Genomic DNA, 72,089 nt, shown 5'->3' with positions numbered 1-72,089 from the left:
TTTGGATACAATTTTAATCGCTCTATATTTTCTATAAACGGTTGAAGTGTACTTGGGAGTAACTTCCAATAAAAGATAAAAGAAAAATTGATGGTAGAAATTAATTTTCTACGGTAGGAACTAGAAACGTTGACATCTAATTGGACGGTTACGAAACTTGCCAACCCAAAAGACAGGTGAGATTATCAAACCCCGGATTCCAAATAAAATTGGATAACATTTTATAAGAGAGAGAAAAAGAAGTAAACCATATCCTAATTTGTAGCTAGCTAAACAGTACATTACACACTCTGGTCGTTCAACTTCAACAACAACAACAACAAATGGAGAACGAATCGCGAAGTGGTGCCAAAGATCAAGTCCCGTCGGTTCAGCTTTCAGCTCCTCCTTCTTGGAAGAAACTGGTCCCCCCTCTCTCTCTATGCAGTTCATGTTTGCTAGTGTGGCTTGATTTCTAACTTTAAATGTTGAAATTCTGTTATTATTACATGATTCTGTTAAATGTTAGGAGGATTTAGTTGTAGATTTTGTTTTTAGGGTTTTTTTAAAAGGGCTTAATTTGTATGATTTGGTACTAGGGTTTGTTTTTAGGGTTTTTTGAAAGGGCTTACTTTGTTCAATTTGGGGCTAGGGTTTGGTTTTAGGGTTTCGTGAAAGGGGTTACTTTGTATGATTTGGTGCTAAGGTTTGATTTTGGGGTTTGTTGAAAGGGCTTACTTTGTGCAATTTGGTGCTAGGGTTTGCTTTTAGGGTTTCGTGAAAGGGGTTATGATCCTTGTTTCTGTTGTTGAAAAAAAACAAATTTATGGTCCAAAGTGTTAATGCAACTGCAGTTTGCTAGGTTTTCAGCTTAATTTGTTAACTTAAGTTGTTTTTTTTTATAGGTTTTGATGTTGTGATTTGTATTTGTTTTCTGTGGAGGATCTAAGTACAGATACCTATTTGTCAATGTTGGGTGTTTGTGTGAGATTTCAAATTTTCTATTTGTGATATGTTGTTACTAGTTTTTTTTTTTTTTTTTTTGGGTTTTTTGATGTTGTCGTTTGTAAGTGTCATAGATTTTAATAGCAAGTGTTTTTACTTCCACTTTTTTCTGTGTCCTGTGTGGTGAAAAAAATTTGGTTCAAGATTTTGTTCTATTTATGCATCTTTCCATATTATGCTTATTATGTATGTTAAAGTTGGTAAAAAAGTTTTTGTATCTGGTTTGATATTTTGGAAACTTTTGCTTTTATTTTGTTGATTTTTCCTTCTATGGATTTTGATTTTACCCCTACTGGATTCTGATTTGTAACTTTCATAGCTAATGAAGCTGACATGAAGTATGCTATAGATCAATTTGGTTTATTGTAAGGTCAATTTGTGAATAGGGCTTCATAAAGTCATGATTTTTGGTGTGGTAAATTACATTGTCTGAATTATTCTAAGCTAGAGGATTTTGTGATCTATAGTGCTTACAACTTAGTGATTTACTGATGATAAGTTCCTTACGGTTTCGTTTTACTCATGTAAATATGTAGACGTGTTTGGTTTCCGACCCCATACCGGGCACCGCACCAACACATGTGGTTATCTTCAGTTATTTTTTTTTCTCGAATATTGCTAATGTCGTCTCATTGGCAGTGTCATGTTAGGTGTCAGTGTCTATGTTAGTGCTTCATATTGGTTCTTAAATACTACTGCTAACAAGTTTTACTTTAGTCTTTTTATTTGTATGCTGCCTGGAAGTCTTATAACACGATTTTATCTTCCCTCTGCAGTACTTCCCTAAGAAAGCAGGAACACCAAGAAAAGGCGAGATTGTATTCGTTGCTCCAACTGGAGAAGAGATAACCTCCAGAAGACAATTGGAGCGGTACCTAAAATCTCATCCTGAGAATCCCAACATATCAGAGTTTGATTGGGGAACCAGTGACACACCAAGGCGATCATCAAGGATTAGTGAGAAGGTCAAAACAACTCCAGAAGCCGAGCCTCCGAAGAAACGTGGTCGAAAATCAATTGGTTCAAAGAAGGACGACAAGGTAACCGAAACTGAAGCTCATTCCGAGGAAGCCACCGAGCCTCCAAAGAAACGTGGTAGGAAATCAATTGGTTCAAAGAAGGATGACAAGGTAACCGAAACTGAAGCTCATTCAGAGGAAGCGGAGCCTCCGAAGAAACGCGGTCGAAAACCATCTGCTTCCAAGAAACATGAAAAAGAGACCGAAACTGAATTTCCTCCAGAGGAAGCCGAGCCTCCGAAGAAACGCGGTCGAAAACCATCTGCTTCAAAGAAACATGACAAAGAGACCGAAACTGAATCTCCTACAGAGGAAGCCAAGGAAAAGGAAAAGTTTTCTGCAGAAGAACCGAAAGCCGATCTAGTTGATGCTGATAAGAACATTGATGATAAAATAAAGAGAGATGATGCAGAGGTAATTAAGCAAAGTAATGCAGAAGGTGAACTTGTTCAAGAAGCTTCGAATGCTGTTGTGGAGGAATCGGCAAGGGAAAAGTCTTCTGTGGAAGAACCGAAGGCTGATCCAATGGACACTGATGACAATGTCAATGATAAAACAAGGAGTGACGACACAGAGGAAATTAAGCAAAGTAATGCAGAAGGTGAACATGTTATTGAAGCTTCGAATGCTGTGGTTGAAGAAGCAATAGCTGAATCGGCAAAGGAGAAGTCTTTTGCGGAAGAACCGAATGCCGATCCAATGGACACTGATAACAACGTCAATGATAAAACAAGGAGTGATGATGCAGAGGAAGTTAAGCAAAGTAATGCAGAGGGTGAACTAGTTCAAGAAGCTTCGAATGCTGTGGCTGAGGAGGCAATAGTTGAATCGGAAAAGGAAAAGCCTTCTGCAGAAAAACCGGATGCTGATCCAATGGATGCAGATAGCAACATCGATGATATAACAAAGAGTAGTAATGCAGAGGAAATTAAGCAAAGTAGTACAGAAGGTGAACTTGGTCAAGAAGCTTTAAATGCCGTGGTCGAGGAGGCAATAGTTGAAACAGAGAAGGAACTGTTTTCTGCAGAAGAACCAAAAGCCGATCCAATTGATGCTGATAACATAGTCATTGATAATACAAAGAGTGATGATGTAGAGGAAATTAAGGAAAGTAATGTGGAAGCTGAAAATTTGACTGCTGCGAACCCTCAAGTGGAAGAAATCCCAATTGCAGAACCAGAGGAACAACTTGTTGAAGAAGCTTTTAATGCCGTGGTTGCTGAAAAACTGCAAGGGGAGGCACCAGAGGAACAACTTGTTGAAGAAGCTTTGAATGTTGTGGTTGCTGAAAACCCGCAAGAGGAAGCACCAGTTGAAGTGACAAAAGAAAATGGTACAATCGACAGTAGTAAGCAGGAAAAATTAGGTGCTGAGGTAAACGAAGGAGCTGAAAAAGTGACTCTCAACGTCGAAGAAATTAATGGCAAGAATGAAATCCCAGCAAGTGATGAGAAACAAACAATTCAAGGTGAGGAGCAAGTGAAGAAGATGGTTGACAATGAGAGTGTTATTTGGAACTTTGCTCAATGAAGTAGTATATTATTACCATTACTATCACCAACCCTTAGAGTAAGCTACTGATATGCACTTTATTAATACCTAGTATCCTTAATTTTTTTGTAATGCTATTTAAGATGTTTAGCACTGACATTTTGGATTGAAAAGAGTGCGCGACACATTGACATGACACCGACACATATCACATTCAATGATTTTCTTTATAATATTATTACCGGTGTCAGCGTCGTGTCTAGTGTATGTGTCCGAGGTATACACATCTTAAAGGATTTAGTTATTTTGTTACATTATGGATGACTGTAATCTTGTATTCTATTTCAACATTTGCTTAAATTTAGGTGATTAACTTATATGCCTCTTAGATTTTTTAGTTTTCCATAGTTCATATATGAATCTAGATTGTAGACTTTTGTAACATTTATGTGAACAGAATTTCGAATTGGTTTAATTCTGCATGGATTTAGTGACCCATCTTTGAATTTGAATTCTCATTTTAAGATACTCACTGTTGGATTGCAGATAAGGTGATCTCTACAAAATCTATGTACTTGGATATTTTACTTTCTATTCCACAATAAATGAAATCATAAAACCAGCAATAATTTTATGATTACAAATAAGAGAACTAATTCTTATTTAGTTTATTTTCCACATGTGTTTCTTACCTTATTTAGTTGTCTCAAACCAAACATTCAATTGTTCTGCATGTCCTGTTATACAAGGTAAAAAAACAACCTTAATCCATGATGCTACGAAAGGTATTAGTGACCCTTTTACATGTCCTTCAACAAGAGTAAAAAGTATAAAAAGGTATACTTTAAGAATGAGTTAAAGGTCTATGAAAGGAAGAATCTATTCTCACCTGAAGAAAAAACCCTTTAGTTAAATTGCAACCATCTTTTGTTTAAGGCTAAGAATCATATTCAAAACATGTTATAATAATCTATCATATTTTGAAGAAAAGTTAAGAATCTTTAGTTAGATTATGACAAGAGGAAAAGTTTTCTTACGTTTTCTTGAACTTTATTGAATTACATAATACAAGAGAGCACCTTCATACTTTCTACCAAGTGGAATATCTTTTTCATTCTTAATATGCTTAGAGTTCAACAACAAATGGTCTTCTCTTCCTCATTTTCATTCTTTCTTTGGCTTCTCATTTTATCAGCAACATTTTCTCTAGGTGAGTATTTGATTTATCTTTATAAAAATTACCTTTGATGTTTCCCTGTACAAGGCTAATTATTTTCAATTATTGAACATTTCTAATAATAATAATAATAGTATAATACAATAGACAATATGAGTCCTAATAATAATAGTATAATACAATAGACAATATGAGTCTTTGACGGTCTTTAGTCATAATTTCACGTATCCACACAATTAGTTTGTTATCTACGTTAGATCGATATCAGCATATATCACATATTCAAACAATACATATGTCAGTGTCCATTAGATCGAAATTAATTGACATTAGATCGATATCGGTATATATCACTTATTCACACAATACTTATGTCAGTGTCCATTAGTCGAGATTAATTTATATGCTATCTATAGGTGAACATGATAATTTGTCTGCAATCATAATTTCACGTATTCACACAATTAGTATGTCATTGACCGTTAGATCGAGATCATACAATATATATGTATTTCATATTTACACAAATTGTTTGTCAATGACCATTGAATCAAGACTAATTTGTTTGCGATTTATGGGTGAACACGATAATTTTCGTAGTATATATTACATATTCACACAATTCGTATGTTAGTGACCGTTAGATTGAGGTTAATTTGTCTCCGATCTATGGGTTAATACGATAATTTTCATACTATAATAATTATTTAATGACATTTTATTTAATGTATTGTTTTGCATGGCTTGTAATATCTAAGCTAACTTTCAAATTATCATGTGATGCAGTTTTAGGGAACAAAGCATTTATAGGAACATATGGAGTAAACTATGGAAGAGTAGCTGATAATCTACCTCCCCCAGAAAGTGTGGTTACACTTCTCAAAGCAGCAAAAATAAGAAATGTAAGAGTCTATGATGTTAATCCTCAAGTCCTAAGTGCTTTCAAAGGATCTGGAATATGTCTAAGTGTTTGTCTTCCTAACGAACTCTTAACCGACATCGGCGTCGCTGAAGACCGCGCCATGAGTTGGATCAAAGACAATGTCCAACCCCATCTTCCAGGCACAAAAATTTGTGGCATTGCTATAGGAAATGAAATCCTAGGAGGAGGAAGTGTTGAGCTTTGGGAAGCTTTACTTCCAGCAGCAAAAAACATTTATAGTGCACTTGATAGACTTGGTTTAGCACATCAAATCGAAGTTTCGAGTCCGCATTCAGAAGCCGTGTTTGCAAATTCATATCCTCCATCTTCATGCACATTTCGAGATGATATAATCCCTTACATGAAACCACTTTTACAATTCTTTTCACAAATTGGAACACCTTTTTATATAAATGCATACCCTTTTTTGGCATATAAAAATGACCCTTCACATATTGATATAAACTATGCCTTGATGAAGAAGAATCATGGAATTTATGATAATAAGAGTAAGCTACATTATGATAACATGCTTGATGCACAAATTGATGCTTCTTATTTTGCATTGGAGAAATTTGGGTTTGATAAAATGGAAGTTATTGTGAGTGAAACTGGTTGGGCTTCAAAGGGTGATGATAATGAAGCTGGAGCAAATGTGAAAAATGCAAGGACTTATAATAAAAACTTGAGAAAGAAGTTAATGAAGAGAAAAGGAACACCTCATAGGCCTAAAATGTTGGCTAGGGCTTATGTATTTGCTTTGTTTAATGAGAATTTGAAACCTGGACCAACTTCAGAAAGAAATTTTGGATTGTTTAAACATGATGGAAGTATTGCTTATGATATTGGATTCACTGGACTTGTTCCTTCATCAGCAACATCATCTTTCCTCTCCTTTAAGGTATGTGATCCCCAATATTTTTTTATCGTCGGTTTTAAGGGTGGCAAAATGGACATGTTCAATGGACATATGTCCATTTTGTCCATACTTTTTTACGGGACATAGTAAGAAATTTGGCATACATCTTATTCTATGCGTGTCCTGGCGCGTCAAGTTTTTTTCTAAATATTTTAGACGTGTGCATTATCATGAATTTTACAATTTTAGGGTTTTGGGGTGCATGGTCAATCAGACCCGCCCGCCTCGTTCTCAATTTTTTTAGACAGACAAATGTTTTAGGTTTGAGACTTCTATTATGCTCGCTCCGTCTTGTTTTTAACCGGAATGGACATCAGGACCTAAATGAGATAGACATGTTCATTTTCCTAGTCTGTTTTAGTCTCTTGTAAAATTGATTTATATCGGATTGATTTTTAATGATTATAAATTGCAGGGTATTGGCGCTTCGTATGTGATGGTTTCTTCAAGTTGTATGGCAATTCTTCTTCTTCTAGCATTGTAATAAGTCAAAAGGTTAAAGATACAAGAGAATTGAGTTAGTGATTCTTTGAACCATGTAACAATTTTTTAAACACGTTGAATGTATGGAAATTCCAAGACAAATTGTTAGATATTTCATTGTATAGATATTGTATCATTGTATATTTTTATTTATTACTCCATCGGTTTTAAAATATAAATAATATTTTAATGAAAAATATAAAATTATAATTCACTTTATAATTTTTTATTCAATAAAAAGAGTTGGGAATTGAAACGAATAACTAGTTCAGATATAAAAGAAGAGAATTAAAATTAATACAATATTTTACTGTATACTAAAACAATACACTTTTTTAAGTTGAGTTTTTTCCACAAACTATGAATACTACTTTATTCAATTAGTGAAATTAGAATAAATGACCTCGATGTTAAATATGCAACTTTTTTTTGGGTAAACATGCTTTTAATCTGTATTTAATATAGTAGAAGTCGAAGACAATCGGTAGTAGTTAAGTTGTGTGTATTTGATAGAGAGTTGAGAACATCGATCTTGCTGTAGTCAGATGTGAGTAATTGACCGAGTCGATTAAAGTTAGGCGCAGTCATTTGTATTTAATATAGTAGAAGTCGAATACAATATGTTGTAATTAAGCTGTGTGTATTTGATAGAGAGTTGAGAATATCTCGATGTAGTCAGATGTGAGTATTTGGCCGAGTCGATTAAAGTTAGTCGAAGTCATTAGGTTTGAGATTACTTGATGTGCAAGTAATCTTATATAAACAGGGGGCCACCCATGCATTTGTAATTACATCCAATAAAAAGAGAAATAGAGAGAGAGATACTCTCCTTCTCACTTCAATAACTCATACTCTCTCAATTTCATCTACTTCTCTTTTACTTCAAACTTCTTTCTTTTCAAATCTTTGTGCGAGAGAACCGTTTTGCAACCAAGGTGTGATTGAATCACTCGAGTGAAGAGTTGGGAACGAGAATCTAGAATCAATCAAGAAAGTAATTGAATCACTCGAGTGAAGAGTGGGGAACGAGAATCTAGAATCAATCAAGAAAGTGATTGAATCTTGTAATATCAAAACTAATTTCTAACACCCGGTATCTAGAGCACTCGATGTGATTCTTGGGAAGCACAGAGCAATGATTTCTCATTCAAAGAAGCATTTTCCAACAAATCTTTCAACTCTGAATGACAAAAATATGAAAATTGGTGTAAGTGGATGAAAGTTGTCTTCGGTTATCAAGATATTTGAGATCTTGTGAAGAATGGTGTGACACCAACTGGCGAAGATACAACAGATGAAAAAAAATGTCGTTCATAAAGATTTGAAGAATAAAGATTAAAAAGTGCTCTTTATAATCAATCAATGCGTTGATTTAGACAACTTTAAGAAAATTAGTGACATAGACTTATCGAAGAAAGCATGGAACATCATAGAGAAGTTATATGTAGTCCGACTGATGATACCATAAGTCCCTCTAGCGAGGCGTTGGACCTCTTGAGCAGGACTTCTATCAATCTCTTAGTTAAGACTTATGATTAACTCTTTTTTGTTAGACTTAGGTTGTGCCTCTTAGGCGTGATTTCTATATCTGATTCTGCCCGAGGATACCTTAAGTCCCTTAGGCGAGAGTTTAATTAGCCTAGGAGATCTGAGTCTCTCTAGCAAAGTTATATGTAGTATGCCTGATGAGACCATAAGTCCCTAATGCGAAGTTATATGTAGCCTAACTGATGAAACCATAAGTCTCTCAGGCGAGGCGTTGGATAGCTTATTTGTATTACCTTGATAGGCGGCTAGGGCGAAGTCATCAACGACAGAAGTTCAGCTAAGGTGTGGTGAAGGTCAGCATGCCTATGGCATTGATCACATTTATTGACAACGATGATGATATCCTTCATCAAAGTAGGCTAATAATATCTCTCCCTGAACAACTTGTGGGCGTGGGATTTTCCATCGACGTGACTACTGCGGGCTCCCTTGTGTACTTCTACTAGGTAGGTGGAACATTTGAAGGGCCAACTCCCTCTTTGTAGCCTAGTTTCTTTCAAAAGTCTACCAAGTCTTCCTTCAACTCCTTCTCCCCTAGAGTTAGAGAGTCAAATAAGAAGGTGTAAGTCTTCAGTTTTTGATTGAAATGGTTTGGGTCGAGCATCTCCAAATCATGTAATGGCATTTCACCAACTCCATACCAGGGGTCTCAGACAAGGAAAGGTCTTTTTCTAGAACTTTGCTGAAGATAAAGTGTGCTTCAGGGGTCTGAGGGGTAAAGAAAAATAGTGATCCATGAAAACTAAAAGGTTCACTACCATATACAACATGTTGGGTTAAATAGAAGCGCTTTTAACTGCTCAACCTATATAAACTTAGCATGCGACTTGTTTAGGAACACATTCTATTTCCCACTCATGAATTACATGTTAAATAATTCACTGACTTAGTTGTTGGAGTGCTAACCTTGTAGGTCCACTCCACTTCACTGTAATAGAAACACACACCACCTTACCTAAAAACGTTATTTTTCTCATTCATCTTCTATTCCCGATTCCAACACAAATCACAAATGATTACGAATTTTCAAACATAAAAAATAACAGTTTCAATAATTGAATTGTATGTGAATATTTATAACTCAATTTATTTACTCTTAAAGGATTTGTCGGAGAAAATAAATAAAAAATTCCTAAAAATTCACCTAAAAGTAAAACAAAATTTAGAGAATAAAAAAATCAATACGATTTCAATTCTAATCATAAATCTCAAATAATTTTAAATAAAAACAAACATATAGTTAGAAAAATAATAAAATAATAAATATGAAAGAGTTTAATTGCCATGCATTGACAGACACTCAATTATATTACTTTAAAAAATTAAAAAATATTAAAAAAAAAACTTTCTACAAATTAACATTTTAATTCAATGACAGTGTAAAATTTCTTCATACAATCACAATATTCCAATTAAATTCAAATAAAAATATAAAATAGGGATACAATTCCTTATTTATGGGCCTAGGCCTAGCAGTGTAAATAAATTGAGTAAATAAGCGTAACATCAGTCAGACTCGTTACTCTGTAACAATGGCGGCGGCAACAGAAGAAGTTTGTTCGCATATACCGCAGGAATTATTGGAGTGCATCTTCAAATCCCTCAACAGCCACCGCCACACTTTCAAGTCACTCTCCGTCATCTCCAAACAATTTCTCTCCATCACCAACCGTCTCCGATTCTCCGTCAGAATCACCGACGAAACCATTCTTCACCTTCCTCGCCTCTTCCACCGCTTCCCTAACCTCACCCCCCTCATCCTCTTTGTCCAATGCAGAACCAAAAAACAAGCCGACGCTCTTCTAACCCTAATCTCCACTTTCCCTTTACACATCAAATCGGCTCCGTCTATGCCCCAAACTCACAAACTGGTACATTCCCATTCATGCAAATGGATTGATAGCTTTTTCCAAAACTATGAAAAATTTGGAATCTCTCACTTTTTACGGAATGAGTCATTTCCACAAGAAGGATCTATTCTTGACTGCTGATTGTTTTCCTTTACTCCCAGAACTTAATCTCATTTATCCCCGGTGTTCTAATAACCATAATTTTTTGGTAGATGATAATGACTCGCTACCTAATTAAACAACAAACTCAGGAGCTCCTCAGCTAAATCATCGGACAAGCTACTACTCGTCGGAACCTGCACGATGTCACGATGAACATCATTCAAACAGAAGGGTGAGAATTCAAATTATTATAGATAAACATAATAATGGGAAATGCAAAACACAACAAGAATACATTTCACAATTCACCACTCTTCTCAAAACATACATTCATACACCATATATCAATTATCACACAAAACAATCACATTGATACAAAAACAATCACATAGCACACAATGTGACTCGAATGTAATAAATGTGACTCAATGCATGTGGTACCATGTGAACCCAAAGTTTCACCGCTTTCTGATTCAATATCTAGAATCCAAGCCACGCTTCCGATCCGGACAAGACCAAAGCCACCATTGTGAACCCAAGGTTCACCGCTTCCGATTCTACCTCTAGAATTCAAGCCAACATGTGAACCCAAAGTTTCACCACCTCTATTTCCGATCGAGGATCAAGGTTAACCATGTGAACCCAAAGTTTCACCGCTTCTATTTCAAAGCCACCATGTATGCATGTGTAACAAGACTTACAATATATATATATATATGCAATTAAGATTATCACACAATCTTAACATACCTCATACCACAATAATTCGCACAATTTGAATTATCCACCAAACGTTGCACAACATGCATATATCATCAATAAAGCATTCAAATAACATTTATCAATCACAATAACATATAGCATACAAGTCAATCAATGTCATTCTCAACAATTCTCCAAAAACAACATATACATTTGCTAAATCTAAGCATCATGTATACATACAATTACCAAAACATATGCAATTAAGAATTATCCATATAATCTTAACATCCAAGCATATCACCAAAATTCAACTAATTGAATTATTCCACCATCATACAAAACACATTTATCATACGACAATTACAACAATGCATAACAATTAGCATTCATCGTTTCCAAATATCACAATTAGCACATGGTACAAAATACCAATACATGTTATCCACAATTAACATTAATCCATGACATACACTATCACATAATTATTAAGTCATCAAGTAATCATTCTCCACAATTGCATTTAAACAACATACACTCACTCACACACCTCATGAATATCATACCACATAACATATCAACAAATGTTATTCATAATTCATCGATTCATAACTCACATATACGTAATTACATGTTATTCACACAACAACATCATAATTAATTCAATAAGTGCCAACCAATTCTATCCTATCACATAGATAATAACATTGGCTTCCAAATTCCTTCAAACGGCGCATAAAAGAAGTTACAGATCAAAAGATATAACATGACACAGTTAATTCAACTTCTTAATGAAAACATATTATTGTTAATTCATCACAAGGCATCATCATTGACTCATACAGTTCGAATACATACAATTAATTGCATGTAGCATACAACATCATTATCAATTCATACCGATCAAACACATACAAAAAATATAAGTTATATTAAATTATTATCTAATAGTTTTCAATCCAATTTAATAAGATAGGAATTTATTTTAGCTTTCCAACGGTCCAAACGGCGCATCAAACGGACACCCGAGTCAAAATTGAATTTATAAGTTTTTCAAAATGCTGTCAAAACCAGAAAATTTGCTGTTACAGAAATACTGTCAAAAACCAGAAAACTGCTGTTGCGAAAATACTGTCTGCTGTTGCGAAAATACTGTTTGCTGTTGCGAAAATACTACTGTCCAACCCAAGTTTTTCACCATAAAACCATGTTAATCCATCATTTTTCATGAAATAAATAGTTATACAACCTATATACATTATATAACAAATATTAGGATCATAAAAACAAGATTCTAAGCTCCATTAATTTTCACCAAAATTCCAAATCAACCATTTTCAAGTGAAACTTAAACATACATATATGCACTAAATCATGTTCTATACACATACCCATTCATGGAATTCAATATAGAAACATCATAGCATATATAAATCATCAATTTCATAGATTGAAACATAGATTCATGTTAGGGTTTTCAAGAATATAACAAATCCCCAAATTCTAACTTCATGGTATCTAACCCATTCCAAATCATGCATTTTCTAACTCAATCATCATTACCCACTTATATCTACTTATAATAACTTGGATTCACACCCTTACCTTTTGATTTTAATCCACCCTCTTCAAGAATCTACAATCCTCTCTTCTTTCTCTTCTATGCTCTCTTCTCCTCTCCCTTCTATTCTTCTTACCAAAGTTATGAAAAATGAAAGAATGGCCTAACTCTTTCCTACTATTTTTTTAATGGGCTTAACCCACAAATCAATTTCATATTTTATTTCTACTACTTAGGCCCAATTAATTATATCTCTCTAATAACTTAATTAACCCATTAAATTCAATAAACACAATTATACACAAAATTAATTAATTCAATTAATTATTATATCTCATAACAATTAAATAATTATTTAACACACCAAGTAAAATAAAATAATATAATAAATTAAATACGGATAAAATCCTCTAATAACTCAATGTCTCATATTTCCGGTCTAATCTTAATTACTAAGAAAATTTCCAAAACGCTAAATATTAACTCATTAATATTTCTAATACTAAAAATATTAAAATTTTCGATTAAATATTGATCCTCTATCCCGAACTAATACCAACTAAATCGTCCCAAAACGCGAAAATTTCGATAAACATCAGAAATGACTAAACTAAGCAAATAATTATTAAAAACACCAAATGATAAAATTACTAATATAATTAATAAAAATCGGGATGTTACAATAGCCACTAGTAGCTTTGGAATCATCAGATAAGGTATTCCAATATGCATCACTGTATCCTTCAAGTATTGCAGGAAATCTCTGATAATGAAGACAGAGGTTCATTGTCTTTATAAGGTACCACATGACTTGCTCAATAGCTCGCCAATGCTCATTACTCGGTCTACTCGTAAACCTACACAACAATCCTACAACATATGTAATGTCTGGTCTAGTACAATCAGTGGCATACCTAAGACTTCCAATGATGCTTGCATATTTTGTCTGTCTAACACTTTCTCCAGTATTATGAAACAGTTTCATGCTTGGATCATATGGTATGCTCGATGGTTTATAATCAAAGTAATTGTACTTCTTTAAGATCTTTTCCACGTAATGTGATTGATCCAAAGAAATTCCTCGTTCGAATTTTGTGATCTTGATACCAAGAATCACACTCGCTTCTCCGAGGTCTTTCATATCAAAGTTGTTGCACAACAATGATTTCATAGCATTAACGGCGTGAATGTTTGATCCAAATATGAGTAGATCATTTACGTATATACATATTATAGTACAAATGTGATTCTCAAATTTGTAATAAACGCATTTGTCACTTTCATTCACTTTGTACCCATTCGATATCATTAAGTAATCAAACTTTTCATGCCATTTCTTAAGAGCTTGTTTTAATCCATATAAGGACTTATCTAACTTACAGACCTTAGTTTCTTGTCCATGGATCACAAAACCTTCCGGTTGTTCCATATAGATTTTTTCTTCTAAGTCACCGTTTAAAAAAGCTGTTTTAACATCCATTTGGTGTACTATCAAGTTATAAATAACAACAATTGAAATGAGTACCCTAATGGATGTAATTCTAGTGACTGGAGAGTAGGTGTCGAAGAAATCTACATTTTCTCTTTGTCTAAAACCCTTGGCTACAAGGCGAGCCTTGTATTTATCAATAGTTCCATCAGATTTTAGTTTCTTTTTCAAAATCCATTTACAACCGATTGGTTTGCATCCATGAGGCAAGTCTACTAAGTGCCAGGTCTTGTTAGACTCCAGAGAATCTATCTCATCATTAATAGTTTCTTGCCATAAGTCTGCATCCAGAGATGACAAGGCTTCTTGAAGATTTATTGGATCTTCTTCTACATTATAAGCCGCATAGTCAGGCCCATAGTCTTTAGAGACTCTTACTCTTTTACTTCTTCGAAGTTCTGTTTCTACATTGTCGTTGCTTTCTGTGCTTCTTATCACAGGAATGTGACTCGATTGAGTGTCCCCACCATTTCTCGACTAGAAGGGAAATTTGTCTTCATAGAAATCAACATCATTTGATTCTATGATCACTTTTCTATAAATTAGATCAAGTTTATGACAATGATATTATCCAAATGTACCTATGTCAAGTTTATGACAATGATATTATGAGTAAAATATCTGATCATTCTTACAAGGTTGTGTCCTTCAAGTATGAACATTTTTATTATGTTATTCACGAGTACAAATGAAATCATCCAAAGAAATTACAAAATGCACAAGTTGGGTAGCAGAGAACTCCTTTGGGCGAAGCAGGGGCTTGCCCAGTCAAAAACAGGGAAAAAACTTGACAACCTTGTTGGCTCCTCGTCAGGCGAAGATATAAGCTTGATAGGCGAGCACAAGCACTTGAAGATTACTTCCAAGCCAAATCACTTTACGTAGAAACAAGGCAACTCGCCAAGCGAAATGACAAACTCGTCAAGCGAGCAAAGGCGGTTCAAAAGACCCTTTATTTCGAATTGGTATTGATAGATATTTTTTCTTAATTAGATCAACGGTTTTCATCTATTAAATGTTAAACTCTCGAGGTAAACCGACAGAAAAATTGTCTCGAAAATAATACATTAATTGGATGTGTTGTTTAGACATAAACAATACACCCAACACGATGGATAATAATAATTTTTTTCACAATATAGCTTTTTTTAGACATAAACATATAGTTTTTTTATCTAGGGTTGATTCTTCTTTATATTACATAGCAAATACTGCATTGGGTATTTATTATATGAAACAAAACATCAAAATTTATTATATTATCATACAAACAACATAGTTGGCATTCTTAAAATGGTGTATGAAGTGAACCTGTGCAAAATTAAATGCCTATTAGTTCTGCATGGAAACAAAGAGAAGAAAACGCCATATTTAGAGTGATACTCCTACAATCACGAGATATTGATTGATACACATTTATTAACTTTCTCTCCCACAGCTGCAAGATAGAGATACAATTCTTTATTTATGGGCCTAGCAGTGTAAATAAATTGAGTAAATAAGCGTAACATCTATAACGAGTCAGACTCGTTACTTTGTAACAATGGCGGCGGCAGAAGAAGTTTGTTCACATTTACCAGAGGAATTATTGGAGTGCATCTTCAAATCCCTCAACAGCCACCGCCGCACTTTCAAGTCACTCTCAGTCGTCTCCAAACAATTTCTCTCCATCACTAACCGTCTCCGATTCTCCGTCAGAATCACCGACGAAACCATCCCTCACCTTCCTCGCCTCTTCCACCGCTTCCCTAACCTCACCTCCCTCATCCTCACTATCCAATGCATAACCGTAAACGAAGTCGACGCTCTTCTAACCCTAATCTCCACTTTCCCTTTAGACATCAAATCGCTCCGTCTGTGCCCCAAACTCACAAACTGGTACATTCCCATTCCTGCAAATGGATTGATAGCTTTCTCCAAAACTATGAAAAATTTGGAATCTCTCACTTTTTACGGAATGAGTCATTTCTACAAGAAGGATCTATTCTTGATCGCTGATTGTTTTCCTTTACTCCAAGAACTTAATCTCATTCATCCCCGGTGTTCTAATAAACACGATTTTTTGGTAGATGATAATGATCCGTTATTGGTACTTCCCAATCTCCGCAGGATTAACCTATCTGGTAATGTCATCAGGGAACCATTTGTTGACTTTCTCTTCCACAACTGCAAGCTTCTTCAAGAGATCAAGATCATGGACCGGCGGTTGGAATTTGGGATATATGGGAAATACGATAGATACTAGTGTACTAGTGATACAATATATTTTTAGTTGAGTTACAATTTCTTTCTGAATTTGATTGTTCTTGCAATGTTTTTGTTTTGTATGCATATTGATTTTTAATTAAGTTTGTTTTGTATATGTATATATTCTCAGCATATTTTTTTAGTTTTACTATATCCCCATTACTTTGTTTTAAGAAGCTCAAATTCCTTTATGTGCTGATTGTGATGAGATAGGAATGGAGGCCTTTGGCTAATATGCATAAGGATTTCCTTATGCACCATGCATAACCCTACATAAGTTATTGGAAATTGAGTGTTGAGTGTTGAGTGTTGAGTATTGAGTAATAACAATTGCGGATGTCGTAGTCTACGCAACTGCATCCGAGTAATAACAATTGCGGATGCCGTAGTCTACACAACTGCATCGGGCCGCAATTGCAGTGTGATTTAATATTAATATCACGCGTGTAGCCGTATTAGAAACCAAACCGCATAATTTCATCCATATTAATTCAAGTATAATTACTATAAATTATTTTTTATAATTTATTTACCATTAATATATTTTATTTTTTTTGGTAAAAATTAATACATTTTTATTGAAAATTATTTTCGTAACTTCTTTCATTAATTTCTCCTTTAAATAATCATTGAATTGAATGTTTATAAAACTGCTCATTTTCTAAAATTTAATTCTTACATAATTAAAAATTAATTTTAATAATTTTGTTACATTTTTATTAAATTTAATGTTTATAAAACTTTTCAATTCTAATTACTCACGTAATAATTGTATTAATATCAAATTTTAATAATAACTGTTATAAATTTATCAATTAATTTCTATTGGTCTTCTTTTTCGATGTGAGTATAAATATGTGACTTTAGTTTGAGTTGATTATTGACTTTCTTTTCCACAACTGCAAGCTTCTTCAAGAGATCAAGATCAAGGAATGACGGATTTCTCGGGGGATTTGGGAAATACGATAGTAGTGAGATAATATATTTGTAGTTGAATTTGTTTCAAAATGTTAGTAGGGTTTACTTATTCATCTCTGCTTACATAATGTCACCACTGCATTCTCATTTATGTGGAATTGTTTTTATTTGCAATTTTTTATGGGAAACAAATATGTTTATTGGAAACTAGGCAATTTAATGGCTCTGTCAAAGTTGTTGAAACGTTACCGCCTCAAATTATCAAAACAGGAATGTAGCAGAACGTTGCAGCAAAGACCCGTTGTAGTGTCACAGTAGTGTTATAAATAAATCCTTATATGTTACTTGAAAACTAGCTCAATCAAGCTCAAATTATCATATGCATTAGAAGTTCAAAGTATAATGGAATCGATATTTGGTATCATTTGCAATACATTATATAATACTTAAATGACTTAGAAAATATCATGCATATTCATCTCAAACCTAACTTTGGTTCAACATCGGAAAAATCAGTATTTGACAATTCTGTAATAGGTGTAACCGGTTACACATATTTGGCTACAGTTGTAACTAGTTAACCAAAATCTCTAACCGGTTACAGACACGAAAATTTTAAAATGTTTTTAACAACTACAACTGTAAACGGTTACATCATTATAGTAACCGGTTATCACTGAAACATAATGTTTTTATATGAACCACCGTAATTTTAAATGGTTGCAAACCTTCGAGGAATTATTTCCAAACATATGCAACAATTCATAGAGGTGTTTTATGATGTATATAAAGGTTAAAAACACAGAATTCGAAATTACTTCTTGCATACATCATTTTTACATAATTCAAAGAAATCTTTCAAGTGCTCATGTTTGCATCAAGAATGAAACTTTGTGCATATACATTTCATTGAAAATATTCATTCATATATATTAGAATTGTGATCAAGAGCTCTTTGATATGTGTTAGGCCAAGCTCTTTGATGACGTTTGACAATCTTTTACTTGCTTCTTGATATTGAGATAAAACTTTTCATTGTCATGATTGTAGTTCTGTGGCAGTGTGGACAGTTAAATAAATGTAACACTTGTCCTGTCAAAGTTTGAAGTGGCCTCATATTAGATTGAAACAAGCTAATTTATCTTTCCATCTCATGAATTGTTTATAGTTGTAGACACCTACTAAAATATGGCAATGTCTCCTTCAACTTCCGCACAGACCTTCTCCACTGCACTGCCTTTGTGTACTTGCTTCTTCATATTAGCCTGTCATGGTTGGAGACACTGTGTGCCAACTACACGTATATCTCTTCTGGCCGACCGGAGACCGTCTGATAGAAATCGAGGAGAAATAATTGGAGTTTGCAAGAGAAAAGAAGATAGAGACAGTTTGCACAAAGGAGGGGAAACTATTCCGGCTCGGCTATAGGCCCAATTATTTGTCCAAGAGCATATTCACAAAAGGGTTAAGGGTTCAATGTACCTACTACAACTATTAGACTCATACTTGATCCACTCCACAGACAACTACCCACCATTAGATATGATCTAACAAATCCCCCGGATTCCATGTCAGGAAATATGAGGTGGTTCTAACCGTCTTCCATATATAATGTGTATCCACGACTACTCTACTGGTACGTTGGCTTATGCGTTGGGGTGCTAATCTTGCAAGTTCCCCCTTCCGTTCTACTACGTCGAAGAGCATTCCCCACCATGTACGTTTCAAATCCACCATTCCTAGTTCCTTACTGAGCTTGTCTGTCAGGCGTGTTGGATCAGTCTCTGCCTGACAGTGGGTTAGGCTATGGTTCCTCCGAGCAGGCGTCTCGTTGGGCCTTTCACCAGGTAGCATTGGACTGGGCCTTCGACTGTGTTCTGGGCCGAGTGCCAGTCCAGAACAGAAATCAACCTGACCTAATCTAGTTCTACGTCTTTGATGATGACCACTATCAACTTGACCTTTTTCATTGTGATGCTGAAGATGTGACTCTTGGGTATTAGATCATGCAAAATCAAGACTATCAATAGTTGTGCTTCGGTGGCCAGGTCTTGATGGATGAACTGCGTGGGATTGTTATTTATGACCATCACATATGCCTTAACTTCCTTGCAAAAATCCCTTGCAATCTCGTAAAGTCTTAATCTGTTGTGCATAAACATTAACAAATATATCCAAATCATTTTCAACTGGCTGGAATCAACAGTACTAGTAATAATTTGACACCATCATTATGAATATTCTTAAGCGTTTCACCAATTTCCTTCTAATTCATGGCAAGCAACACAATTATAAACATCTGAATATCAATATAATCTTAACATCACTTAGAACAGGTCAATGAACATTTAAGCAACTCATACATTATCATTCATTTCATGATACTCAACACAATTTTTATACACCATGGCATTTCACCAGCTCCGTACCAGGGGTCTCGGACAAGGAGAAGTCTTTTTCTTGGACTTTGCTGAATATAGAATGTGCTTCAGGGGTCTGAGGGGTCACCAAGAATTAGTGCTCCATAAAAGCTAGAAGGTTCACTACCATATGCACAACATGTTGGATTAAATAGAAACGATTTTAACCGCTCAACCTATATAAACTTAGCATGCGACTTGTTTAGGTACACATTCCATTTCCCACTCTGGAATTGCTTGTTAAATAATTCATTGACTTAGTTGTTGGAGTGCCAACCTTGTAGGTCCACTCCGCTTCGCCGTACCAAAAACACGGACTACCTTACCTGAAAACGTTATTTTTCTCATTCATCTTCTATTCTCGATTCCAAAACAAATCACAAATGATTACGAATTTTCAAACTTAAAAATTAACAGTTTCAATAATCAAAATGTATGTAAACATTTATAACTCAATTTACTTACTCTTAAAGAATTTATCAGAGAAAATAAATAAAAAATCTCAAAAGATTTACGTAAAAATAAAAAGAATAAAAAAATCGATACGATTTCAATTCTAGGCATCAATCACAAATACATTTAAATTAGAAAAACTAATTTTAAAAAGAAGAAAATCAAAAAAACTATAAAATAGGGTTACAATTCTTTTTTTGTTGGGCCTAGTAGTGTTTTACTTAAATAAGCGTAACATATATATAATGAGAGAGCGAATGAATCCCTATAAACACTTTTCTCTGTAACAATGGCGGCGGCAGCACCAGCATCCAAATCCAATGTACGGAAAACAATGGCAGCAGAAGAAGAAGTATGTTCACATTTACCAGAAGAACTATGGGAGTGCATCTTCAAATCCCTCAACGGCCACTGCCGCACTTTCAAGTCTCTCTCCGTCGTTTCCAAACAGTTTCTCTCCATCACCAACCGTCTCAAATTCTCCTTCGAAATCACCGGTAAAACCATCCCTCACCTTCCTCGCCTCTTCCAGCGCTTCCCTAACCTCACCTCCCTCGACGTTATGGCCGATGATATTGGTCCATTATTGACATTTCAGACTAACCTATCTCGTAATATAATCAGTGTCCAATTTATTGAGTTTCTCTTCCACAACTGCAAGCTTCTTAAAGTGATCAAGGACCGGAGGAGGGGAGTTGCGATATATAGTTGTAGTTGAATTACAATTTCTTTCTCAATTTGGTTGTTCTTGCAATGATTTTGTTTTGTATGCATATTGATTTTTAATGAATTTTTTTGTATATGTATATATTCTCAGCATATTTTTTTAGTTTTACTATAGTTACATTGTTTTAAGAAGTTCAAATTCCTTTATGTCCTTTATTAAGAAAGGGCCGAATCATGTGATTGTGAAAGTGGTTGAAGGGATGAATCATGTATTCATAATTGAAATTGTCTGATATGGTTCCTAATAAGTCGGAGGCATACTTTTACTGTAATTGTGATCCGATGTGATTGCGGAGACAACTGCATCCGCGATAATGATCACATTTATTGACAACGACAATGCTATCCTTCATTAAAGTAGGCTAATAATATCTCTCCCTTGACAACTTGTGGGCGAGGGATTTTCTGTCGATGTGACTACTGCGGTTTCCCTTGTGTACTTCTACTAGGTAGGCGGAACATTTGAAGGGCCAACTCTCTCTTTATAGCCTAGTTTCTCCCAAAATTCTACCAAGTATTCCTTCAACTCTTCTTCCTCTAGAGTCAAAGAGTCAGATAAGAAGGCTTAAGTCTTCAGTTCCAGATTGAAATGGTTTGGGTTGAGCATCTCCAAATCATGTCATGGCATTTCACCAGTTCCGTACCAAGGGTCTCAAACAAGGAAAGGTCTTCTTCTGGGACTTTGCTGAAGATATAATGTGCTTCAGGGGTCTGAGGTCACCAAGAAATAGTGATTCATGAAAACTAGAAGGTTCACTTCCATATGCACAACATTTTGAGTTAAATAGAAGCGATTTTAACCGCTCAACCTATATAAACTTAACATGTGACTTGTTTAGGTACACATTTTAATTTCCACTCTCAAATTATTTGTTAAATAATTTATTGACTTAGTTGTTGGAGTGCTAATCTTATAGGTCCACTCTCGAATTATTTGTTAAATAATTTATTTATTGACTTAGTTGTTGGAGACGCCCTCTTGTTGATTTTTCTTTTTTGGGCAACCTGACTTTGTAAGTGACTTGCTCCTCTATGATTCTGACTGATAATATCCCTCAAGGAGTTAGGATACCCCTTAGATTTCCAACAACAATACTCTGAAAACTGACCCGCTGGAAGGTGCAAGTGGACCCAAGAAGATGCAAACTTTGGAGGGCACATGATGATTCCGAAGGGCGAAAAACCCCGAAGGGCACACATGATGACCCCCCATATGGCACAAACCCTGAAGGGCACATAATGATGTTTATATTATCATACAAACATCATAGTTGGCATTCTTAAAATGGTGTATGGAGTGAACCTGTGTATATACCCAAACCTGCAACTATCTATTAACATTTCATGTTTTTATTCTAACTTGCTCTATTTATTTGCAATGGTAATAGTTTGTGCTTGATCAGCTTAAAGTTCACGTCAACACCGAATTACTTTTCTTAATCATATTGTATATATTTATTAATCATATTTGTTAATATTTGACACCGGTGCAAAATTAAATGCCTATTAGTTATACCTAGAAACGAGAAAAAACAAAATTAAATGCCATATTAGTTATACATGGAAACAAAGAAAACAAAACGCCATATTTACAGTGATACTCCTACAATCACGAGATATTGATTGATGGGCCTAGATAGTGAATGAATCAGACTCGTTATTCTGTAACAATGGCCGAAGCAGAAGAAATATGTTCACATTTACCAGATGACTTATGGGAGCATGGTTTTAAATTGCGTTCCGCAACAGCAATTGCAGCCTCCGCATCGGCATCAGACCGCAATTGCGGTGTGATTTGAAATCACACGTCCAACAACACTCGAATTCGCATCAAACACCTTCACTCATGTTTCTTCACATATTTTCATCCTAACTCTACATTTGAGAACCCATAAACTCAATTTACATGTTATTTGTAATGTAAAATATTAACACTAAATGTTTTTTAATGGTGTATTTCAAATATTTTCTAATTTAAATTTGCGGTAATGCGCATCGCAGCAACCGCAATGGCCGCAATCGCAACAACCGCAAATGCATTCGCAACCGCAATTTAAAACCATGTATGGGAGTGCATCTTCAAATCCCTCAACTGCGACCGCCGCACTTTGAAGTCTCTCTCCGTATTCTCCAAACAGTTTCTCTCCATCACCAACCGCCTCCGATTCTCCGTCACAATCACCGATGAAACCATCCCTTACCTTCCTCGCCTCTTCCACCGCTTCCCTAACCTCACCTCCCTCAACCTCATCCTCCTATCCAAAACCCTAGAACAAGTCAACGAACTTCTAACCCTAATCTCCACTTTCCCTTTGGACATCAAATCCCTCAATCTCTCCGACGGTGTCTACACCATTCCTGCAAGTGGGTTGATAGCTCTGTCCAAAACTATGAAAAATTTGAGATCTCTCACTTTTGACAATTTGCTTAATTACGACAAGAAGGATTTGTTCTTGATCGCCAATTGTTTTCCTTTACTAGAAGAACTCAATCTCAGTTATCCTTTGACTTGTAGTAACCAAGATTTTATGCTAGAGGATAATGATCCATTATTGGCACTTCCCAAACTCCGCAAGATTAACTTATCTGGTAATAACATCAATAATCAATTTATTGACTTTCTCCGCCAGAATTGCAGGCTTCTTCAAGAGATCACACTCAAGGACCGGAAATATTGGCCTAGTCGTAGAATATATTTATAGTTGGATTACAGTTTTGTTATCATTTTGGTTGTTCTTGCAATGTTTTTCTTTTGTATGGATATGTTTTTACTACATAAATTCTGATATAAACATCATAGAGGATGTTTATATGTGTTAGGCCAAGACTCTTTGATCATCTTTTGAATTGCTTTTTTTTTTTTTTTCAATAAGGAATTTATAAGATATCGCACTAGGGGTGCAATCCTTACAAAACAAAATCTCTAAACCGAGTGGTTACAAGGAAGCGGTAATTTGTACCAATCGTAGAAGCTATTTTGATACAAAGAGTGACTTCAAGTCATCCATCTCCAAGAAAGAAAAATTACATTTGAAATCACCACATCATAGCAATAAGACTTGTTCTCAAAAATGATCGCGTTTCGCATGAGCCAAATACTTCAAATGGTTGCCACCCATATTGTGTTAGTTTTGATTTTGCTATTTGCATCCTTTACCTTGTCTTGAATATAACCAAAGTCCAAAAACTCTTCTAAGGACATTTTCGAATCAACCCCTATCCAACACAAGATACTACTCCAAATTCTTCTAGTGACGACACATTCAAAAAACAAATGGCGCATATTCTCCTCATGGGCTAGGCAAAACACACAATCAACCGAATTTAAATTCTGAACATTCCTAATAAGCAGTAGATCTTTCACCGGCAGTTTGTTCGAAAATAATCTCCAAGCGAACACCCTTATCCGAATGGTAAACATAATTTCCAAACGACATTCATATGTCTTACTGTAACGGCCGGCCAAGCCAACTCCTTTCGATCCGCCTCCAAATTGGATAAGCTGCCGACAGTAAAAAGACCGTCACGGTTCAGCATCCAATTGAACCCGTCTTCCTCCCTGCTGTCCAGAACCGGAATCTGTAAAAAAGCTTGGAAGCTGATCCATCTGTTTGCAGCCATCCTCTTTTTTCTCTGCTATATTAAATAGATACAGTTTCTATAATGACTTCATTTGTTCTAACAATTATGCTTCGCTAAATACATACAGTTTCTCATATTAGAACAAATTCATAAGTCAATTCATGTATGTGTTTAAACTCATCTTTATAATATGTTTTGAATTTACTTAAATTTGTTTCTTTTGTTTAAACTCAACTGTTATTTTACATGATAGCAGGAAAAAATCATTTTACAAAATCTGAATCTAAGGTGTGTACTATTTAAAGGCTTCTAAATCTTATTAGGTGTGAATTCTCACAAGGGTTCAATTGGAAAATTATTGGATGAATCCCATTACTTGTTGTTGAGTGGTGAAGGAATCAGAGCGATGTTGGAGGAGAAGGTTAGCCTTCTAGAATTCGTGATGATTTTGAGAGAACATTCTCATACTCGCACTTTGAAAGAGAAATGTGCAATGCAAAAGAATAAGAGATGAATAAATAGTGCATCCTCTGGTGATTGACTCATGTATTCCTGACAAGCCATCAATGGAGATTGTGATGATTGAAAACCAAATCAAAATAGTGGAAGAGCTCTCGAGTCTCATAAGTGGCAAAAAGAGAAAAGTCATAATTGCATCCCTTATATATCCCTCGACCAACAGCCACATGATCCACTATAGCAACTACCGAAGCACAGTAACACCACCAACACTCATGATCTCACATCAACCTGTTCAAACACTCGAGTACCCTAAGAGAAAGTGGCATCATCACTGTCAAACCTAGTGCAATGCGTCGAGCTCAACTTGTAAAACATTAGAAGTTACAATTCGCACGTTCCCACTCTTGAATATCTTATCAAATAATTCATTGACTTAATTGTTAGAGTGGTAATTTCGTAGGCCCATTCCGCTTTATGGTACCATAAGCACGGACTACCACACCTGAAAACCTTATTTCTCTCATTCATCTTCTACTCATGATGAAAAAAATGATCACCAATTTTAAAATATTAAAAATAACAGTTTCAATAATTAAAATGTATGCAAATATTATTACTAAATTTATTTGCTTTTTAAGGACTTGTTGGCTAAGATAAATAAAAAATCCATAAACTATGCATAAGGATTCATGTAAAAATAAAACAAAATTAAAAGAATAAAAAAAATCAATACAATTTCAATTCTATGTACCAATCATATATATTTTTAAATAAATAAAAAACAAATAATTTAAATATGAATAAAATAAAATAAAATAAAAACTTAATAAAATAGGGTTACAATTCTTTTTTGTTGGGCCTAGCATAGCAGTGTTTTACTTAAAAAAAGGTCATGTAATATGCAGCGCATGAAGAGGGAGCTAATAAGGGTAACATATATAAAGAAAGAGAGTATGAATGAATCGAGATAAACAGACTCGTTACTTGAAACAATGGCGGCGGTGGCGGCACCAGCATCCAAATCCAATGTACCAAAAAGAATGGCGGCAGAGGAAGTATGTTCATATTTACCAGAGGAATTATTGGAGTCCATCTTCAAATCCCTCAAGGGACACCGCCACACTTTAAAGTCACTCTCTGTCGTCTCAAAGCAGTTTCTCTCCATCACCAACCGTCTCCGATTCTCTGTGACAATCACCGAGGAAACAATCCCTTACCTTCCTCGCCTCTTCCACCGCTTCCCTAACCTCACTTCCTTCAACCTCTCTTTCCAATGCAAAACCTTAAAAGAAGTCAAGCTATTCTAACCCTAATCTCCACGTTCCTTTATTTGTTCACTTTTTACAGAATGAGTCATCTCCTCTAGAAGGATCTATTCTTGATCGCTGATTGTTTTCCTTTACTCCAAGAACTCAATCTCAGTTATCCTTTGCTACTAGTAACATAGATTTTTTGGTAGATGATAATGATCCATCATTGTCATCTGGTAATTACATAAGTGTTGGCTTTCTCTTCCACTACTGCAAGCTTCTTCAAGATATCAACATGCGGATTTCTTGGGGATTTGGGAAATACTATAGTAGTGACATAATATATTTGTAGTTGAATTTCTCAATTTGGTTGTTCTTGCAATATTTTTGTTTTGTATGCATATTGTTTTTTAATGAAGTTTGTTTTGCAAGTATAATACATGTTTTTAAATTGCAGTCGCTACCTTCAAGAACCTTACTTTCGATGTCACCATACCTATAAGATAACAATCCCTTAGTGCACTTACTCAATAATGTAAGATTAAACCATTCAGTATGCTTGATACCTAGCCCTAGGGATGTCAATTGCATCTGTTAATGGGGATCCCTGTGGGGAATATCTGTGCGGATATCCGAAGTTGGGGATTTTTTTCCCCGTGGGGATGGGGATGGAGGGAAAAGTTCCCCCGATAACACTTTGGGGCGGGGATTGGGAAAGTATCCTCCGTCCCCGTGGATTCCCCGACTCCGAAGATATATGTTAATTTATATATTTTATATATTATATAATTATATAATTTTACAATGTATTAGAAAATGAAGAGTCATTAGAAGTTATAGATTTGTCACACATAATCAACCACTTGCGCTGGATGACATCGGTATTGTGGTAGTAAATTAGTGGAAGCACGATTAGCAACATCAAGTTCTTTTGCTTTTTTTTATTTATTATTGATGCAAGATGTATTTTGATTTTTTTTATAAAATAAAGACGCAAATATGTGTTTTAAAAAATACGGTAAAAAAAAACAAAATACTAGTGTCATAGTTTTGATCAAAAAGTGTAGAAATTTTCTTAAAATTCGATCTCCGTGGATATCCGTGGGGATCTGTGGGGATGGGGATGGAGGGAAATATTCCCCCGTGGCGGGGATTGGGGATGGGGATGGGGACTAAATTTAGGGGCGGGGCGGGGAGTGGAGAAGCATCCTCCGAACAATATCTGCCCCGTTGACATCCCTACCTAGCCCTCCATATTTCTTAGCCTTTCAAACCTTAGTGCAGCTAACCCAATTGATCCTCTTCCTCTCTTCATCTCCACCCCATAATAAGGCTCTTTACATCTTGCTACTCTCTTAAATTACTATCTTTGGTGGCTTATAAAATGGTTTTAAATTGCGCTGCACAACTGCAATTTCGGCCGTAATATTGCGGATGTGGTAGCCTCCACAACCGCATCGGACCGCAATTACAGTGTGATTTAATATCACGCGTCTAGCCGCATTATAAACTAAACCGCACAATTTCATCCATATTTATTCAAATATTTTCATAAAATCTCAAAGTTTCAGGACTCCAAGATTTAATTTACAATGAAAAGCCTTAACACTAACTATTTTTTAACATTGTCTTTCAAACACTTTGCAATAAAAATTCCGCAATAAAAATTCATGTTACAACGGCTGAAACACACATCGTAATAACCGTAATGTCCACAATCGCAACACCTACAATCACAACTGCATCAGAGACCGCAACCGCAATTTAAAAGCATAAAGTTTTTAAAATTAAAAATATAATATATAAAATCAAAACTATAGTTGGAGCAATCTACCTATGCCTTTCAAAATAAAAAGGCTAGCAAAACAACTTTATAACCGCCACTAAATCATGATAGTTTTAGAATGGCAGGTTGCGGTTATGTAAAAAATCCAAAACTATGAAAAATTTGACATCTCTCAAATATTTATGGAATGAGTTTTTTTTTTTTGTGTAAGCAAGATATATTAATAAACGGAGAACTAAGGGTTCTCAAACCTGATTACACGAAGAGAGCGGGGATTACCCGACAAAAAGAGAATTACAAACCAATTACAACTACGACAAAAAATGCAAGGGATCCTTGCAAAACTCGTAGAAAGAATAATTGGGGTGAGTAATTTTCCCGCAAAAAGACCACCTCCAGACCAAATGCTTAACATTCCATACGGTATTATTCACATTCCAAGCTTCCTTCCGAAAACAAGCTCCATTCCTCACCAACCAAATAATCCAAGTGGTTGCAAGCCAAACCACGCCCAACTTCCTAACTTTAACTTTTTTGCTACCGAAAAACAAGTGCCAATCCATAAAATTCGACAAACACTCGACTTCTACTCCATCCCCTTTACCAACCCAATAAGCTATCTCACTCCAAATATTTTTCACCACCAAACAACTAAAAAATAAATGAGAACTAGATTCCAAACTATTATCACAAAAAGAGCACTTTAAATCATCTAAAGGAATAGAGATACCTCGAGTCTTCAACAAATCTTTCGTCGGAAGCCTACCAAGGAAAAGTCTCCACCCGAAAGCCTTGATTTTAAACGGAACTTCCAATTTCCACAACAACCCAAAAGCTTCTTCATTTCTTATGGGGGGACCGTAAGGAAGGCGAATATTGTTATAGAAATTGTAGCAAGAAGCGACCGTAAAAACCTTCTCCTCGGAATAGTTCCACTCAACGGAATCCCTTCCCTCCTTCCAACCAAGAAATCCCTCCAACCGCCCAACCAAATCCGCATAATCCGCCTCCAAACATAACTCTCCCACTTCCCGCTCCGACAAGCCGAAATCTCCCCAAGCCCACAATCCCTCCTTCCAACCACCCATGGCCGCCACCGAAACGAACTTTAACCGAGAAATCTCATATAATTCCGGGAACGATTCTTTCAAGGAGTTCTCGTTCAACCAACTAGCTTCCCAAAAAGGGGTAGAAAAACCATTATGGACGGAAAACCTACAAGAATCAACAAAGGGATCACGGGAAGAAGAAAAAATAATTTTTAATAAATCTTTCCACCAACAAGAAGCTTTTGAAGATTTTTCAATACATCCTCCTCCTCCACAGACTTTGGTGGAAACATCTCCTTACCGCGAGAGCAAGATTTTATACCACAAGGAATCTTGACCTTGAATAATCCGCCATCTCCACTTGTTGAGAAGAGCCATATTAAACAAATTAATATTTTTAACTCCAAGACCCCCTTTATGCATAGGAAGAGTGATATCATCCCACTTAACCCAATGAATTCTTCTTTTTTCCTCCACACCTCCCCATAAAAATTTGCTTTGAATGCTAGTGATCTTCATGGCCACCTTTCTCGGAATTTTGTAAAAAGACAAGGTGAAAATGGCAAGAGAACTTAACACGGATTTTAGAAGCGTTATCCTACCACCCAAATTAAGAAACCGATTCGACCAACCTTCCAACCGTTTCTTTATCTTTGCCAAAAGAGGATTCCAAGTCGCTTCTTTCCTCGAATTAAAACCAATGGGGACCCCAAGGAAATAAAAGTTGCTATCTTCCAATTTGCATGAGAAAAAGTGAGAAACCGCCTCCAAAAAATGCGGATTGGAATTTATACCGATCAACTTGCTTTTATGATAATTAATTCCAAGACCCGAAACAAGTTCGAAAGCCCGTAGAACCGCTCTTATCGCTCACACATGCTTCCAATTGCTCTCTCCAACAATTAAAGTGTCGTCCGCGAATTGAAGCATATCCACCGAACAAGAACCATTAATATGAATGCTTTGAAAATCCCCCATCTCAATGGATTTTCTAACAAGCCCCGCCAATCCTTCCGCCACAATAACGTAAAGAAAAGGAGATAAAGGGTCTCCTTGTCTTAAACCTCTCTTCACCACAAACTCCTTAGTTGGACTACCATTCACAAGCACCGACATGTTACTATTAAAAACGAGCAATTCCATCCATTTCAACCATTTATCACCAAAGCCCATCTTAATTAACATGTATCTCAAAAAGTTCCAACTAACCTTATCATAAGCTTTTTCGAAGTCCACTTTGAATAAAATGCACTCCTTTTCTTCCTTTCTCGCATAATCCACCACCTCGTTTGCCACCACCACCCCATCCAACAAAAGCCTACCGGGAACAAAAGCGCTTTGACAAGGAGATATAATAGAATTCAACACCCCTTTTAATCTTCCCGCCAATAACTTCGCCGCCGCTTTATAGATGCAACCAACAAGGCAAATAGGGCGGTAATCATCTAAACCAATGGGATTGTTAGACTTCAGAATTAAAGATAAAAAAGAGGAGGTGATAGCCTTAGAGATAGGCTTGCCATGAAAGAAATAGTTAAAGAAATTGACAAAATCTTATTTAATAAAGCTCCAACATTTCTTAATGAAAAGAAAAGAGTATCCATCCGGCCCCGGGCTCTTAGCATCACCACACTCCCACACCGCCTTCTTTATTTCACTTTCATCGAAAGGTTTCTCTATTTCCCCCGCCTCCTCATCACTTATAGATTTAAAAGAAATACCATCTAAAACCGGTCTAACCTCATCGGATTCAAAGAACTTGTTCCCAAAGTGTTTGAAAACCTCCTCCCTAACCTCCTCCACCGAGTCCACCAAACAACCGGAAGCAAGAATCGGACCGATATGATTATGTCTTCTTTTACTCTTCATCACCTTATGGAAGAGACCACTATTATCATCTCCTTCTTTAAGCCATTTCAAGTTGGATTTTTGAAGAAGCATGTTCTCTTTAATCCTCAAATTCCGCCAAAAACAACTACTCGCCTCTTTTCTAGCCTCCACATTCTCTTCCAAAGAAAAAGAAGAAGAATCAAAATGAGAAGCCGCTAACCTTTCATCTCCTTTGTTGATTTCGGACACGCCTTTGTCTATTTCCAAATCAATTTTCCCGAAAACCTCTTTATTCCACCTTTTGAGCTTGTCTTTTAAAAGCCTAAGCTTTTCTTTCAAAATAAAATCGGCCCTTCCTTCCACCTTCAAAGACTTCCACTCCCCTTCCACAAAAGGAATAAACTCATCAAAAGAAAACCATTCATTGTTGAATTTGAACGGTTTCGGTCCCCAATTGTATTTATCCGTCATAATCCAAATAGGACAATGATCCGAGATATCTCTATCACCAATCCTTTGACCAATAACATCCCACCGATTAACCACAATGTTTGATACTAAGAAACGATCAATCCTACTCATGGACTTGCCGTCTCCACTATACCACGAAAATTTCTTCCCTTTGCACGGAGTATCAACCAAACCACTCTTAAGAATGAAATCCGCAAAAAGCTCCGTCTCCTTTATGTAACTCACTCCCGCTCTCCCTTTTCTTTCTCTATTATTCTTGATAGCATTAAAATCCCCACCAATAATCCATTCCCCATCGGAATATGTTTCCATCAAATCTAATAATCTATCCCATAAGGCTTTCTTCTTAGACAAATCACAAGAAGAGTAGACATTCACCACATAATAAAGATCCTCCTTCCAACATACTTTCAACCCCAAAAATCCATCCCCCTTGAAACTAAAGAGAACATCCATTTTGCTATTCTTCCAAAGCGTAATCAAACCACCCGATCGACCCTCCGAATTAGAGAAAGAAAAACCAATATCCGGGTGTCTCCATAAACTATTGGCTAAAGCCTCTTTCATATTAGAAATCTTAGTTTCTTGCAAAAGAAAAATATCCGCATTACCTTTGATGATCAACGAGCTAATTCTCCTCCTTTTGAGCGCATTTGCTCCCCCTCTAATGTTCAAAGAACCGATAATCATTGAACCACTTCATTAAGCTCCTTCCTTGTTACCTTAGATATCTCTCTTCCCCTTCCCAATTCCCCAATCCGCCTAACAAGATTACTCCTCCCTTTCGCATCAACCACCCCCAAAGCCACAATTGCCTCCAAAAGTTTATTCCCAACATCCTTTTTGAGAAAATCCCATTGTCTATCATTGTTCCTACAAATGTCCGACTCTTCCTGTTGATTACCGTAACACAAAGAAGATACACCACAACTCTCTCCTTCGTAAACCACACAAAGAGGGGCAGCAGCTGTATTTTTTTCTTTTCCCCGACTCCGGCTCCTACTGGAACACGCCACTTTCCGCCCCCCTGCCTTACCGCCAACCTTACCGCCTCTGGAGTACTTTCCCACTTCATCCAAAAATCTGTATTTAACTTTCTTCCTTACGGAATTAACAGCCCCATGATCCAATGAGCAACAGACCCGAGAATGAGTCGACTCAGAATTCTTAAACTCGCTATCCAACAAAACTGGCTGCATAATTGGTCCTGAAAAAATCTGTCCTCCACCAACCCGAGAAACAACCTTGCCTGCTGCCTCACTGTGTGTTGCATTCATCCCGACAGATAACGAATTTCCAGAGCCCGAGAAATTCAAACCCTCACTCTGAACAGCAAGCCTCAACTTGGGTTCCGCTTCACTCATCCTAGTGGCACCAGATTGCCTGCACAGAGGAATGGAAATCCCCACAGACTGGGCATCCCAAGCTGAAATGTCGTCGCTGTTCCTAACATTATTGAGTGCTGCGTCAAACCTCCCTATCACAGCCTCCTTGCCCTGTTCGATATTCTTGCCCCTGGTGGAAATTCTAACCGCTGACAGAACCGGATTTGAATTCTCAATCGTGTCCGAGCCAGCCAGCTTAACGTCGACATCTCTAACCGTTCTGTCCTCGGACAATTTATCTGATAATTGATCGAAACTGTCCTGCGGACTACCATCCTTTCCATCTTGATTATGCCACCAACCTGCTGCTGATTCAGTAGAACTACTCGCTAACGACGTATCTACCGTATTCTTAGAAAAAACTCTAAACTGACCCTGAGCATCTTCTTTAATAAACAATTTAAAGTCCAAACCATCAACTTTAATGGTAACCGAATCGGGAATGATACAAGCTATCGGCATATTCAACAGAATTCTCGCTACCGCAAACTCTTCGCCTTTAGCAGTAGTATCGTCTAGGCAGATGAATCTTCCCCAACGTTCGACCAAGGCTACGAAAAAATCAGAACACCAAGCGTGGAGAGGAACTCCGAACACCCTGATCCAAACATCCCTGTTCATATCCACCGAACTAACCTCCCACTTTTTAATCTCCGAAAACCAACTCTTCCACCACACTTCTCCTTCGCCAATCAAGTCCTCAATAAAACCTTCCTCATTTTCCTCCAATAGACATAAATCACTGCCCATGGGTGACACCTTAATCGCGAAAACGCCTTCCATTTCAAAGTTAGTTTGAATACTGCGAGCCGAACCCGGGATACACACTCTACCCACATAAGCTTTGGCCATTCTACTTTTAGATTCAGCGGAGGATTGGAACACTAAAGAAATGTTATCCTCCCTTTTCGAGTTCCTGACCACCTGACCAGAACCCACCACATCCGCAAAAGATTGGTTTCTCCGGAAAGCATTCGTAGCAACACCCCCACCGGACGGAGCAACCCTGTCCTGGGAGACACCGTGAAAACCCCTCACAGTCCTCTCAAAAAACCTGGCCTCCCGATGAAAACCTCTTTTGAACCTCGGCAAATTGACATGAATTTTCCTACTACCAATGATGATATTATCCAATCGCACCGCTAATAATTTACGGAATGAGTGATTTCAACATGAAGGATCTATTCTTGATAGCCGATTGTTTTCCTTTACTAGAAGAACTAAATCTCCGTTATCCCTTAAATACCAGTCACATAGATTTTATGGTAGATGATAATGATCTTCATGTAAGTGTTTAATGTTTTGCATTTACTTCAAATTTGTTTCTTTTGATAATATATTCAACTTCTATTCAACATGATAGCAGGAAATATTCATGAAAGTTTTATGTCATTTAAAAAATCTATGTGTAGGTTAGAATGATGCACGATGTGAAAGTATGATTAAGTTCTAATTTGTTTATGACAATGATATTATGAGTAAAACACGTGACCATCCACACAAGGTTGTCTTCTTCAAGTATATATGGGAATCTAATTGTGATCCATAACATCAAAGACTATCATACATAATGTACAAACGTCCCTTGGTTTGTTTTAACTCTTTGTAGAGTTTGTGTTGTAAGGGTTGTACTCCTAGTGCGAGTTCTTATATGAACTGCCTATTAAAAAAAAATCAAAGACTAGTTACCGTCCAAAGAATTGATTAGCTAATGGCTGAAAACTGCAAATTACCCGTGTCTATTACTCCAACAATCATCTCACTTTGTTTTCCAGGAGAAACTAGAAAAGCTGTTGTTTTCTCCAATACAAGGAACTCCGGTGTTCGGGTTGTGTGAAGATCGTACCTAACTTCAGGGATAATCTAAAGAATTTCCAGTTACTTTGTAAGTAATTCTGCTTCTTCAGATGTCAGGCTTGTGGAGAATCCATGAGCTACATGTTTGTAGGTATGCAGCATCTCTACAGTGCCTGATACTAATTTTAGTGATGAATCATACCATTTGATGCGATCGTCAAAACTCGCTGGCGCATTGGACTTCTTCTACAACATTGAGCATATCTTGTGTTATCTTTTCTGCTATGGTATATCTTCCAGAGAAAACTAGCAGCAAAGCCATCTGAAGACACTTGAAAATCAGCATATTCATCTTTTCATTGCAGGAAGAGAATTCTAGGCTTTACATAATGTACACAGATTCGGTGGATTTTCCACATCTCTACTATTACAATTTGGCTTCAGAGGAATTCCTTCTGAATGAACAAAGTTAAACTAGCACTGCATAGATGCTGCATACCTACAAACATGTAGCTCCAGATGATATGACGAGACACGAGAGGCAAGTTATCTGGCACTCCAGATGATATAACGAGAGGCAAGATTTCCATACTATTACAATCTGTTCTAGTCATGGATCCTTCAATGTTCATTGAAGGTGGGTACAATAATTTTCCATAACTTTACATGATATAATTATACTCCCTCATACAAGAAGACATGGATAGCAAAGATTAAGTCTGTTGAATGAGTATACGAAAATCAGAGGATTCGTACAAAGAACTTCCACAATATTTGGTGGCACTCAAGACATATGCTTCGAGAACTATTGTAATTTTGGAGACACTACTGACATTTACGCCAGACAGAACTTGTGTTAGTGGAATTAGAATATTCCATCAAATCTTCTGGACGTATCAACAATTAATCAAAGGTTTTGCGTTCTGCAAATCTATTATTTAAATTGATGGAACATGGTTGTACGAGAAATATATAGGAACGTTACTCATGACAGTGGCACAAGATGACAATAGTAATATATTTCTAATTTCCTTCACTCTGGTTGAATGTGAGACTGTTGGTGGCTAACGTTTCTTTCTCAAGAATCTCTAAATACACATTGCTCCACAATCCAATTTCTGTTTAATTTTAGACAGACACACATTTATTGAGAGTACATACAATAACCCTGATAATGGTTGACAAGATTCTCCTTCTATGCATGTCTAATGCATTAGACATATTGCACAAAAATTCATGCGGGAGATCGCAGACAAGACGCTTTGGAAAAAAGTTAACTTGGTGTAACTGCAATATGCGTTAACTCAACCATCATTCCAACACTACTACAATGAGATCAGATTGAAAAATGCAGATGCGTTAACGTATATCGATAATATTCCAGTGAAGAAATTGACTAGGACATTTGACAATGGTCAACGATGGGGCCACATGACAACAAATCTTGTGGAATCAATAACTATGTTCAAAGGCATCAGAAACCTATCGATAACTGCGCTGGTGAAAGCAAACTATTTTAAGTTAGGGTCACTGTTCGCGACTAGAGGCTCAAAATGGAGTTCAGTATTAAAACTGGGGCAAATGTTCAGTGAAAGTTGTATGAGATTTATGAAGGAGGAAATTGCCAAAGCTAACACACATGTCGTTACAATATTTGACCATCATAATCATACTTTTAGTGTACACAAGACAATAAACCATAATGACGGGAGGCCAAGGGGATACTCTTGGGTCGGAGTAAATAGATTTTGGTGAGACTGTGACAAGTTTTAAGCCTTCAGTATGCTTTGCTCCATTGTCATTGCGGCATGTTCTTATGCTCGCCAGGATCCTTTCAATCATCTAACTGTCGTTTACGAAGTCATAAACGTATTCAATGGGTACATCAATAGCTTTTCAGTGGTAGCAAAGGATGATTATTGGCCTACATATAAATGGGATGCAGTTTGGCACAATAAAAATATGTGAGGAGTAAAAAGGATCGCCCTAACAACACGCATATTTGAACCGAAATGGATTTGACTGACAAAATGGTAAGATTATGTGGTATATACTGTCATTCCGGACACACAAGGAAACGATGTCCCAATCTTGGAACAAGCTCCACAATATAATTATTATATGTACTCTTGATATGTAATTTATTTTTTGTAACTATGAAATTTCGTATTGAATATAACTTTCGGTTACAATAAAATGAACACAAGCACACCTAAAACAACAACACGGTGAACAAATAAAAAGACTTAACATAGCAACATATCTAAGAGATCAGAACCATCAAAACAATATCATTTGGTCCATACATGATAACACGGACATCACTGCCAGTTTTAACTAACTCCCACACACGATGTACTTCATTATTATTAAACATCGAATCAAGCTTATCAATTCTTCTAATTTTTACCGTTTTTAATCTCTCCGTCTAACAGACCAATTTCTTTTCAAGATTGTTGTGATTTTTTTGTTTGTTTGATATATGTGTTTTTTGATTAGTTGTAGGGAAAGATGCTTATTGTGGTATGCTTCAATTATATTGTGTAAACGGGGAATTTTGGATTCTAATGATTTATTATGTGTCTTTTGCAAAATGAAGGAGGAGTCTTTACATCATCTTTTAGGAGATTGTGAGATTGTAGGTAGTATTTGGAAGAAGGTTCTTGTGTGAATCAATTACGGGCCGGAGTTGTCGTTGAAGGATTTAGAAGGTTTTCCTTTTATTTTGAATAAGGTGAATTGTTTGGCTAAGAGATCTGTGATGGCGGTTATCTGGTTGGCTTCAATTTGGTGTATATGGTTGAGACGTAACGCCATAATCTTCAAGGAAGACAACTTTAGTTTCACCGAAGTCTATTCGGATATTGTCGCTTTGTCTTGGTGTTGGATTAGATCTTACTTTAAAATAGCTGGTTGTTGTAATTTCTATTCTTTGAATACTTCTCCTCTTCTTTGTGTGGAGAAGTAATTTTCTGTTTTGTATTGGGTAGAGCATCCCTTTTGTTGCTTATTTAAAAAAAAAAAACTATGAAATATATAATTATTTAGCAAAAATTCTTAAAATCATTCAAATTAAATTAAATGGAAATTTATTATTATCATAATATCAATTTTTAAGAGGATAAAAGGAATCCTTATTCTTATATCAGCTTTATATTTATACAATCTAAAAAAAATACAGAAAATTTGTGACCAATTAATCAAATAATTTGAAGTTCTTCTACTAGTAAAATTCAATTGTAATTACATAAATCAACAAAAATCCGGTATGCTCCAAAACTCTATCATATTACCAAAACTCCAAGTAACGATGGTTGTGGATGCTCCGGCGAGCCGTCGCGGGTTCTGAGGGCCGCGCTTCTCTGTCTTCTACGGTGGATCTGGATCTTAGGGTTTTCTTAGTCAAGATTTTGGTTTAAACTCCTGTTTTTCGAAACAGGGACCTTGTCGAGGCTAGTGAGAATCCCTTCGCTTCTCTTCTACCGTCTTCTTCTTTCTTCTTTCTTTATGTTCAACAGGCGCGGCGGTCCACGGCAAGGTGGTTGGGAGGAGGTTAGGAGGAAGGGTGCTTTTAGGTCTTTGAAACCTAAATGGGATACTTTCCCGTTCGGGGGGAGAAACGCTAACATTCCGGTTCAGTCCTCGGAGGAGTGTTCGGTTTATTTCTCGGAATTTCCTGATTCCTACAATGCAAAGGATCTCTTTGAGTTATTTGGTTGTGTGGGCAAGGTGTTAGAAGTTGCAATAGCTCCGAGGAGGAATTCGGTGGGTAAAAGGTTCGGTTTCGCGAAATTCATCGAAGAGAAGGATGTGAGGATGTTAGCAGTGAGGTTAGATAACATTGTCATACTGGGAAAGAAAATCCACGCCAACATTCCAAGGTTTCGGAGGGGTGAGTCGGCAGGTTTCAGCGGCAAACCTTTATCAGGGGAAGGTTCAGGTTCAGTTTCAGCGAAGCCTCAGCAGGGGATGTTCGTTAAAGCTTCTGATCAGATTTATGGAGGGTTCAGAAGGAACAACAGGTCCTATGCACAGGTAACCGAGAATTCCATTTTGAAGGAGAAGAAGTGCATACTGAACTACAAATCCAAAGCAGAAACAAAGGCGAGTTTGGCTAAAGCGTATGTCGGAAATGTTCTGATTCCGGGTTCGGCTTATTCTATTCAAACTCAATTTGAATTGGAAGGGATGTATGTTATTAAGGTCACTCCTCTGGGGGGTAATCGTTGTTTGCTTCAAGAAATGGAGGAGGGTTTCATTGCGGACTTAATCGGTGAGGGCGAAACTTGGTGGAAAGGTTGGTTCAGTGATATAAGAAAGTGGGAGGATACTGATATAGATGGAAGTAGGACTGTGTGGATAAAGGTTTTCGGAATCCCGGCTCACGCTTGGGACGACGATTTCTTCGTGACGCTAGCTGAGGGCATTGGTTCGTTTGTGAGCATTGACGCGAACACGGCTTCTAAAGCATGTAACGATTTCGCAAGAATAATGCTGAAAGTTGACATTGGCGCCTCAGTACCGGAGTCCGTGGAGGTCGTGATAGACGAGAAGCCTTTTTCTTTGTTCTTGAGGGAGGAAATCTATGACGCTCTGAGGATTAATCCAGGTAATTCTAAAACTCAAATTACTGGCCCCGAGTCATCGGACTCGGATGAATTCTGGATAAATGATTTGCAGGAGCAGAATATTAATTCGGTTGATGAGTGTTCGGACGACATCATAGAACATCTTTCAGAAAGTGGTTTTGGGGCTAATCCTTTTGTCGATACGTCTGTCCCAAAGTCGGGCGAGGGGAAGTATGGTGGAAGTGGTGCGGTGTTGGAGAATCATAACAGTGGCTGTTGTGGTGATGGTGTGAATAATAAATTGGGAGATAATGCTGCTGTCTTGGTGAATTGTAATAGCGACAAGGGCGCGGTATTGGTAAACTCGGAGGACATCATTGAACAATATTCTGATAGCGGTTTTGGGGCTAATTCTGTGGTAGCTAAGTCTGTTTCTAAGCTGGGAGAGGGGTGGCATGGGGGCAGTGCTGCGGTTTTGGCAAAATCTAACAGTGGTTGGCATGGTGATGGATTGAACCGTAACTTGGGAGATATTGGTGCTGTTTTAGTAAAATGTAATAAAGGTTGTTGTGGCATTGATTTGAAGCGTAACCTGGGTGTTGCAGGGGCTGTTTCTGCTTCCTCTAATGGGCTTTTTGACAGGATGCTGGGCACAGTTTCTGCCGCTACTGAAGCAGCAGGGCAGCCGGTCCTGGTCCTTTCAGCCGGTGATGCAAATGGCACCGGGTCTGCTAATTCAGTGGTAAATTGCAGCTTGGTTCGTGAAGATCCAAACACGGGGAATAAAAAACTGCGGTTTAGGAAAATGGTTGGCAAAGGAGGAGTTGGAAGAAAATTAAAGGGGCAGGGGCGGAAAATTTGTGATGGTAAGAGGGCTGTTGGTTCAGGGCAAGTCGGTAGCGCGCCTTGCGTGAATGGTCTGGTGCATTCGGATTCTTCTAATTCATGTTCTTTGTGTTACGGAGAACAAACGGAAGAGTCGGATATTTGTAGGAATAATGGGCGGATGTGGGAGCAATTGGACCGTAATATGGGAGGAAAATTGTTAGCGGCTATGATGGCTTTGGGGGTTGTGAATGTGGATGGTAGAAATGACTTGGAGAGCAAGTGTGGTAGTTCTGAAAAATGGGGGGCTAAGGAATCGGTGACTGGGAGGGAGTCTAAAAAGGATCCTCAATGATTTTAGGATCCTTGAATGTTAGAGGATGTGCGAATGCACTTAAAAGAAGGAGAATAAAGGAATTGATTAAGAGAGGAGGAGCGGAGTTATTTTTGATTCAAGAATCAAAAATTTCCAACTTTAAGGAGGAGATGGCTAAAAGCTTATGGTATGGTGGTGAGGTTGGATATTCTTTTTCCAACTCTGTGGGGAGGTCGGGAGGTTTGATTATTTTGTGGAATCCCATCAATATGGAGGTTATTAGTAGCTTTAGAGGGGACGGCTTTTTAGGAATTAAAGTCCTATGGAAGAATGATATTTACTATGTGGTCAACGTCTATTCTTCGTGTGACATTATCAAAAAGAAATTGTTGTGGCAAGAGTTGTTGAGATTGAAGAATGCTTTTACCGACGGCGAATGGATTTTTGGAGGGGACTTTAATGCCATTAAGGATAGTAGGGAGAGGAAGGGGAGAGCGGTTATTATTAATAATAACGAGATTGACTTATTTGCGGAGTTCATTGTTAATAGTGATTTGGTGGATGTTCCGAGCAAAGGAAAAAAAATTTCTTGGTATAGCGGTGATGATAAATCTATGAGTAGAATCGACCGATTTCTTGTCTCGTATCAAGTTGTTAACAAGTGGGGGGTGGTTGGTCAAATTATTGGCGATAGGGATATCTCGGATCATTGTCCGGTTTGGTTAGTGAAGGATAATGTTAATTGGGGACCGAAACCGTTCAAATTTAATAATGAATGGTTTTCTTTTGATTCTTTCTTGCCTTTTGTGGAGAAAGAGTGGAAATCTATGAATGTTCGAGGGAGAGGTGATTATGTGTTAAAGGAAAAACTTAGACTTTTAAAGGAGAAGCTTAGGAGGTGGAATATAGAAGTGTTTGGAAGGATTGATTTGGAAGTCGAAGAGGGAGTTAGGGAATTAAATATGGTGGATAGTAGGTTGGAAGATGTGTCCGAAGAATTGCGTAGGGAGTTGGTGGAAAAGAGGAAAGAGGCGTCTAGTAGAATATGGAGGAATATGAGAATTAAGGAGAACATGCTAATCCAAAAATCAAAGGTGAGATGGATGAAAGAGGGAGATGCGAATAGTAGTTTCTTTCACAAGGTGATGAAAGAAAAAAGAAGGTTTAATCATTTAGGTCCTCTCCTCTCGGAGGGGGGCATGGTGGAATCGGTGGAGGAGATTAGGGAGGAGGTTTTCAATCATTTTAGTAACAAATTCGTCGAACCGGAGGTAGAAAGGCCTTTGTTGGAAGGGATAGATCTCAAAAGTATTAGCGTTGAAGAATGTTTGTTCCTTGAAAAACCATTTCAAGAGAGTGAAATCAAGGAGGCTATTTGGGATTGTGGGATAGACAAAAGTCCGGGCCCGGATGGCTACACGTTTCTTTTCATTAAGAATTGTTGGGCGTTCATTAAGGAGGATTTCGTTAAATTCTTCAATCATTTCTTTGATGGAGGAGTTATTTCAAAGGCGCTCACATCTTCTTTTTTGACTTTGATTCCGAAGTTGCAAAATCCGTTGACCTTGGACGACTATAGGCCTATTTGTTTGGTGGGATGTTTGTACAAAGCTATCGCCAAATTATTGGCGGGAAGACTTAAAGGGGTTCTTAATTCTATCATTTCTCCTTGCTAAAACGCTTTTGTGCCCGGTAGACAATTGTTGGATGGAGTGTTAGTGGCTAATGAGGTGATTGATTATGCTAGGAAGGAAGGTAGAGAGTGTATGCTTTTTAAAGTGGATTTCGAGAAAGCTTACGACAAAGTGAGTTGGAGTTTCTTGCGTTACATGATGAAAAGGATGGGCTTCGGGAAGAAATGGATGGGATGGATGGAGTTGTTGGTGTTTAATAGTAATATGTCGGTGCTTGTGAACGGTAGCCCCACAAAGGAATTCGGAGTTTTTAGAGGATTGAGACAAGGTGATCCTTTATCTCCTTTCCTCTTCGTTTTGGTGGCGGAGGGATTGACGGCCCTTATTAGGAAATCCATTGATATAGGAGATTTTGGGAGGTTTTCTATTAAGGGTGCTTGTTATGTGGATCTTCTTCAATTTGCGGATGATACTATGATTGTGGGGGAGGGAACATGGAAACATCTTTGGGCCATCAAAATGGTTCTAAAGGCGTTTGAAATAGTATCGGGTCTTGGAATTAATTACCATAAAAGTAAGTTGATTGGCATCAATGTTAGGAGATCTTTTTTGGACGCCGCATCCTATTTTCTCTCATGCAAAGTGGAGGAAAACAACTTCTCTTTTCTTGGTATTCCGATCGGGTGTGATCCTAGGAAGACTTCGACATGGCTCCCCTTTTTGAGTAAGGTGAAGAAGCGGTTAACGGGGTGGAAAAATCGGTTTCTAAACTTGGGAGGGCGTATCACTCTTTTGAAAGCGATTCTTACACCACTTGCTATTTTTACTATGTCTTTCTATAAAATGCCGTTGAAGGTGGTGAGAGAATTCAATTCGATTCAAAGTAATTTCTTGTGGGGTGGAGTGGAAGAGAAAAGGAAGATTCATTGGATTAGTTGGAAAAGGGTGATGTCTCCGATCGACAAAGGGGGTTTAGGGATAAAAAATATTTCGGCTTTTAATTTAGCACTTCTTTGTAAGTGGAGGTGGAGGATCCTAAATGGTCACGATTCTCTTTGGTTTAACGTCTTGAAAGCAAGGTACGGAGATTTATTTTCTTTTATTTTTCATGGTGGTGACGGTTTCAAAATTCCTTCTTCTTCTTCTCTTTCTTCTTGGTGGAGGGATTTAGTGAAGATTGGTTATCGCTCGTTTAGAGATCCTATAAAGGAGTGTTGTTTGTTTGATGTTCATAATGGTTTCAACACTCCTTTTTGGGAAGCAAGGTGGTTGGATGGTGTCATTTTGAAGGATTTGTTTCCGGACTTGTTTTTGTTTTCTAATTTGAAGGGGGTGTCGGTGGCGGCTATGGGAGGTTGGTTGGAGGGTGTTTGGAGGTGGGGGGATTTTGGTATTTCCGTGTCGGTTTTGGAGGATGCCGAGGTGAGGAGTCGGTTCATCTCTTTTAGCCTTTTGGTGGGCAAATTTGGAGGATTTAAGGATGGTAAGGACTCGGTTAAGTGGGAGGGTAATAAAGGTTTGGATTTTTCCGTGGCTTCTTGTTATGCTTTCTACGGTAAAGACTTTGTCCCGCATGGTCCACCTAACAAATTTGATGACGTTTTTCGGCTTGTTTGGAGAGTAGAGGTGTCTTTCAAAATTAAGGCATTTGGTTGGAGACTCCTTCATGATAGATTACCTACCAAGAATCTTTTGGTCTTGAGAGGTATTCATTTTCCCGTTGATAATTTAATGTGTTTTTTTTGTGGAGTGGATGTAGAGAATAGAAACCATTCCTTTTTTGGTTGTGACGTGGTGAAGAATATTTGGAAAGAAATAGCTTTTTGGGTTGGTAAAGTGGGTTATATGGAGGACGATTGTTTGTCCAATTTTATGGATTGGCATAGGTTCTTTTGTACACAAAAGTTAGTAGATAGCAAAGTTGATGTGGTTTGGTTGGCAACAACTTGGACTATATGGATCACTAGGAATGGAGCTTGTTTCCGGGAGGAGGGTTGGAACGTTAGCGACATTGTTTGGAGCATTAAGCTTCTTGTTTGGAAGTGGTCTTTTTGCGGAAAAATTACACATTCCAATTATTCCTTTTACGAGTTTAGTAAGGATCCAATTCTTTTTCTCTCGTAATTCCTTTGTAATTGGCGTGTAATTTTTTCTCTTCTTCCGGGTTTTTTTCCCGCCTTCGTGTAAACAGGTTTTGAGAACCCTCAGTTCTCTATTATATAATATCTTGCTTACACAAAAAAAAAATAATTTGAAGTTTATATAGAAAAAAATTATAATGCAGAGGTTTCAAATTTCAGTCAAACATCAGTCCTATAAAATATAAGCTAGCTTGAAGAAATAAAGAAACAATCACTATTTTTTTCTCAATTACATAAACATTTCCAACATCTTATATAAAAGTAAACTGTTTCTTTTATAGTATTCAAACGATTACTGAATTTTCATCCATAAAATAACCAAGATGTTCAAAAATATTTATAACTCAATTTATTTATTTATTTATTAAGGATTTGTTTTCAAAATTAAATAAAAAATCGCTAAATTATCTGATAGGGTTAGTGTGAAAATAAAAAAAAAAAATTATAAATTAACAAACCCTAGTTTTACATGGAAAAAAATTATATTAAGGAGAGCATGGGAGAGGGAGTAACATATAATAAGAGTGAATGAATTGAGAAATTAGTTACTCTGTAACAATGGCGGAACCAGCATTCAAATCTAATAGAGTAACATATTTACCGGATGAATTATTGGATTGCATCTTCAAATCCCTCAACGGCCACCGCCGCACTTTCAAGTCTCTTTCCATGGTTTCCAAACAATTTCTCGCCATCACAAACCGTCTCCGATTCTCCCTCAAGATCATTGATCAAACGATCCCTTATCTTCCTCGCCTCTTTCTCCGCTTCCCTAACCTCACATCGCTCAAACTCGCTAGCATATTCAAAATTATAGAGGAAGTCGACGATCTTGTAACCCTAGTCTCCACTTTCCCTTTACACATCAAGTCGCTCTATCTCTCCACCAGACCCATTCATAGTCGTGCCAATGGGGTTCATAATAGCCAATACTATGAAAAAATTGACATCTCTCACTTGTTACAAAAATGATTTCGTGTAGAAAAGAATGATTTATTCTTCATCACTCACAAAACTAATACATGTAAATATCCCCGTTTTTATATCATGATCATATTACAACTTCATTGATTTGGTTAGATCAATTCCTCATATAATTAAATTCTGCATCCTTATTCGTGGTTTTTTGGCTGAATAGTGTTATGGTTTTAGGGGATGGTTATTGATATCTATGAATATTTTTAAGAAAAGTTTTATGGCATCCACCTTGAACTAAGCTATAATGTGCATTGGGAGCTTTATCCACTAAATAATTTTAAGGTAGATATATTTTTACTTGTTTACTAGAGAAGTTAGTTATCTTTAGATGAGACTAGACCAAAAGGTTGTCAAATTTTATTTAGGCTCTGTTTGGTAAGGTAATTTTTGAGTTTATAACTTATGTCTTATAGCTTATAAGTTTATATGATAATAAAAGACCAACTTATTTTTCAGACGTTATTTCAAATAACGTTTTAGTTTATAGCTTATAGTTTATGTTAGAAATCACAAACACCATGAATGCATTATGGCAGCCATGGATAAATGAAGGAAAAGAGAAGAAGATGAAAGAAAGGCTGAAGCTTTTGATATGAATTAATCAGCTTGGTGAAAGTTTCAGTACAGTTAGGCTTATATAGTTGCTTGAGAATCAATGAAAGAGCCACAAACAAACTGTAACTAACTAACAGAAAATAACCAACTTCCTAACTAACTTTGCAACTTCTAAAGCTAAAGGCAAATCAGTTACAAAGAGAAGGAAATAAAACCTATCAGAATCATTATTTCAACAGTTTATCCATTTTTCTTCCTATTTTGTCTTTATTATTTTAAATAAAACTCACTATCATCATTTATAATTTAATTTAAAATAAAATAATTATATATTAAATGTTTTTTAGGTCATTTTGATTTATCAACTAATTGGATCGCTAATTTTTACTAACGGTTCAATTAGCTTATCAGCTATAAATCATCAGTCATCGGTTATAAGTTATAAGCTATCTGTCATCAATCATCAGCCATAACCTATAAGCTATCGGGTAACTTATCAGTCGACCACTATTTTTACTAAGAATAATGCTTAATATCGCGAAACGCATCTCACGTGAATGTGTCACAAATGCTATGAAACGAATAACTAGTTCTGATATAAAAGAAAATTAAAATTAATACAATATTTTATTGTATACTAAAACAATACACCTTTTTAAGTTGAGTTTTTTCCATATAAACTATGAATACTACTTTATTCAATTAGTGAAATTAGAATAAATGACCTCGATGTCAAATATGCAATTTTTTGGATTAAACATGCTTCTAAATCCGACAAAGTCGAAGTCATTTGTATTTAATAGAGTAGAAGTCGAATACAATCTATAGTAGTTAAGTAGTGTGTATTAGATTGAGAGTCGAGAACATCTTGCTGTAGTCAGATGTGAGTATTTGACCGAGTCGATTAAAGTTAGTTGAAGTCAATAAGTTTGAGATTACTTGATCTGCAAGTAATCTTATATAAACAGGGGGCCACCCATGCATTCGTAATTACATCCAATAAAAAGAGAAATAGAGAGAGAAACTCTCTGTCTCACTTCAATAACTCATATTCTCTCAATTTCATCTTATTCTCTTTTACTTCAAACTTCTTTCTTTTCAAATCTTTGTGCGAGGGAACTGTTTTGCAACTAAGGAGTGGTTGAATCACTCGAGTGAAGAGTGGGGAACGACAATCTAGAATCAATCAAGAAAGTGATTGAATCTTGTAATATCAAAACTAATTTCTAACACCCGGTATCTAGAGCACTCATTGTGATTCTTGGGAAGCACAGAGCAATGATTTCTCATTCAAACAAGCACTTTCCAACAAATCTTTCCACTTTGAATGACAAGAATTATGAAAATTTGTGTAAGTGGATGAGAGTTGTTTTCGGTTATCAAGATATTTGAAATCTTGGGAAGAATGGTGTGACACCAACTGGCGAAGATGCAAAAGATGAAAAAAATGTCGTTCATAAATATTTGAAGATTAAAGATTATAAAGCGCTATTTATAATCCATCAATGCGTTGATCCAGACAACTTTGAGAAAATTAGTGATGTAGACTAATCGAAGATAGCATGTGACATCATAGAGAAGTTATATGTAGCCCGACTGATGATACCATTAGTCCCTCTAGCGAGGCGATGGACCTCTTGCGCATGACTTCTATCAATCTCTTAGTCAAGACTTGTGATTAACTCTTTTTTGTTAGACTTAGATTGCGCCTCTTCGGCGTGATTTCTATATCTGATTCCGCCCGAGGAAACCCTAAGTCCCTCAGGCGAGAGTTTAATTAGCCTAGGAGTCCTGAGTCTCTCAAGCAAAGTTATATGTAGTCTGACTGATGAGACCATAAGTCCCTAATGCGAAGTTACATGTAGCCTAACTGATGAGACCATAAGTCCCTCAGGCGAGGCATTGGATAACTTATTTGTATTACCCTGATAGGCGGCTGGGGCGAAGTCATCGACGACAGAAGTTCAACCAAGGTGTGGTGAAGTCAGCATGCCTATGATATTGATCACATTTATTGACAACGACGATGCTATCCTTCATCAAAGTAGGCTAATAATATCTCTCCCTTAACAACTTGTGGGCGAGGTATTTTCCGCCGGTGTGACTACTACGGGCTCCCTTGTGTACTTCTATTAGGTAGGTGGAACATTTGAAGGGCCAACTCCCTCTTTGTAGCCTAGTTTTCTCCCAAAAGTCTACCAAGTTTTCCTTCAACTCCTTCTCCACTAGAGTCAGAGAGTCAAATAAGAAGGCGTAAGTCTTCAGTTTCCGATTGAAATGGTTTGGGTCGAGTATCTCCAAATCATGTAATGGCATTTCACCAGCTCCGTACTAGGGGTCTCAGACAAGGAAAGGTCTTTTTCTAGAACTTTGGTGAAGATAAAGTGTGCTTCAGGGGGTCTGAGGGGTCACAAAGAAATAGTGTTCCATGAAAACTAAAAGGTTCATGACCATATACAACATGTTGGGTTAAATAGAAGCAATTTTAACTTATCAACTTATATAAACTTAGCATGTGACTTGTTTAGGTACATATTCTATTTCTACTCATGAATTACTTGTTAAATAATTCACTGACTTAGTTGTTGGAGTGCTAACCTTGTAGGTCTACTCCACTTCACCGTACCAGAAACACACACCACCTTACTTGAAAACATTATTTTTCTCATTCATCTTCTATTCCTGATGATTCCAACATAAATCACAAATGATTACGAATTTTTAAACATAAAAAATAACAGTTTCAATAATCAAATTGTATGTGAATATTTATAACTCAGTTTATTTACTCTTAAAGGATTTGTCGGAGAAAATAAATAAATAATTCCAAAAAATTCACCTAAAAGTAAAACAAAATTAAGAGAATAAAAAAATCAATCAAATTGTAATTCTAATCATAAATCTCAAATAATTTTAAATAAAAACAAACAAATAGTTATAAAAATAATTAGAATAAAAATATAAAATAGTTTAATTGCTATACATTTACGACCACTTAATTATATTACTTTTAAAAAAATTAGAAAAAAAATTTCAACAAATTAACATTTTTGTATTTCAATTAAATTTAAATAAAAGTATAAAATAGGGATACAATTCTTTATTTATGGGCCTAGAACTGTAAATAAATTGAGTAAATAAGGGTAACATCTATAATGAGTCCGACTCGTTACTATGTAACAATGGCGGCGGCGGCAGCAGAAGAAGTTTGTTCACATTTACCAGAGGAATTATTGGAGTGCATCTTCAAATCCCTCAACAGCCACCGCCGCACTTTCAAGTCACTCTCCGTCGTCTCCAAACAATTTCTCTCCATCGCCAATCGTCTCCGATTCTCCGTCAGAATCAGCGATGAAACCATCCCTTACCTTCCTCGCCTCTTCCACCGCTTCCCTAACCTCACCTCCCTCATCCTCACTATCCAATGCAAAACCATAAACGAAGTCGACGCTCTTCTAACCCTAATCTCCACTTTCCCTTTACACATCAAATCGCTCCGTCTATGCCCCAAACTCACATTCAGGTCCATTCCGATTCCTGCAAATGGATTGATCGCTTTCTCCAAAACTATGACAAATTTGAAATCTCTCACTTTTTACAGAATGAGTGGTTTCCTCAAGAAGGATCTATTCTTGATCGCTGATTGTTTTCCTTCACTCGAAGAACTCAATCTCATCTATCCCCGGTCCAGTAGTAACCACGATTTTTTGGTAGATGATAATGATCCATTATTGGCACTTCCCAATCTCCGCAGGATTAGCCTATCTGGTAATTTCATCTATGACGAATTTGTTGACTTTCTTTTCCACAACTGCAAGCTTCTTCAACAGATCAAGATCAAGGAGTGGCGGATTTCTCGGGGGATTTGGGAAATACGATAGTAATAGTGAGTAAGGTTTTAAAAAACCGTCACGGCTGCGTAAAGATTATCGCGATTTCGGTCCGTGTATTAGGGCCATCACAGAGTGAATTAACTTCTTAACGTGATAACCGTATAAGTTTCGGGGCAGTCGTTTTCGCTGCCACGGATAGTTTTTTAAAACCCTAATAGTGAGATAATATATTTGTAGTTGAATTACAAGTTCCTTTTCAATTTGGTTGTTCTTGCAACAAGCAAACTTAGGTATTTTGTTTTGTTTTGTATGAACTATTGAAACAAATTCATTCTTTTTCTATATATTTATAATGAAGCTGCTAACATTAGTTCATAGTAGTGTTATAAATAAGTCCTTAGATCGCTTCAGTTAAGAATTCAAATGGCATGCTCTTCTTGCTTGTAGATATTCTTAGAAAGAAATGTGGTATTCTATCTTTATCATAGATAAAACAATGTCTTTGTATATGCTTCATTACAAGAGATGGACTGTTACTTGCAATGCAAGTAGCTGTTCTTGCCTAATAATAACACATTTCTTAACACACTCCCCTAATCTAAAACTTATTGAAAAAGCATCGATTAAAGGTACAATCAACAATCTAAAACAGAAAAATATAAAGATAATTGATCTCAGCTAAATCAAAAACATAAAGCTAATTGACCTCAACTAAATCACACAATCAAAGTCTTGATCTTAATCTGCAAAATACAGGGCCGGTCCAACACTGCTTAAAGCAAACTTTGAATTGAGGCCTTTTAGATTTTAATAACAAATTTAATCAAATTATTATAATATTTATTAAAAATTTACTTTTCGAGCTTTTTGAGATGCAAAATTATTTATTAAACTATTGTAATCAATTTTATTTAACATTTCTTTTTCAATCGATAATAAAGCCAATCCATTTAATCTTTGTTGAGACATTGTTGATCTTAGATAAGATTTTATCAATTTTAATTTTGAAAAACTTCTTTCTGCTGAAGCAACAATTACATGAATCGTTAACATTATTCTATAAGCAACAATTGCATTTGGGAATGAGTTTATATATCAATTGGTTTATCTTTTTCGACATGTATGATTTCTCTTAATATTTTCAATTCTAAAAATAACTCTAATCCATCAATATCAGAGTTGTCGTTATGTTTTAACGAACATTCGAGGTTAAGACAATATTCTTTTAAATTTTCAATTTCCAATGATCTTAATTTTTCTATACTAAATAGAAAACCAAAAATATCTTGATATATTTTAAATTGTTCAAATCTACTTCGGAATGATGTAATTGCATGATCTAATATATACAAAAAATAGTCAGATTTAAATTATTCTTGAGGAGTTTTTAAAACTTCATCGTCAATAATCTCATCAAATTGTCTCTTTCTACGAATAATACTTTTATAGGGCCGTTCTTTACTAATAAATCTCTCAAATTTGTGTCAATAGTTATCCATTGACTTGGGTCATATATATTTTTATGAGATGATTTTTCTAATACTTCTTCTCTATCTTCATTGTGAGTGTCAGAATCATTATTATCTTGCATATTAACTTGTACTCTAGTTTCATTTTCACCAGCTATTCCTTCTCTATTTTCATTAGCATATATATTGTTAACTTATTCATCAACTACCTCTTCTCGATTTTCATTTTCATCATGGTTTACATTATTAACTTGTTCATTTAGCGAGCAATCACCGATGTTTTTAATTTTTCTTTTTTTGTTTGTCTTAACAAATTTGTCTAAAGCCCTTTTTTTGTGATTCAATCAAAGCTTCAACTCTTTTTTTTTTAAGTTTCGAATAACCCGATTCATATTTTCGAGTTGACATTTATATATTTTAAAACAAGTAACCAATTTAATCAAATGTTGAAAGTAAAAGAGAACTAACAAGAGAATAAAAAATATAGATTAAACAAAACAAATAGTAACAAAGAAAATAGATCTAACAAGAGAATAAAAGAACTTGTTTGCCGGTAAAAAGAGAATAAAAGAAAGAACCGCTTATTTGTCGTCGATCGAAACAACAAACCAGTGATTGGAGATGGAGAATTAAAAAAAACTTAATAAGCCAGAAGAGGAAGAGGAAGTGGTATTTGTCTAGGTAGAAAATGCTCAATGACAGTTTGACGTGAAAGAAGAAGAGTTATATTATTGGAACTTTGAAAAAATGTTAAATCAATTTAATATTGAATTAATAATTAATTTGGAACGTTAGGAAGAGAAAGAGTAAAAAAGGCACAATTTTGAAAAGGTGTGAGTTGTTATCTTACGTGTTTGGTTGGAGAATTTTTTTATTAGAATTGATAAATTAATTTAATTTAATTATTATGATTAAATTTTTTTAGGGGCCTAAAGCCCTAGCTTTACTATCTTTACCGAATGACCGGCCCTGGCAAAATGAATCTAGTTTCAATGGTTTAGTCATTACATCGGCAAGTTAATCTTCAATGATAGACGTGTGGGAACCGCAAGTGCACGACTATGTCAAGTAGTAAACAGATTGAACCCATAAAGAGTGTGAAGAAGATTTTCATCATCTATCTTTTGATTTTGGTGAAGCCAAAAACTTATCAAAGAAGAAAAAGCTTGAAGACTAGCTCAATCAAGCTCAAATGGTCATAGGCATTAGAAGTTCAAAGTATAATTAATGGAATCGATCTATGGTATCATTTGCAATCCATTATATAATATTTAAATGACTCAGAAAATATCATTCATATTCATCTCAAACCTAACTCTGGTTCAACATCATAAAAACAAGTATTTGGCAATTTTATAACAAGTGTAACCGGTTGTAGGTTTTTGGTAACTGCTTACGTGTTCGAAATTTTGATTGAGAGATGCTGTCATGAAGTGCTAACCACATAGAAAAGATGGCTAGGGAGGCATCTACTGCTGAATACAGGAGACGAATGAGGGGTCAGAGGGTTAGGATAAGACATACGCAATAGGCCCTTCTTTTTTTATTCTACTAATGTATTAATTTTATATTCCATACTTTCTGAACAACATTTGTATTATTTTTTTTGCTATATCAAAATAATATTACCTACCTTATTTGAGTTTGTTTTATTGTTTTCCATTTGCGTGTTTATTATCGGTTTAAATAAATTATCTTCAAACTGACATTGACTCTTTTTAAAAAATGGCAAAAACAATTATGTTTCTGCCAACCATTTTGCCCAGCCAGGTTTTCGAATATGCATATCTAAGACGTCTTTGGGCGTTTTCGGAGATGCATATCTGAAACGTCTTTGCGTGTTTACGGAGACGCATATCTGAACCAATTTTTCTAAAATTCATTATGGTTTGTTCGAAAATGCTGGATAATTTAGAGTTTTCAGAGGTATGATTCACTCAATAAAAGTGTATTAAGAAATTCCCTAAAGTTATGGTTTACTTTGAAACCAAAATAAAAAGATAGTTTGATTTAAAATCATTCCATCGCAAGATTATAGAAAATATAGTTTTTTTTTTGGAATAAAACATATAGTTATATCTAGGGTTGAATCTTCAAAAATGTTCATACATATATAAAAGGAGAGATATTCTTACTCCAGGAGTAAGTTATCAAGACTTACTCCTCATCATGACCATTGATTCTTTTTCAATCTAATGGTTAATATTAACACTACGCCAAAAATGAGTTTTAGCTGCACCCCTACGAAAGCGCTTTTGGGAAAAGCGCTGCTATAGGTTGCACAAAAAAAAACTAAAAAACAAGGGAAAAAAGCGATGGTAAGGGGGGGGGGGGGGTACGAGAGCGCTTTCTAAAAAGCGCTGGTAAAGGGGGGGGGACGAGAGCGCTTTCTAAAAAGGGCTGGTAAAGGGTGGGTACGAGAGCGCTTTCTAAAAGCGCTGGTATAGGGCACATTAAGAAAGCGCTTTATAAAAGCGCTGGTATAGGTATAGGGTACGAAAGCGCTTTTAGGGAAAAAGCGCCGGTATAGGGTACCTATGAAAGCGATTTTGAAAAGCGCTGACGTAGCTCATTTTAAAATTAAATTTTTTAAAACAAATTAAGACAAACGCGTTTTTTCTTTCATTATTCTTCATCGTTTCTTCAGTGTTTTTCTTCACAAAGACGAAGGCACTGTTCTTCACAAGACGCCGCCGCCACCAACCTCCACAGGGCCGTCGCCGTCACTGTTCGTTCTTCATCGTTCTTCTTGCCTTCTGTTCGCCGTTGCCGTTCGTTTTCTTCTTCGTTCACAGCCGTTCGTTCTCAACATCTCCTCTCAGCAACAACAACTTCGAATTCGTTTGGAGGTAAATCTTCTATCATCTTTCACTATTTTGTTGTTATTTGAAAACCTAATTCTGGAAATGTGAGGTTGAAGATGAAAGTGAGGTAGCAAGGATGAGAGTGAGGTTTCAAACCTTATTTTGCTTTGTTTGTATATTAGGGTCTGTGGCATATGTTTTGATACATTGTTTTGCTGAGTTTTGCTTTGTTCACTCTGTTCAATACAATGAATCAAAAATTACATAGACAAAAATTGTAGGTTATGTTGTGTGTAAATACAACACGACACCGACAAATGTGATTATTACATTCAAGTATTTCATTTTTTCAAATTATTATAGGTTTTTGAGTGAAGATAATTTGAGTGATTGTAGGTTATGTTGTGTGTAAATACAACACGACACGGACAAATTAGTGAAGATATTTTGAGTGCTATCTTATTGATTATTAAGATTTAATAGTATCCTTTGAAATTAATGATAGAATAACATTCTTATTTAGATTCTTCCAACTAACATGTATATAAATATTGTTCACATCTTTTCATTGTTAATGAGAAATATTCAATATTCAAGTAAAAAGAAATTAATATCATTGATGTTAGAAGTGACTCTTAAACATAACTTAGGCACTATTTTGATAAACAGTTTAATTAAGTACTATATTGCATTAGTGCATATCATATAAGTGCTTATCTATAAGCTATTTCTATAACAAAAGATAAAGATAAAGCATCTAGCCAAAACATATTTGAGCATTTCGGTTTTGTAAATTCGGGTGTTTGTAGTTTCTAGCTAATTGATAATTGATTTCATATCATTTTAAATAACTGAGTTCTAGATTGGGGTTTTTTTGATATTGTGTTAGTAGTGGTGTATTTAACTGCATCGTGTGTGTTTAATTTTACAGTTACTTTGAAGCCTCTGTTTCTACTTGTTTAACGCCGATTCAAACCTACCCGTCTCCCACATCAAGTCCAACTCAGGTTACTAGCCCTTTCTTCTTACTTATAGTTTGTTGTTTTCTGCTTATAGTTTATTGTTTATGGTTCTATTTAATTTCAATTTAGTGTCTCTCAATCAGTTTTTTTGGTTTGTGGACTTATATTACCTTGAAAGATGTGAGCACTCAGTTTGGCAAGCCTTTTGCACATTCACTTGTCAAGGGTGGGTGGAAGAAGAAGTCAATTTTTTTTGAACTTCCATATTGGAAGTCGTTGTACGTAAGACATTTCCTCGATGTTATGCATATTGAAAAAATGTATTTGACAATGTTATTGGTATGTTACTCAATATACAAGGAAAGTCTAAGGATGGCATTAACATAAGGAAGGACATGGTAAACATGGGAATGAGAACTGAATTAGGACCCGTGACGAAAGGAAGACGAACATATCTTCCACCTGCTGTTTACACTCTATCTAGAAAGGAGAAGAAAACATTGTGTAAGTTTCTCAGTGAAGTTAAAGTTCCAGAAGGCTACTCATCAGATATTAGAAGACTTGTGTCCATGAAAGACCTCAAGTTAAAGAGTTTGAAGACGCATGATTGCCATGTTATAATGGAATATTTTTTACCAATAGGTATACGTTCTATTCTGCCTGAAAAAGTAAGAAGCGCAATAACTAAACTGTGTTTTTTCTTCAGGTCAATTTGCAGTAAGCCCAATGGTCCTCCGAAGCCAGCGGCAAAAAAAGGTGGTGCTTTTGTGCCTCGATACCGGACGACGCTCAGAACAATTGTTGATATGTCCGATTTGAAGGATGGTGCTTTCCGTAAAATCAAAATGGATGAAGGTATCTTTGGTATTGAATTCATGGCAAATATTGCACTAGATGACTTGGAAGAGATTTTTACGCATGAACAACTAGGCGTCGGTAATATGCACTCATACATCCGGTAATATTCACTCATCCGATATATTATTTAATTAGTCCCACAATTTATTTACACATTTCAATGAAAATAATCTAATGTTTATTATGTTTTTATTTAAGGTTGTTGTATGACAGAGTGTTGCGCAGGACTGCATTGTCAAACAGATTCCGTTTTGTGTCTTCCACCCATTGCAGCGGAATGACAATTGCTTCGGAACCGGAATTAGTTAGACAGCGCTTAGTCAATAGATTCCTGTCCACCGGCAATACAGAAAGTCTGATTCTTTGGGCGTATAATACCCGACCAGTAGGGTTAGTTTCTCATTCTTGGTTCATCTAATCTTTGTTTCTTTTGCGTAGCAAAATTTTCATATAACCTATTGTTTTAATTTATAGAGCATATTGGTTGTTGCTTGCTCTCAACCCTATAAGAGAAGTGGTATATTTTCTGAATTCGGTAGATGGTGAGTGGACCAATTATCCGGCTATGAAGGAAATGATTGATTTGTAAGTGGGATCGTTCTAAATATTCGTGTATATTTATATATTTAATTATTTGTGAGATTGATCTAAATATATGCTTTTATATTTTTGTTAGATCAATACAAGTGTTTCGAAGTCAACGAGACGCACAGGTATCCCGGACTAAATCAAACAACATTACTTGGATCAAAGTGCAAGTACATTATTTTTCACAATTTTGCTTATAATATTTATGCTACTTGATAAAACAAGACAACTATAAAATCTTATTTGTCAGAGCGCTTTCGTTACCTACGCCAGCGCTGGCTTTGGCAGCGCTTTAAAGCGCTCTAAAAGGCCAAAAAAAGCCCTTTTAAAACCCTTCCGCGTTGTAGTGTAATGAGTATTATTTTTCTCTTTCCACATTTAATTACTTATTAATTTTAACCATTAGATTGAAAAGAATCCATGATCATGATGGGGAGGAACTCTTGATAACTTACTCATGGAGTAAGAATATTCCTCCTCTCTCTCTCTCTCTCTCTCTATATATATATATATATATATATATATATATATATATATGATCATACCTGACCAGAAGAATCGTCGTAGGCTGCTCGGACTGGGTCTTCTAGGAAGGAGGAGGGGGTGAACCTGCAAGGTACTCCGATGCCAAAGTAAGAAGACGAGCAAAGGAGTGCAAGTACTAGCTAAAGGTTAGAAAGAAGTGAATACCTGACCCTCTAGTTAAAGAGGGTATTTATAGCCCCCAGCGCTGGGCCATGATCTCGCTATTGGGTTGGATTCCCAAGCCCAACTAGGAGACTGCCAGGTTTCCTGAGCGGAAATATCGGAGGTGCGTGCATGCCCTCTGTCCTGGTTAACCGCTCCGAAGTTCAAGGGAGACGCGGTCTTTTAGGAGCCACGTGGAAACCGTGTTGTTCGGAGGATTGGATATGAAGGAGCCCTGCGCGGAGCAGGGTCCTCGGCAACGAAGAAGTTCGCGGGCATGTTAGTGCCGAGCATGCCTGGTGCCATATGCTCCGGGGATATGGGGCAGCCGAGCACGTCTAAGGTGGGCATCCTAGGTGCGTAGGAGGGTCATGGAGGAACGTGGGCCTCTGAGGTTTACTGGGCCGAAAATTATATTGGGCCTGACCTTGGCCCAGTCCAGAACAGGAGCCCCCCAAGTCGGAGTTTTCTAGTCAAGAAGCTGTGACTTTGCTTTATGCTCGGACCCATGACCTCGGAGATGCTCGGTGAGATGGCTCCTCGTCAACTAGGTGTGCTTGGAGGAACAGCCTGTGGAGGGGCGAAACGTCGCGCGTGGGCGACACGCGCTGACGTGGCATAGGTAATGATGGCCTAGGGGCTAGGAGGCGGCGCTTGTCAGGAGAGGTGACGCTTCGCCTTCCGAGCCCTTTCCCTATAAAAGGGGGCGAATTCTCTCATTTGGAAGTTTTCCTCTCTCTGTTTACCTGCTCGGCATCAGACAGGCGTTCCTCGGAAGGTACTCTTCCAGATTGTTCAACATACTGTTCGTCTACCGAGAAGCTCATCCGGTCATCGTCATCATGTCTTCACGTAAGTTCGCTTCCCTCTTCGTTGCTTTATTCTTTTCCTTAGGGTTTGTGCGCTTTATTTTCGCGGTCGTCGTCGTAAACGCAGGCTGGGTCCAACGAGCGGTCGTTGCTTCCTCCCTGGGGTATCCAGGCGATGCCCGGGGGTTAGCGTGGGTCGGTGGACCAGATGATGTTGGCGTTAGACCGTCGTGCCTGTTTGGATACGATTTTTCGTTGTCGTGTCACGTCATTTCGTGAATCCCCGGCTGACGGGCGTCTTTCCTCGATGAGGGTTTAGCCGGGGGCTCCGCAGCTCCTGCTCTACCCTTTCGCTTGCATTGCGGTGGAAGGGTGGATTTGATGAACTGTCGAATTCACTTTCTCCCTTCTGCGTGCAGGTGGGTCTGATTCGAGCGCCAGCTCGGAGTCCAACTCGGAATCTGATTCATGGAGTAGCGAGTCGGACGACTCGACGGCCACTAGCTCCGATGTTGAGATCATCGAGGATCAAAACGCGCCCTCTCTGGTCGACAATGACCATTCTAGTTCTCCGGGTTCTGACACCGAGGGAGGGGTCTCCCCGATGCCCTTGTTCAGTTACGAATGCACGGTTGCGCTCGACTGAATAGCCGACGAAGCCTTAACGGTCACTTCCCGATACACTGAGTCTCTAGACGGGGCCTTCAAAGAAATTGAGGTTTTGGGAGAGGGTGAAGCGCCGAATTACCAAGTGATGTGCCCGTCTCAGGACGAGCGTATATGCTCTCGGTTCAACGGGGATGGCTTTGCGATGTACGAGTATGTGTTCAAGGAGTGCCCTTCTCCGACTTTCAGAAATCGATGATGGCGTTTCTAGGTTTGGCGCCGTCCCAATTGCATCCAAACGCTTTTGCTTTTATGCGAGCATTCGAGATTGTCTGTAACTATTTGGGTATTGGCGCCACGACCACATTGTTTGGCCGGTGTTTTCGTGTCCAAAGGCAGGCGGCAGACGGGCGATATAGCTGGGTCTCGTTCAGAAATGCCGAGCGGAAACTCTTCGGGATGTACACTGACTCTGTAAAAGGCTTCAAGGACCGGTACTTTGTCGTCCGTCCGCTCAGCCCGACGGCTTACTATGAGGTGTCGGATTCCGTGGTCCTTCGTGATGCCGACGGGGAGATAGTGAGGGGCGAGGACGGACAGGTAGCAAGGGAATTCTGCACGAGATTCCCGTTTTTCTGGTGGAAAGGTCACTTCTCGTCTCCCCCGAAACATTACGTTTGGGAAGATGGGGATCTGGACGAGCAGGACACAGAGTCATATTCGGTCCTCTGCAAATACGTAGACAGCTTTACTATGTCCCAGTGGGTGACGAAGAATGGGAATCCCGTGTTGGACGAGAATGGTGTGCCGATTGTGGAGCAGCGGCCTATTAACACTAAGGCTTTGTTGTCTTGTCGGACTCCCGAGGAGACTCGGGCGTTGTTAGGTCGTGTCCCTTCGCCCTGCTTTTCCTCTTCTGTCCGGTGTTTTTGCTAACTTGTTTTATTTTTTTCTTTGCAGATGCCATGCCGGAGAAGGAGGACACTGTCCTGAAGATGGCTCTGGACGCAAAGAGGAATCAGAAGAAGAAGAATCGGGGAACCGGTACTGCAGAGAACTCGGCCTCGGCAGGTTCTCCTCGGATGAAGGAGGACGAGAGGGCTTCCAAGAGATCTCGTCCTACCGAGGGGGGACGCCATGAGCCGTCGAGCCTAGGTCCCGAGCGTGCCTTTGTATTGCCTCCTTGCTACAAGGATGGAGGTTATTTTGAGAAGTTCCCCCTGGTTACCTCTCCGGATGAAGCTCGTCGGATCGGTGAGATGGACCCTCCGTCCCTTCAGAAACAGCTGGCGTGCGACAGCGCCGCCGTGATGAGGGTTTTGGGGATGGCCCAAATGTTAGCTAATGGTGGCTCGGGCTCGACCGAGGCCCTGAAGGAGGCGGAGGCGGCAAAGAAGGCTGCCGAGGACAGGGTGAAGACCCTGGAGACTGATCGCAAGGAGTTGAAGAAAAAGATCGATGCGGTTCTGAAGCAGAAGGACGGGGAGATTGCGGCGGAGAAGAAAAAGCTTGCCGACCTTCAGCTTGAGTGGGCTCCCTCGGCTGACGAGTCGCCGGACGTGGCTGCTCTGCAGTCTAGGGTGTAACACCCCATATTTTCTAAATTTAATTTAATTGGAAATTAAATTACTATTTGGAATTATTCGGTATTTTGGTGGAATTATTTGGAAAGAATTATGAGATGGGCTATTGGGCCAAGTGTGGTGTTAGTAAAGAGGGGGGTGCTATGTTGGTAAAGCCCTTTACTAATTAAAATGTTATTTTCATAAAACATTTTGGAATTTGGGAAAAGAAAGAAGAAAGAACGTGAAAGAACAGAGGTTCTGGGGAACACGAAGAACCGAAGGAGAGCTGAAGATGGAGAGACCAAAGATTGAGCACTCTTGGCTAAGGTAAGGGGGGACTCTCCGGTTATCATCTATTATTGTGTTATTGGATAATGATGTTGATTAGGGATGTTGTTGAGTCAATTGGGTCGTATGATAGATTTAGGGATTGGGATAGAATTGTATGATGTTTGATCCCTATGTTTGAATCCATGATATCTATGTTGTTATGATCTCAATTGATGTGTAATTGATGTATTACGAAGTGGTTTTTGTGTTGTTTGTGCATTCTAATTCTCCATGTTCGCACCGGTATGTGTTGGGGTGTTTGGGATATATGGAATGCTGTTTTTCTGCAGATTGGGGTTTTTAGAATCGCGGTTCGCGCCGCGTACAAAGAGGAGGCGCCGCGAACCTGAAGGTAGAGTTCAGTACGCGCCGCGAACAGGTGACCGCGCCGCGAAGGCGTTGTTCCGATTCGTCCCGCGCCGCGAATGTGTGATGGCGCCGCGTGCTGTGATGTTTTGTGATATTTTATGAAAGTTTAAAGAGGCATAACTTTCTAACCGTTGGTTCATTTGATGCGCCGTTTTGGGCTAACTGAACCTTATTAAACGATCTAAGTGATGATGATTTGATTGGTTTTAGAATGATGATAAAAATATGTTGCTATTCTTGATGATGATGATGATTGTAGCAAATATGTGCTTATTTATATATGATTATTGTTACATGTTTGTATTGGTGATGAGATTATGATATCCATTGGGTGATGTTGGTTTATAACATGTCGTAAATGAATACATGTTTTGTGATTATGTTGATGAGTTGTTATCAATTTATTACATGGTGTGTAATGATGATAGATGTAACAATGTATGACGATGGTAATGATTGATGATTGTGAATATTAATATGTTGTTAATATTAATATGTTGGTTATGGTGGCAATTAACATTACTATGATGTGTATGTTATTGTGATGATGTGGTGTATGTATGCGAATGATTGAATGATGCTTAAACATGTACATACTTGTTGTGACCTTATTGGTAAGAGGTGTTAAGCGATGTTAAGCATCGGAATGATGATGATGTATGAAGATGTAAGTATGTGTCATGTGTGCATTATTCATAAAACATTTGCATTGGAAGGCTAATTCCCATTGTGCGGAGATTAGCGGGAAGTCATCGTGTGCCCATGTGGGGTGTGAGCGATGAAGCAGTAGTCGTGTGCCCATGTGGGGTGTGAGCGACTAGAGGGCAGTATCGTGGAGAGAAGTCCTGTGAATATGATTCACGAATTTTGGTACCACATGCATAGTGTCAGTTCATACATATGCATACTTTTATAACATGATTGGATGTATTCCAATGTTATAAATATTGATGATGTGTTGTTTGTGTGTTTTGTTGGATTAACGTCGAGTATGATTGTCTGCTTGAAAGATGTGTTCTGTTGATGTTTGTGTAAATGATAGATGTTCCTGATAATCTGAATATGATGAATTGGGTGAATAATATAACTATGATGTGTTGTTATTTAAGATGCAATAATATTTGTTAACTGTGATGAGACTCACCCTTACTTTGATGATTTCAGATTGGCGAGTAGCGGCTTTTGGCTCGGTGAGGATTAGCTCATGAGTCAGTTTGTTTAGTATAGCGTCGGTGTCATGCTCTGATATTGTAACACTGGGGGAACGTTAGATTAGAGTTTTATGATGATACTCTATATGTTGTTGTATTAGATTATGTGGGATATTGCATAGATGATGTTATGCTTATCCGTATGATGAATTCTCCGCTGTGTAAACATGAGATGTTTGTGTATTATGACAGATTGTTCCTTAGTGAAAGCATGACAATGAATTTGTGATAATTTGTTTTAATTAATTGTGACACCCTTGTTTTCATGTTTTACTCTGAATTATTTTATTAATTTCTACGGGGTTTAGAAGGGTGTTACAATAGTGGTATCAGAGCAGGTCGGTCCGTCCGGCCAGTTGTCGAGTCAGTAGAGTTACACGACGGTTGTATACTGTCGGTGTATTATTCCTTGGTATGCGACATGTGAGTGAATCACTGTCGGTACTTGGTTGTTTGTTGCAGGTGTTGGATTGAAACAAGTGGGGGAGAAGCTTCGCTTCTCGGTTATGTTTCAGTTGAAGAAGATTGATTCAGTAGGCTGTTGTTGGAAACAGTGCGAGCGTTGTCGGAGATTGTTGTTTCCCGAGTTGAAGGTGACTTGGAATTAAGACTTCACTGGGAATTGAGTTGTGATGTGTCAGCTTTGCTGGTGTACTGCGAAGTTGTCAGTTGAGTAGCCTTGCGTCTCGGAAGAGGTTCAGTTACGAGTTTGCAAGGAGGATTGTTGTCGTGATGTTGCAGAAAGCGGACTTCGGCGGGGGAATGCGTCGCTTAAGTTATAAGGATGTTTGGAAGTGAAGAGATACGATAAGGGGCTGTTTGGAATGTGATCGAGTTGAAGAGAATGAGTTTTGGAGTGAGATTTTCGTATGCAAAACGCAGGGAAATTGCTGAATAGCTGCGGAACTTCGAAAATTCATAACTGGAGTTCTGGACATCCGATTTGAGTTCCGTTTGGAGCGTCGGAAAGCTAACGAGATGAACTTTGCTATAAAAATAGTTGCAGCAGCTGTAACATATTTAATTGTGACAGGATGACGTTGGAAAGAAGTGAAGTTGCGGTTACTCTGGTTCTTATAACTAGACTTGTTTATTGGTACTGCACGGGATGTTAGTGTCAGTGTTGAACGGATTGAAGGAATAATTAGGAGGTTTGTTGAGGAGTAATTTTAAGAATTGAATTTACCAATTGAGGAGTTTTAGATACATCGTATAGAGTGTCGCTGCATGATGTCGGTGTTGGATTTTTGGACAACGATTGGAAAATTCATATCTTGAGTTCCGAGTGTCGGATTGATGTGCCGTTTGAACCTACGAAGAGGAGGGATTGTGTTTTAATTTATGGGAGAGTTATAAATACCGTAGAGTGACCCTATGAGGAAAGGTTCTGAAGTCGGTTATGGAAGCGTGAAACTTGTTGAATAAGAATGCTTACTACCGTGATTGTTGGAAACAAAATTGAGTGTAACATGTTGTTGATGAGATGTTCGGTAATAAGGATGGTTTGAGTGCCGATGAATTTTAGTGAAGATTGAATTAGTAGCAAAGATGGAATAAACTTTAGAACTCTTGGGATCGTATTTGTGATGGCAAAATAACAATAAGTATAAAAGAAGAATTGTAGGGAATTTCTAACATTTGTTGACGTGAGGAAGACTTTGTTGAGATTCCGAGTGGGATGATAATTGGACGTGAAGGATGTAATAGATTTGGATTAAAACCACGAGTTATGGATGTTGTCTTGGTCTTGCAGGTTAATTGTATGGTTCAAAATTCAAAGTGTTTTGCGATTATAAGAGTTGAAGTACCTCTTTGATCAGAAAGGGCTTAATATGAGGAAGTAGAGATGATTAGAGTATATTTTTTTAGGATTAGGATTCTGGTTTGAATTACCATCCTAATGAGGAAAATATTGTGCTATTGTGTTGCGTAAGAAGTCTTTAAATGTGTCGGTGCTAATGATGAATGAGTTGGATTTAATTGGACAATTTTGAGACTTGAATTGGTATGTGAAGATGATCCTAATAGTGTTAGATTGAGTATGCTAGAAGATGACTAGTGGTATTCTTAACGAGATTAGAGAAGGTCAGAAAGATGATGTTGAGTTGATCGATAGGTTGATTTTGAATTACCAAGGTAAAGGCGGTGAATTCGGAATCGACGAGAATAGTATAATGAGGTTGAGTGATTGGATTTGCGTAACTGATGTTATGAGCTTCTGAAGGATATCCTAGAAGGACACCGTAGTGAATTATTGGGCTATGACGATGTTAATGAGTTTGGGTGCAAACTCGGAAAATGGACACTATTATGTAGTAACGACGGTTTATGCTTAAATATGATTTTCAACTAATATTGACAAATTTAGGACTTGATCACCCTAAATCTCTTGTTGGTAGTAGATGAAATCATATAGAAGAGATAAGCTTGTTTTGTTACCTTAATGGTTTAAGATGTGATGGATACTGAGCCGTGAGAATAATCACTCACTATGTTGTGTGAACTTATGAAGAAGTGAATACGAAAGAGTACAATATGGTGGAGGATGACTTAAGACAGGTAATCAGAGTCGCGCAGCAAAAATTGTGATGAGGAGTAGTGTTATGAGTACTACTTGCGGGAAGTAAGGAATTAATATGTCGGAAGCCTACATAGAGAATATGTATTGAGCTATATGTTGGATTTAGAATTCAGTGGATGTAAGGATGTCGTGTCGGAGAATTATAACTCCTTTGAATAATTGCCGAGATGATGAATATGTTATTATGGTTGTGCGTAATTAACGAGTACGTATTCGGCGGAATTAAAACGAAGAGTTGATGCTATGTGACGTTGTGATATTTTTGTGTTGTTGTCAAGGGGTTATTGTAGATTCCAGATATAATGAGGAATTATACTCTATGAAGGGAGAAATTGATTTAATTCTTAGAAAAGAGCGAAACTCAAATCGAGTTGTTTTGTAAGAAATGGTGTATCGAGGATGACGAGCGTGATTATAATTACTTGTGTGTGCACTCATTCCGATGGTTGGAATGTTTAATAGATGAAGTAAATCAGGAATTTGGTTTTAAGTGCGAGTAAGTATTGATGAGTGGTGGATTAGTACCATGGATGGTAAAGAATGATCCTTGAAACGAAGGAGTAAAGAGAGTCGGAATCAGGTAAAACTCAGAAATCTATTTGGTATGGGTGATTGTGATGAGTAGTCAGAGTAGTGCGGAAAAAACGGAATGTAACGTGTTGGATAATTACTGGTGTGACTTAAGAGGAGTCAGATAATTGGAATTCAATGGTATAAGAATACGAGTATTGAGTTCTTGAAGGAAGTGGTTGATGAAAAATGTAAGTATTACATTATCACTTAGATGGAAAGGTGTGTCTAAGGTTGGTATGTTTGGTAGATGGAATGCATTACTGCAGTGTTGATCAGTGTGATCATACTATAAATTATGTAATTGTATTACTCGTTTGTTGAGCGTATTGTATAGGTTGTACCTATGTTCTGTTGTGCTAATCTTTTTGGAGATATAGCGGGTGGTATACTTTGGATAGTCAAAGGTGACATAAGAACTGGGATTTGAATGTGTGAAACATGCTTCCTGTTGGTTATGTCAGAAGGATTTTGAGGATGGACTGATGGTACTGTTAATTGGGAGCTGGAGAGTCAGGTGAAGGACTCTTATACGAGCTGGTTACTTGAGGTATGTTTTCGAGGACGAAAACTCTTTTAGTGGGGGAGAGTTGTAACACCCCATATTTTCTAAATTTAATTTAATTGGAAATTAAATTACTATTTGGAATTATTCGGTATTTTGGTGGAATTATTTGGAAAGAATTATGAGATGGGCTATTGGGCCAAGTGTGGTGTTAGTAAAGAGGGGGGTGCTATGTTGGTAAAGCCCTTTACTAATTAAAATGTTATTTTCATAAAACATTTTGGAATTTGGGAAAAGAAAGAAGAAAGAACGTGAAAGAACAGAGGTTCTGGGGAACACGAAGAACCGAAGGAGAGCTGAAGATGGAGAGACCAAAGATTGAGCACTCTTGGCTAAGGTAAGGGGGGACTCTCCGGTTATCATCTATTATTGTGTTATTGGATAATGATGTTGATTAGGGATGTTGTTGAGTCAATTGGGTCGTATGATAGATTTAGGGATTGGGATAGAATTGTATGATGTTTGATCCCTATGTTTGAATCCATGATATCTATGTTGTTATGATCTCAATTGATGTGTAATTGATGTATTACGAAGTGGTTTTTGTGTTGTTTGTGCATTCTAATTCTCCATGTTCGCACCGGTATGTGTTGGGGTGTTTGGGATATATGGAATGCTATTTTTCTGCAGATTGGGGTTTTTAGAATCGCGGTTCGCGCCGCGTACAAAGAGGAGGCGCCGCGAACCTGAAGGTAGAGTTCAGTACGCGCCGCGAACAGGTGACCGCGCCGCGAAGGCGTTGTTCCGATTCGTCCCGCGCCGCGAATGTGTGATGGCGCCGCGTGCTGTGATGTTTTGTGATATTTTATGAAAGTTTAAAGAGGCATAACTTTCTAACCGTTGGTTCATTTGATGCGCCGTTTTGGGCTAACTGAACCTTATTAAACGATCTAAGTGATGATGATTTGATTGGTTTTAGAATGATGATAAAAATATGTTGCTATTCTTGATGATGATGATGATTGTAGCAAATATGTGCTTATTTATATATGATTATTGTTACATGTTTGTATTGGTGATGAGATTATGATATCCATTGGGTGATGTTGGTTTATAACATGTCGTAAATGAATACATGTTTTGTGATTATGTTGATGAGTTGTTATCAATTTATTACATGGTGTGTAATGATGATAGATGTAACAATGTATGACGATGGTAATGATTGATGATTGTGAATATTAATATGTTGTTAATATTAATATGTTGGTTATGGTGGCAATTAACATTACTATGATGTGTATGTTATTGTGATGATGTGGTGTATGTATGCGAATGATTGAATGATGCTTAAACATGTACATACTTGTTGTGACCTTATTGGTAAGAGGTGTTAAGCGATGTTAAGCATCGGAATGATGATGATGTATAAAGATGTAAGTATGTGTCATGTGTGCATTATTCATAAAACATTTGCATTGGAAGGCTAATTCCCATTGTGCGGAGATTAGCGGGAAGTCATCGTGTGCCCATGTGGGGTGTGAGCGATGAAGCAGTAGTCGTGTGCCCATGTGGGGTGTGAGCGACTAGAGGGCAGTATCGTGGAGAGAAGTCCTGTGAATATGATTCACGAATTTTGGTACCACATGCATAGTGTCAGTTCATACATATGCATACTTTTATAACATGATTGGATGTATTCCAATGTTATAAATATTGATGATGTGTTGTTTGTGTGTTTTGTTGGATTAACGTCGAGTATGATTGTCTGCTTGAAAGATGTGTTCTGTTGATGTTTGTGTAAATGATAGATGTTCCTGATAATCTGAATATGATGAATTGGGTGAATAATATAACTATGATGTGTTGTTATTTAAGATGCAATAATATTTGTTAACTGTGATGAGACTCACCCTTACTTTGATGATTTCAGATTGGCGAGTAGCGGCTTTTGGCTCGGTGAGGATTAGCTCATGAGTCAGTTTGTTTAGTATAGCGTCGGTGTCATGCTCTGATATTGTAACACTGGGGGAACGTTAGATTAGAGTTTTATGATGATACTCTATATGTTGTTGTATTAGATTATGTGGGATATTGCATAGATGATGTTATGCTTATCCGTATGATGAATTCTCCGCTGTGTAAACATGAGATGTTTGTGTATTATGACAGATTGTTCCTTAGTGAAAGCATGACAATGAATTTGTGATAATTTGTTTTAATTAATTGTGACACCCTTGTTTTCATGTTTTACTCTGAATTATTTTATTAATTTCTACGGGGTTTAGAAGGGTGTTACATAGGGCGGAGTTTGTGGAGAGGATAGATAGCCTGAAAATAAGCCTTGCTGACATGGCCGAAGTCGGCTTCGACCGTGCAGTTCGTCAGCTGAAACTTTTGAACCCTGGCCTGAAGGAGGATAATATTGGGCTTTCTTCGAAGATTGTGGACGGCGTGTTAGTGCCCGAGTCTCCTGGGTGTGAAGAGTAGATAGTGTGTCCTTGGGCCTGCGTGCCTGTCTTCTTCGTCCTGCGCGCCATTTTATATTTTGTTGGGTAATGCCCGGATTACTTTGGGGGCCTGCGCGCCCGACATTTTGATTGTAACCTTTGGACATCGTCGACCAATTTGGTCGGCAATTTTAATGTTTTATAATCTTGCTTGCTTATATCTGTTTATCTGCACCTTCAAAGTGTTATCGTTGGATGCTCGTATCTTGATAACTTTTCTGTTGTGCTCGTAAGACGAGGTATTTCCTCCATACTTAGAATATTTTTTCGATTCTATGGACTACGCCGGGGACGTACTCCGTTACTTTGTTTTTGGTAACTGATGGCTTATGCTCGGATACGCCGGAGAGTTACCTCTATACTTGTGATATTATTGGTTTTTATGGACTATGCTCGGCCTAGATTGATTGCCCGGGCGTGTTGAGTATGGTCCGGGTGCGCAGAGCGGGTGTGCGCTGGTAGCGAGTACGAGACCGTGATTAGGGCCAAGTTCTCGCGGCGTGAACGATCCCATCGCGAGCTGGGGTTCTGCCGTGCAGGTACTCCCACGGAGGGTTTAGGTGTAGAGTCTTCCGTGTGGTCGGTCCTCCCGTTTTGCGGGGAAATTCGACCGTTCCTGTCGTGGAGTCCTCGCGTTCGTACCGATGATGCGGGTCCCTGCCCGGCTAGCACCCGTGTTGGATACGGGTGTCCGGGGGTGTTAGGTTAGGTCTAACTGTAATAACGTCTGAGTTTTTCAGCGTTCCAAGGCCGAGCAAGTTTTACTCCGAGGAGATCCTCGAGGTAGTAGGCGCCGTTCTCGGTTTTATCGTAAACTCGGTAGGGGCCTTCCCAGTTTGGGGCTAGTTTACCCTCGCGCGAATCCTTCATATTTCTGCGGAGCACTAGGGCGCCGACTTCGAATTCGCGCTTGATAACTTTGGTGTTGTAGCGGAGAGCTATCTGTTGTTTTAATTTTGCTTCTCAGAGGGAAGATCCTGTGCGGATCTCCTCGACCATGTCGAGCTCTTCCCTCATGGCTTCGTCGTTCAGCTCCTCTTCGAGGGGTGATTCGGTGCCCCGAGAAGGTTCTCGGATTTCCACGGGGATCACGGCTTCGGTGCCGTAGGTTAGCCTAAAGGGAGTTTCGCCCGTGCTCGAGTGGGGGGTTGTCCTATATGCCCAAAGTACACTATGTAGTTCTTCGACCCAAGCTTTTTTGGCTTCGCCGAGTCTTCTCTTTAGTCCTCGGAGGATGACTCGGTTGGCTGCCTCGGCTTGCCCGTTCGTCTGAGGATGCTCGACTGAGGTGAAGTGCTGCTTCGTGCCGAGCTTGGCCACAAATTCTTGGAACTTTTTGTCGGTGAACTGGGTGCCATTGTCGGTGACTATGGCCTGAGGTACCCCGAACCGGGCCAGTATGTTTCGCTTGTAGAAACGGAGCACGTTTTGAGACGTGATCTTGGCGAGCGCCTCGGCTTCTATCCATTTCGTGAAGTAGTCGACGACGACTACGAGATATTTATTTTGGTATGAGCCGATCGGGAATGGTCCGAGGAGGTCCATTCCCCAAGTGGAGAAAGGCCAAGGTGATGACAGAGATTTTAGTTCGTTGGGGGGAGCCAAGTGCATGTCGGCGTGACGCTGGCATTTGTCGCATTTACGGACATGTTCTTTGGCGTCTTGTTGCATGGTTGGCCAATAGTAGCCGGCCCTGAGGGCTTTCCTCGCTAGTGATCGGCCGCCGAGATGCTGGCCATTGATCCCCTCGTGGAGCTCTTGGAGTATCTCAGATGCTTGCGATGTGTCGACACATTTAAGGAGAGGGATGGAGAAGCCTCGTCGGTATAGTTTGTTCTCGATGACCGTGTATGAGCAGGCTCGTCTCTTGATAGTTGAAGCTTCCTTCGCGTCGGCGGGTAGTTCGTCCTTGGTGAGGAAGTTATATACCGGGGTCATCCAGCAATGGTCGTCCCCTATAGCGAACACTTGCAGAGCTTGCACATTTTTGCTGATGCTCGGTCTTGGTAGGATTTCTTGAATTACCGACTTGTTTCCGCCTTTCTTCCTCGTACTCGCAAGTTTGGATAATATGTCGGCGCGTGAGTTATGCTCCCGGGGAATGTGCTCGACGTCTGCCTTTGAGAATTTTTTCATTTTTTCTCTGACGAGGGTGAGATACTCGGCCAGTGTGTCGTTTTTTGCTTGGTAATCGCCGCTGACTTGGGAAGCAACGAGCTGGGAGTCGGTGTAAATCATGACCTCTCGAGCTCCTACATCCTCGGCAAGACGTAAGCCTGCTAGGAGAGCTTCGTACTCGGCCTGGTTGTTCGACGTGGTAAAAGATAAGACCAAGGATACTTCGATGATGAGCCCTTCGTCATTCTCTAGGATAATGTCGGCTCCACTTCCTGAGGTGCTCGAAGCGCCGTCCACGTAGATGGTCCATTTGTTTTCGGTGGGGGTCGGGCAGCTGGAAATAGAGGTCATCTCGGCCACGAAATCAGCGAGCGCTTGGGCTTTTAGTGCCTTCCTGCCTTCGTATTGTATGTCGAATTCGGACAGCTCGAGGGACCATCTTAGCATTCTCCCGGCCATGTCTGGTCGGCTGAGAAGTTGTTTGATGGGTTGGTCTGTCCGGACAACGATGGTATGGGCGAGGAAGTAATATCTCAGCCTCCTAGCAGCTGTTATTAGAGCCAGTGCGACCTTCTCTATTTGTTGATACCGCACTTCGGGTCCTTGTAGGGCTTTGCTCGTGAAGTATACCGGTTTCTGCCCGTCTTCAGCTTCTCGGATCAAGGCCGCGCTGGCTGCCTCGTTTGAGACGGCCAGGTAGATATATAGGATCTCGTCGCTATCTGGTCGGGAGAGGACGGGCGGCCTGGAGAGAACTTGTTTGAGGTGGGACAGCGCTTGCTCGCATTCCGCGGACCATTCAAAGGTTGCTTCTTTCCGAAGTAATTTAAAGAATGGGAGGGCATGCTGGGCGGATCTCGCGACGAAGCGGGATAGTGCCGTGAGCATTCCGTTTAGTACTTGGATAGATTTTTTATTGACGGGGGTAGGGAGTTCTGAGAATGCTCGGCATTTATCGGGATTGGCTTCTATTCCTCGCTCGGTCAGATAGAAACCGAGGAACTTGCCTGCCCGTACGCCGAAGGTGCATTTCTCAGGGTTGAAACGCATCTTGCAGGCTCAAGCTTGCTTGAACACTCGTTCAAGGTGCGTTGTGTGGTCGGCGTCTTCCCGAGATTTGACGATCATGTCGTCCATATAAACCTCGAGGGTGTCGCCGATCTCTCCTCGGAAAACTTTGTTCATCATCCGCTGGTACGTAGCTCCAGCATTCTTGAGTCCGAACGGCATTACGTTATAGTAATAGTTGCCCGACTCGGTCATGAAGGCCGTGCATTGCTTGTCGCATCTTGCCATGGGAATTTGGTTGTAGCCTGAATAAGCATCCATAAATGATAACAATTTATAGCCGGCCGAGTTGTCGACTAGTCTATCAATATTAGGTAAAGGATAAGCATCTTTGGGGCACGCCCGGTTAACATCGGTATAATCAACACACATTCTCCATTTTCCATTAGATTTTTTGACAAGTACAACGTTTGAGAGCCAAGTTGAATACTTGGCCTCGGAAATAAAATTTGTCTCTAGGAGGTCTTTTACAGCTTTCTCGGCAGCCTCCGCTTTCTCGGAAGACTGCCGACGCCTACGTTGAACTACTGCCTTTACGGCTGGGTCGATGGAGAGGTGGTGGCAGGCGACCTCAGGGTCGAGTCCGGGCATTTCCGCTGCACTCCAGGCGAACAAGTCGGCGTTGGCTTGAAGACATGCCACGAGCTGCTTCCTCGGAAGATCTGGGATGTCCTTGCCGATCTTTACCGCTTTGTCGGGGTTGTCGCCCAGCGGGATGAGGTCGAAGTCCCCGTCTAGGATGGGCCTGACGGGGTGAGTTGCATTCGGCCTTCTTTCTTCGGCATTCTTCAGCTCTTCGTCAGTAAACCGAGCGTCTAAGTCGATGGAGCTGACGTTCGGTGGATGTTGATCTTCCTGAGGGTGACTGTCTTCGACCCTCGGCTTTTTGTTTGGATCTGATGGAGGGGAAATCAGCTGCAACCCCTTCACGGAGGCGTCAAAAATCCTTCTGGCCGCTTCGATGTCTGCATTGATGGTGACCACTCGTCCTCGCTTTGTGTAAAAC

At 38.1% G+C, this 72,089-nt stretch overlaps 5 protein-coding genes across 5 annotated transcripts; all 5 read left to right on the top strand.

The window, feature by feature from the left end:
* The first annotated feature begins 244 nt into the window (after positions 1 to 244).
* Positions 245 to 3,871, top strand: LOC131601161 (methyl-CpG-binding domain-containing protein 10-like). Its single transcript, XM_058872921.1, has 2 exons — positions 245 to 404; positions 1,761 to 3,871. The coding sequence occupies exons 1-2, from the start codon at positions 324 to 326 to the stop codon at positions 3,531 to 3,533; spliced, it is 1,854 nt and encodes a 617-aa protein (XP_058728904.1). The 5' UTR covers positions 245 to 323; the 3' UTR covers positions 3,534 to 3,871.
* A 154-nt stretch (positions 3,872 to 4,025) lies between these two features.
* On the top strand, positions 4,026 to 7,153 carry LOC131601162 (glucan endo-1,3-beta-glucosidase 14-like). The gene is made up of 3 exons (XM_058872922.1): positions 4,026 to 4,704; positions 5,458 to 6,494; positions 6,928 to 7,153. Exons 1-3 carry the CDS (start codon positions 4,617 to 4,619, stop codon positions 6,994 to 6,996), a joined length of 1,194 nt encoding a protein of 397 aa, XP_058728905.1. The 5' UTR covers positions 4,026 to 4,616; the 3' UTR covers positions 6,997 to 7,153.
* An 8,637-nt stretch (positions 7,154 to 15,790) lies between these two features.
* LOC131602578 (uncharacterized) lies at positions 15,791 to 16,492 on the top strand. Its single transcript, XM_058874727.1, has one exon. It carries the CDS (start codon positions 15,791 to 15,793, stop codon positions 16,490 to 16,492), a length of 702 nt encoding a protein of 233 aa, XP_058730710.1.
* Positions 16,493 to 22,681: 6,189 nt separating this feature from the next.
* LOC131602553 (uncharacterized) lies at positions 22,682 to 23,713 on the top strand. Its single transcript, XM_058874698.1, has 2 exons — positions 22,682 to 22,801; positions 23,084 to 23,713. Exons 1-2 carry the CDS (start codon positions 22,682 to 22,684, stop codon positions 23,711 to 23,713), a joined length of 750 nt encoding a protein of 249 aa, XP_058730681.1.
* Positions 23,714 to 44,665: 20,952 nt separating this feature from the next.
* On the top strand, positions 44,666 to 45,079 carry LOC131602467 (uncharacterized). Its single transcript, XM_058874590.1, has one exon. The coding sequence runs from the start codon at positions 44,666 to 44,668 to the stop codon at positions 45,077 to 45,079; it is 414 nt and encodes a 137-aa protein (XP_058730573.1).
* Positions 45,080 to 72,089: the final 27,010 nt, after the last annotated feature.

Source organism: Vicia villosa, linkage group LG5 (genome assembly GCF_029867415.1).
Source record: "Vicia villosa cultivar HV-30 ecotype Madison, WI linkage group LG5, Vvil1.0, whole genome shotgun sequence".
NCBI lineage: Eukaryota > Viridiplantae > Streptophyta > Magnoliopsida > Fabales > Fabaceae > Vicia > Vicia villosa.
Note: the sequence above shows the minus strand (reverse complement) of the source record. Positions and strands in the feature narration are given on the sequence as shown.

What these genes read in the sequence shown, in the direction of transcription:
- LOC131601161 (XM_058872921.1), top strand. Translation starts at nt 324, where the DNA reads ATGGAGAACGAATCGCGAAGTGGTGCCAAAGATCAAGTCCCGTCGGTT. An exon ending in CTCCTTCTTGGAAGAAACTG is followed by an intron (nt 405 to 1,760) that starts GTCCCCCCTCTC and finishes TTCCCTCTGCAG; the next exon opens with TACTTCCCTAAGAAAGCAGG.
- LOC131601162 (XM_058872922.1), top strand. Translation starts at nt 4,617, where the DNA reads ATGCTTAGAGTTCAACAACAAATGGTCTTCTCTTCCTCATTTTCATTC. An exon ending in ATCAGCAACATTTTCTCTAG is followed by an intron (nt 4,705 to 5,457) that starts GTGAGTATTTGA and finishes CATGTGATGCAG; the next exon opens with TTTTAGGGAACAAAGCATTT. An exon ending in CATCTTTCCTCTCCTTTAAG is followed by an intron (nt 6,495 to 6,927) that starts GTATGTGATCCC and finishes TATAAATTGCAG; the next exon opens with GGTATTGGCGCTTCGTATGT.
- LOC131602578 (XM_058874727.1), top strand. Translation starts at nt 15,791, where the DNA reads ATGGCGGCGGCAGAAGAAGTTTGTTCACATTTACCAGAGGAATTATTG.
- LOC131602553 (XM_058874698.1), top strand. Translation starts at nt 22,682, where the DNA reads ATGGCCGAAGCAGAAGAAATATGTTCACATTTACCAGATGACTTATGG. An exon ending in CATCAGACCGCAATTGCGGT is followed by an intron (nt 22,802 to 23,083) that starts GTGATTTGAAAT and finishes CATGTATGGGAG; the next exon opens with TGCATCTTCAAATCCCTCAA.
- LOC131602467 (XM_058874590.1), top strand. Translation starts at nt 44,666, where the DNA reads ATGGCGGAACCAGCATTCAAATCTAATAGAGTAACATATTTACCGGAT.